The sequence below is a fragment of the Triticum aestivum genome, chromosome 7D (genome assembly GCF_018294505.1).
Source record: "Triticum aestivum cultivar Chinese Spring chromosome 7D, IWGSC CS RefSeq v2.1, whole genome shotgun sequence".
NCBI lineage: Eukaryota > Viridiplantae > Streptophyta > Magnoliopsida > Poales > Poaceae > Triticum > Triticum aestivum.
The window spans coordinates 570,364,405-570,434,591 of NC_057814.1; the positions used below are offsets into that span (position 1 = coordinate 570,364,405).

At 46.1% G+C, this 70,187-nt stretch overlaps 5 protein-coding genes across 7 annotated transcripts; 2 read left to right on the forward strand and 3 right to left on the reverse strand.

The window, feature by feature from the left end:
* Window positions 1–25,006: 25,006 nt before the first annotated feature.
* LOC123164618 (motile sperm domain-containing protein 2) lies at window positions 25,007–29,514 on the forward strand. 2 transcript variants are annotated; one of them, XR_006482523.1, is made up of 7 exons: window positions 25,007–25,499; window positions 25,653–25,805; window positions 26,560–26,706; window positions 28,034–28,186; window positions 28,656–28,778; window positions 28,883–29,025; window positions 29,181–29,514. XR_006482523.1 is itself a non-coding variant. In XM_044582157.1 (6 exons), exons 1-6 carry the CDS (start codon window positions 25,374–25,376, stop codon window positions 28,958–28,960), a joined length of 780 nt encoding a protein of 259 aa, XP_044438092.1. In that variant the 5' UTR covers window positions 25,007–25,373; the 3' UTR covers window positions 28,961–29,514. The 2 variants fall into 2 exon arrangements, 1 of the variants encoding a protein (XP_044438092.1); XM_044582157.1 differs by having other exon boundaries at window positions 28,883–29,514.
* Window positions 29,515–29,772: 258 nt separating this feature from the next.
* Window positions 29,773–31,058, forward strand: LOC123164620 (uncharacterized). Its single transcript, XM_044582158.1, has 2 exons — window positions 29,773–30,621; window positions 30,703–31,058. The coding sequence occupies exons 1-2, from the start codon at window positions 30,085–30,087 to the stop codon at window positions 30,802–30,804; spliced, it is 639 nt and encodes a 212-aa protein (XP_044438093.1). The 5' UTR covers window positions 29,773–30,084; the 3' UTR covers window positions 30,805–31,058.
* Window positions 31,059–31,797: 739 nt separating this feature from the next.
* Window positions 31,798–33,531, reverse strand: LOC123164617 (uncharacterized). The gene is made up of 2 exons (XM_044582156.1): window positions 32,015–33,531; window positions 31,798–31,917 (listed from the first exon to the last, which is right to left on the reverse strand). Exon 1 carries the CDS (start codon window positions 33,435–33,437, stop codon window positions 32,286–32,288), a length of 1,152 nt encoding a protein of 383 aa, XP_044438091.1. The 5' UTR covers window positions 33,438–33,531; the 3' UTR covers window positions 31,798–31,917; window positions 32,015–32,285.
* A 7,501-nt stretch (window positions 33,532–41,032) lies between these two features.
* On the reverse strand, window positions 41,033–49,095 carry LOC123168814 (uncharacterized). Of its 2 annotated transcripts, XM_044586680.1 has the most exons (8): window positions 48,635–49,095; window positions 47,883–48,025; window positions 47,551–47,769; window positions 47,332–47,468; window positions 46,990–47,247; window positions 46,760–46,908; window positions 45,266–46,356; window positions 41,033–41,345 (listed from the first exon to the last, which is right to left on the reverse strand). In XM_044586680.1, the coding sequence occupies exons 1-8, from the start codon at window positions 48,775–48,777 to the stop codon at window positions 41,206–41,208; spliced, it is 2,280 nt and encodes a 759-aa protein (XP_044442615.1). In that variant the 5' UTR covers window positions 48,778–49,095; the 3' UTR covers window positions 41,033–41,205. The 2 variants fall into 2 exon arrangements, with proteins under 2 accessions (XP_044442615.1, XP_044442616.1); XM_044586681.1 differs by lacking the exon at window positions 48,635–49,095 and having other exon boundaries at window positions 47,883–48,368.
* Window positions 49,096–53,424: 4,329 nt separating this feature from the next.
* Window positions 53,425–55,029, reverse strand: LOC123163856 (probable serine/threonine-protein kinase PBL7). The gene is made up of 4 exons (XM_044581242.1): window positions 54,634–55,029; window positions 54,308–54,512; window positions 53,819–54,149; window positions 53,425–53,717 (listed from the first exon to the last, which is right to left on the reverse strand). The coding sequence occupies exons 1-4, from the start codon at window positions 54,844–54,846 to the stop codon at window positions 53,702–53,704; spliced, it is 765 nt and encodes a 254-aa protein (XP_044437177.1). The 5' UTR covers window positions 54,847–55,029; the 3' UTR covers window positions 53,425–53,701.
* Between the last annotated feature and the right edge of the window lie 15,158 nt (window positions 55,030–70,187).

Consider the following 70,187-nt stretch of genomic DNA (forward strand, 5'->3'; position numbering starts at 1 on the left):
CACACCCTTCCAAGTGCCAGATATAACCCGGTGATCGCTCTCTAACAGGGCGACGAGGAGGGGATCGCCGGGTAGGTTTATGCTATACGATGCTACTTGGTGAACTTACCATCTACTCTCTTCTACATGCTGCAAGATGGAGGTGGCCAGAAGCGTAGTCTTCGACAGGACTAGCTATCCCCCCTTATTCTGGCATTCTGCAGTTCAGTCCACTGATATGGCCCTTTACACATATACCCATGCATATGTAGTGTAGCTCCTTGCTTGCGAGTACTTTGGATGAGTACTCACGGTTGCTTTTCTCCCTCTTTTCCCCTTTCTATACCTGATTGTCGCAACCAGATGCTGGAGTCCAGGAGCTAGAGATCCCGAGGATGATTCTACATGGAGTTCGGCTTCGAGGAGTAGTTAGGAGGTCCCAGGCAGGAGGCCTTGCCTTTTCGATCGTTGCTACTTTTGTGCTAGCCTTCTTAAGGCAAACTTGTTTAACTTATGTCTGTACTCAGATATTGTTGCTTCCGCTGACTCGTCTGTGATCGAGCACTTGTATTCGAGCACTCGAGGCCCCTGGCTTGTATTATGATGCTTGTATGACTTATTTATGTTTTAGAGTTGTGTTGTGATATCTTCCCGTGAGTCCCTGATCTTGATCGTACACATTTGCGTGCATGATTAGTGTACGGTCAAATCGGGGGCGTCACAAGTTGGTATCAGAGCCAACTGCCTGTAGGAATCCCCCTTCCTAACTCCTTGGCCAAAGTCGAGTCTAGCCTTTACAAAACTTTTACTAACATGGTTGTGTGGCTTACGGACCCACGTCGCCATTGGGTGGTATTAGGATCTTTTACTCCTTGTCTATACTCTGGGACTCTGAACTCTCTCCTATTCGGGTTAAGTGAATTTTGCTAAATCTAACATTAGGATCTCGTTATCGCTTTCACCCGGAGAGCCCCTTGTTACTGATGATCGGCTGCTGCACGTGAAGACCCTGAAGATACTCTCCGCTGATAACTCGAGAACTTGTGTTCATCGCTTTTGCAATTCCCTTTCCTCAATAAACTCCTATGGATAACCGCGTATACTCGCCATTCATACAATGTTTCCCAGTTGATCTTGTTATTACAAGATACCCCGAAATTATCTCTGTTGTTCCGAGAATCATTGAGCTTACTGCCTTGCTGTTCTTTGTCACCTGAATACCCCTACGGATAATTCTCGCACTTACCGAGTATCCGCTCATCCCCAGTGGATTCAAGTATATCACAAAAGTGTTCAAAATACCATTCGATCTTCCGAAAATCCTCAGGAGCCTATTGCTCTTGAAATTCTTGCTTACTAGCATTATGATTAATCCCATAAGTCTCGAAATCTTATTGGCACCCCTTGTCATTATCTTTTTGAGTCCATTGATTCAATATGTTGCGAATGCTCGCAATCCTCAATCAGATCCTAGAATTCATCCTTCCGGCTCCGACCTCATTTTTAACATTAGCTGGATCTCAACCTATCAAATTGCCATCGATTGTACCCCTAAGCCTACTCAACTTACCCATCCTTGATCAGAGCGTTGCTTCTAACCCCCTGATTTGGAAATCATAATTCTTTTGCATTTGAACTTTGAGTTAGTCAGTTGTTTCTATAATCAGATCTCCTTGCATTCTTCTTCCTCTGGTTGAGTACCGATGCTCACATCAGATCCCTTGTGGACCATCGGTTCCTTTGTTGGATTTTATCCGACAGTGTCCTTCCTACTGAATAACCTTGTGAGCTTTTCCTCGGATACATGATGCCTTTGGTAAATTGTATCCTCTGCTTTGTGAACCATGCTCTACTTTCGAGCTTGTATTATTTACTCCGAAGTTTGTGGTATATGTTTCCACGATGCCCCGATGGGTTGAACCTATGCCTTCCATAATATGTGTGAACTCGAAAGTTTTCATGAGTCATACTCTTCTGGTATTTTGCCAGATAAAATTTCAACACTACAAATTCTTTGAAAAATGAGAAGTGAATGAAAGGTTATGCATTGGAGAAGTGGGAGTCGACCTTGAACCTTTGTGTTCATGCCCATGGACACGATGTAGATCCTATCATGGAAGCTTCTTATAATAATAACTATTTCCCTGGTATAATATCATCTGGTATCGGTGAATTGATCCTTTGCAATCGTGGTTCCGAGCATGTTCCTCCTTGATTCCGTTTCTCGTGCAAGTTTGAGCACTTGTCTTCTGCAGAGCAATACCCTAGTCCAACCTCTACCTTGATCTGTCGTCGAGTATTACCCCCTGGTATCTCGAGATTATCATGGAACTGCATAACTTCTTATGAGTTCTTCATCAAGTGCTACATTCTCACTGATTCCAATTTTCCACGGGCTCTGAGTTATTAATCACGCAAAGACACCGATAACTGAACCGAGTCCGCACTCCGGTTCAACAACTCTTAGTAATCTTCTTTAAGTATGAGTTTGTACCCGATCACGCCATTCCTAGCCTGTTTGGCTATATCATTATCTTGATGATTTTAACTGTGCTACCTGGTCCTTATTCCCGGAGCACCACTTTCGACGATGAGCTAAGCTTACGTCGATTTTCCTCGTCATATCGTTTCACCTCGAACAACAAACTTGACCCCGAGTTTGTGTAGTATCTGTGGCTCCAATAATCTTTTGTTGCATCATTCCTTTTGCTTGATGCAGTCGCTGATCAATTGCTTCTTCGTGGATCCCCTCGACAACAAAATGTCGTGATCATCATCAGCATTTTGACTCCTTCCAGGATATCAATGGAATTCTTGATGATAAGTGCCATCCTCGTTCCTTGGTAATTTGAGTTACCATCGACAACATCCTTACATTCCTTTCATCACAAACTTGATCATGTTATGGAGCTCCTTGCTAACCAGCTTATGTTATGTTCTACCTTGGAGTATTACCATCTTTTATGTCAAGGATATTGTGAGAATTTCTCCACCTCTTGAGAATTCTTGATATAGTAATACTTCTCGCCATCTCCATTTGTTTTTTGATCCCCGTGTTGTTTCTAACCTGAATACCGACAATTGAACTAGGATGCGTGAATTCAAAACTTCTAGCAATCCTATTGCTTTGGAGTTAATGGTCGATAGTTCATGCTTAGATTATTGGTTATCGAATCACCGTTCCAACATTGATCATGCTACCTAAGCCCATATTTTGGGTGCAGCTTTCCACCAATGTTTAATTGGGTATGTTTTCCTCGAGCATACCTCATTATATCATTCGATCTAGCTAATGTTATCTCCTTGGTCACATAGTTGTGGAAATCCATCTTTTGGAAATCTCAATGGATTGTCGTTGAGTCAATCAGTCACCTCCTCACCTCCCCTTGATTTAATGATGAACTCTTGTTTCGGAACTTGCTTTCATAGTTCATTTCCCGAGAATCTTACAATGTCATCTCGACAATTCGTGTTGCACCTTTCTTCTCAGGCATCCTGAGTCTGAGTTATCCTGACACCAATCAGATCTGAATCTCGGTCAGATATGATGGTTGGAACATATTTCCAAGAGTTGTAACATTGGTCTATTCATGACCCGGTAAGGTGATGTCATGCCTAACACACCTGGCCAGAGGACCTATTGTTATAAGTTTTCCCTTTTAGTAAGGTTAGCTGTTCTTCCATGAGGAAATTGTAAGACTTATTCTATAAGTTGTTCCTGATGGATCCTTTTTATTTCCAAAGTCTGATCTTCACCTGTTGACCATGTCAATGCTATCTCGAAGCATGTCTATGGTACTCCGATTTTCAACAGGAACATTTGAAGCCCAATGCTAAATGTTTCCTGCTCAATTATCCAAACACCGTTGTATGGGTAATGTCATGAAATTTCTCTCCCTACCTAAAGAGTTTTCTACATTATATCCTGTCATGAATATCATGCTCAGCTTGTCCTTGGGAAGGATATACCTTTGAAATATGTGTTTAAACACATTTTCCTTTCCATTCTTCTGTTTAATCTGATAATCATAATTTCCTTTCCATTGTTTGTTTTAACCTTTCTGTTGATCTATATGATCTAAGCAGTAATATTCTCCTGCTTATGGAAACACCTCGGTGTACAACTCTGCCAGTAAGACCCTGTTACTATTGTTGGTGACATTTCGGTAACCACCGATGGACGAGAACTTTGCCTAATGGTCCGCCTCGTTTCAACGCGCAGGAAAATGGTTCTCTTCGTCCCTCGCCCTTGGTACCGACGATGTGGCTGACATATAACTGACAGGCTACCCTCTGACATGCCTTGCTATCATGATCGTGCAAGATGTCACCGCCCTTCCTACTTTTAACCCACATGGTGGGCCCATAACCCACAGTTCCACAGGATCGAAACCTGACTCTTCTTTACAACCCGGATTCTAATGTATCCTGTGCACCTAGCTTCGTATGTAATTCACGAGCTAAAATCTATACCATTATTCATCCTGGAATCAAACACCATGTTATTCTCGTTGCTCTGAACCCTTTTCACACTTCGTTTCAGGCAACGAACGATTGCATGCCCGCTCGAAACTTCTCATGCTACCTTCATACTTTGCTCTCGATATTTTCTTAAGTTTCAATTCGAGAGTTACTTTCCACCTTCCCCCGATTTTATCAACCAGATAGTTAACCTTTCGGAGGTCCGTTTTTCCGAAGTTACCCCTTGTCCGTCATATGTACAATGAAAACTCCGAAGAAAGGATCACGACTTCATCATGATGACCTGAAGCAGAGAATTAAAGACATCAACAAAAGGGATCAACCTCTTCGAAAGGGCAGCCAAGACCGAGAAGACTCGTTAGGTTTTCGCTACCAACACTTTCCTCCCTTACTCCACCGCTTAAATCTCGGGACGAGATTTCTTGTAGTGGAGGAGAATTGTGACGCCTGGATAATTAAGCTACAGTAAACCTCTGTTAACAATGCCATGTCACCATGATTACTGTTATTAATCTGGTGTTAGTTCGAAACCGATTATAATTCAAAATTCAAAATCAAGCAAACAATAAAAGTTTTCAAATATTAAGACTAAAATGTTCAATAAATAGTAGTTAAATCAGAGGCTATGATAAAATTGTAAACAACATTAATGAAATTTGTTAAGTGACTTAAACAGCCTCAAACAGTGGCTGAAAATATTATTTAATAACCTCTTTATTAATACAAAAGAATTATGAAATGATATTTACCCCAAACTAGTTTTTGGTGGTAGAATATATTGTGCTGTGATTTGTGGGCCAGCTCTCATATTTTACAAAACTCATTTGGTGCCCAAACAATTAGCCGAAATAGAAAAGAATAAATAAAGAGTAAAAAAACAAAACAGAAGAAAAAGGAACCCCCCCCATACGCACGCTGGACCAACCGGCCCAGCTAGCCAACAGTGCGAGCCCAGCCCACCTACCTCAGCCTTTCGTCCTCCTCCTGCAATAGGAGAAGGCCGAGCCTCCATGGCCGCGGGGCACTCGCCCCCGCGCACTGCTGCGGCGCGGGTGGATGAGATCAGCCCCCGACGCTCTCCCTCTCTCTCGCCCAAACCCTAACCCACATCAGATCCCCCTCCTCCCCTCTCTCCCTCACCCGCGCTCGCCCTTTCTCCCCACTGCCCGAGCGCCCCCGTCGCCGCCCTCCGCTCGATCCCGCGGCCACCGTGCCCCAATCGCCACTTTGCCGTGTCGTACGCCGTCGCCGCCCTCGACTACATCACCTCCGCCTCTCCGTTGAAGCTTGGAGCCACTGCAACGACCTCCCCGAGCTCGTCTTCCCCGCACGGCCGCCGTCGGTCGCCGCCCCGTTTCGCCGCCTCGAGCCTCCCCCGAGCTCACTCTCGCACACCTGTAGGCTCAATGTGAGCCTCTTATCCCTCCTAGCCCTCTTCCGTCGCCGTTTACTCCCTTTAGCCGCCGTCCTCGACTTGCCCAAGCTCGCCACCGCATAGCACGTCGCCGGCGTCGTTCCGGCGACCATTTGGACGCGCGCTGCTGCTCATTGGCCTCGTCGCACTGCGTAGACCACGCCTAGCTGTTTATTTCACCCGCGCGCGCACCGTAGCACCGTCCCCGACGAGGCCCGTAGCTCACCGCCGCCACGGCTTGTCGCCGGTGCCACTCCGGCCATCCCCGCCCCTGCTGCTCGCTCCATCGGACGCGCCGCATCGCCAGCTAGCTGTAGCCGCAAACCGCGCACGTTTTGGTGCCCCGTAGCGCCAAACCAGAAAGCGGCCGAACTCCGGCGACCGTCCCGCCTCTCGTCGTCGTCGTTCTAGCCTATTACGGGCCGCGCCGCCACCGTAGGTGGATGCGGCGTCGAACGCCCGATCGAACGCGGCTAGCCGCACCTACCCCCGTGCCCTGTAGCATTTTTCCGGCCGTCTCCGGTGATGAGCCGCCGCGGGAGAGGCTCGCCGGAGCTCTCTCCGGCGCCCCGCCTACGTGGCACCGCCTAGGCCCCCCCGGTCGCTGACCCGTGGGCCCCTGGGACCCGGCTGCCCTGTTGACTTTAGTCAACTGCTGACTGGGCAGGCCCCAGCCACTGACTGGTGGGCCCAGGAGCCCCACTTTGACCAGTTGACTGTGGTCAACGCTGACTGGGCTGGCTTCTGTCACAGACATGTGGGCCCCCGCTCTGATAATTAGTTTAATAAACGTTTAAAAAAACAAGTAACTATACTAGCCTAAACACTCACTGACATATGGGGCCCACCCCTCTAATTAGACAGTTAGTTTAGTTTAAATTGCTGTTAGACTAACAGAGGCTGACATGTGGGTCCCACTGGACCCACAGGCCCGGTTTGACCCTGGTCAGCGAGTCTGTTGACTGCTGACGTCATCCCCACGCAATGCTGACGTCATATTCCTTTTCTGTTAATATAAATAATTCCAGAATATTGTTAAATCTTTCAAAAATCATATAAAATAATCCGTAGCTCGGATGAAAATGTTTTCTATATGAAAGTTGCTCAGAAAAATCCAACGAATCCGAATACGCGGTCCGTTCATTTGTCACATGCCTCTAGTATGCTGAACATGGAACTTTCCCCTCCGGTCATCTGTCTAGCATAGGTCCGGAACCGGGAAAACATTCCCGGTTGAATTTCCCCCTTCACCTATTCGTGTAGACATGCGTTAGGTCACACCCGACACGTCGTATTACCACGTTATGCTTTGGGATGCTATGTTTGCTTTATATTTACTATTTCTTCCCCCTCTTCTCTCCGGTAGACTACTAGACCGACGCTGCTGCTGCCCAGTTCGATTACGGAGTTGACGACCCCTCCTTGCCAGAGCAACCAGGCAAGCCCCCCCCCCTGATCACCAGATATCGTCTATTCTTCTCTATACTGCTTGCATTAGAGTAGTGTAGCATGTTACTGCTTTCCGATATCCTATCCTGATGCATAGCCTACCCTTGCTACTACTGTTGTTACCTTTACCTGCAATCCTACATGCTTAGTATAGGATGCTAGTTTTCCATCAGTGGCCCTACATTCTTGTCCGTCTGCTGTGCTATACTATCGGGCCGTGATCACCTGGGCGGTGATCACGGGTATATACTTATATACTTTATACATGACACATGTGGTAAATAAAGTCGGGTCGGCTCGTAGGAGTACCCGCAAGTGGATCTTTGTGGCGGAGCGACAGGGCAGGTTGAGACCGCCTAGGTGAGAGGTGGGCCTGGCCCTGGACGGCGTCCGCGGTTACTTCGACATAACACGCTTAACGAGTTCTTGGTATTTGATCTGAGTCTGGCCATTTGGTCTATACGCACTAACCATCTACGCGGGAGTAGTTATGGGTATCCCAGCGTCGTGGTATCAGCCGAAGCCTTCGTGGCGTCAGCGACTGAGTGGCGCGCGCCGGATTGGACTGGAACGCCACTAGGCTAGGTCTGCTTCCGGCCGCGTACGCAACGTGCAGGTGTGCATAGGGCGATGGGCCCAGACCCCTGCGCGCATAGGGTTAGACCGGCATGCTGACCTCTCTGTTGTGCTTAGGTGGGGCTGCGACGTGTTGATCTTCCGAGGCCGGGCATGACCCAGAAAAGTGTGTCCGGCCAAATGGGATCGAGCGTGTTGGGTTATGTGGTGCACCCCTGCAGGGAAGTTTATCTATTCGAATAGCCATGTCCCTCGGTAAAAGGACGACCCGGAGTTGTACCTTGACCTTATGACAACTAGAACTGGATACTTAATAAAACACACCCTTCCAAGTGCCAGATATAACCCGGTGATCGCTCTCTAACAGGGCGACGAGGAGGGGATCGCCGGGTAGGTTTATGCTATACGATGCTACTTGGTGAACTTACCATCTACTCTCTTCTACATGCTGCAAGATGGAGGTGGCCAGAAGCGTAGTCTTCGACAGGACTAGCTATCCCCCTTATTCTGGCATTCTGCAGTTCAGTCCACTGATATGGCCCTTTACACATATACCCATGCATATGTAGTGTAGCTCCTTGCTTGCGAGTACTTTGGATGAGTACTCACGGTTGCTTTTCTCCCTCTTTTCCCCTTTCTATACCTGATTGTCGCAACCAGATGCTGGAGTCCAGGAGCTAGAGATCCCGAGGATGATTCTACATGGAGTTCGGCTTCGAGGAGTAGTTAGGAGGTCCCAGGCAGGAGGCCTTGCCTTTTCGATCGTTGCTACTTTTGTGCTAGCCTTCTTAAGGCAAACTTGTTTAACTTATGTCTGTACTCAGATATTGTTGCTTCCGCTGACTCGTCTGTGATCGAGCACTTATATTCGAGCCCTCGAGGCCCCTGGCTTGTATTATGATGCTTGTATGACTTATTTATGTTTTAGAGTTGTGTTGTGATATCTTCCCGTGAGTCCCTGATCTTGATCGTACACATTTGCGTGCATGATTAGTGTACGGTCAAATCGGGGGCGTCACAGTGGGACCGATGTCATTAGGGTTAAGGCATAACGTAATCTCGGTGAGACCAATTACACAAACTCGGTGAGACCGATTTTGGTAATAGCCAAACAGAGAGTTGGTCAGGCAAACTCCGTGGGACCGATTCGCTCATCTCGGTTGGACCGAAACGTTACGAAAAGGAAACAGAGAGTTTGCATTGCAATCTCGGTGGGACCGATCGCTCATCTCGGTTTGACCGAAACGTTACGAAGGGAAACAGAGAGTTTGCAATCCCATCTCGGTGAGACCGAGATCCCTATCGGTGAGACCGAATTGATTAGGGTTTCTGGCAGTGGCTATGTCAACTGAACTCGGTGGCTCCGGATGGAAAGAATCGGTGGGGCCGAGTTGGACTTTTTGGTTTAGGACATATGTGGATATGAGAAAGTAGTGGAGGGTTTTGGAGCATATCACTAAGCATTTTGAGCAAGATCCTCATTAAGCAACACCTCATCCCTTCTTGATAGTATTGGCTTTTCCTATAGACTCAATGTGATCTTGGATCACTAAAATAAAAAATGTAGAGTCTTGTGCTTTGAGCTTGAGCCAATCTTTTGTCCTTAGCATTTTGAAGGGTCCACTTTCTAATCCATGCCATGCCAAACATTGAGCTTTCCTAAAATATTTATCTTGGAATAGCATTAGCTCAATGAGCTATATGTTGTTAGGAATTACCAAAACCACCCAGGGATAGTTGCACTTTCAATCTCCCCCTTTTTGGTAATTGATGACAACATATAGATCAAAGCTTCGACAAATGATAAATAAGATTGAAAAACATCGTCGCTTTGAGAAGTATGTGATAAGCAAGAGCTCCCCCTAAATTTGTGCATTATTTAAGATTTGCTTTTGAATGCGAATGCACAATCGATTAGGATCATGGGTTACTCTTCCATGTCACATACATCTTGGTGGAGCGCTCAAAATGATAGAGATTAAAAGCATGCACTCATCACCAAGCAAAGTGAATGATCATAATAGGATATGAAAGATAGCATAATCCAACAAGCATTAAGGGTAGCAAATGATCAAACACTTGACCAAATAAGTATCTCACAAGGACACAAAGTAGTATCACACAAGCACGCAGTAAAGTTTCAAACCAACCAAAAAGAGTGCAAAGAGAGATAAAAACCAACACTCTCTCTCTCGAAGCCTATGATCTATACATTTTTCTTCCCCTTTGGCAACAAGTTACCAAAAAGTTTGAAAATGCATAGTGCTAAATGACTCTCAGGCTTGAACTTTGGGAGGTGGTGTTGAGAGAACGCCAAGGACGAAAGCTTCTGATGAAGTGGCTGGAGCTGGTGGAGTAGCTGCTGGAGTTGGAACTGGAGCTGTAGCTGCTGGTGCTGATGCTGTAGCTCTAGTGTCTGTCACTGGCACTGCAGCAGATCTCTATCCTCTGGGCACTCTAGCAAATGCATCTGTGGTAGACTTTCCCTTCTTCTCCTCTGCTTCCTCCTGAAGTTGCTCAACTGCAGTTTGGATCTCTGTGATCTTGACATCAAGGTCATAGAATTTTGTCTCAACAATCCTTTCCAAGCTCTCCTGGTTCTTGGTCAGGGTGGCCAGGCCTTGCTCAATCCTCAGAGTGGATTGGATCAGATATCCAAGCTGGTCTTGCTTGCTCTTCAAGAAGACCTGAGATGCCTCTTCCACAGTTGGCATCTTTGCAGCCTTCTCAGCTTTAGCTTTGGCTTTCTTCTCTTGTGCTTGCACAGATGATGGTTCATTCTCAGTCATGACAACTGCGTTGTCCTCAAATTCAGGATAGATGGGTAGATGCTCCTTGTCCAAGATGTACTTGCCTTTGCCCATCTTTGATTTGATGAGCTCCTGGATGTGTGGGGCATATCCACAACTTCTCTTCTGATCAGCTGCAGTCCTCTAACCTTGAACTTTTGTGGGACATCAAATATGTGCAACAAGTTGATATCATGTCCTCTGATCATCTTGTGATCACCTGACTTGGGTAGAAGTGTGTGCCTCACATTCCAATTGATTGTTGGCAGACCAGACAACAAATAGTGTACAGATCCAAACTTATGTGTGTCCAAAGCAGCATCAGGGATCTCTTTGTACATATTGGCCATAGAGTCGTGGTCTTTCTTCTTCTTGGCATAGACATCCAAGTCATCCTCATGTTCCTCTGGAGCATTTATGAGTTTTGCCCATTCTTCAACTATAGACTGGTACCTAGTACCCTCAGACATCCACACAATCCTTCCATCTGGATAGAAGTGTGCAGTGGAGTAAAATTGCATAATGAGCTCATCATTCCACTTGGTGAACTTCTGAGCCACAAACTCATCAACTCCACATGCCTTGAAGCTGTCATATACACCAGGGAAGTGATCCTCATTTTCCTTAATGAATTTCCAATCAACTCATCTCATGTCACACACTATGGGCTTCTTGTCAAGTAAAACAATCTCATAGAAGTCCTTCTCCTGGTGTGGAAAATGAGGATCCTTAGTGTGGAATCTGTAGTCCACAGCAGTCCTTCTCCTGGTGGCATATGGATCAGACTCTCTCCATAGCCTCAATCCTGAATCCTTCCTGATTTCCATATTCTCTGCAACTGGGTGTGCATCATTGTGATCAGGGATCTTGGGCTTCAGCTTCCTCAAAACAACATAATCATCTTCCTCTTCTTCTTCAGCAGCTTGAGGCACTGGGGCCTTGTTCTTCTCCTCAGCAGGGATGTTCCTGGTGCTCCTCTTGGGTTTTGGCTTTGGAGCTGGAGCAGCAGTCTTAGGAGCAGTTTTGGGCTTAGATGGAGCAGCCCCTGCCTTAATTGCATCTCCCATAAGCTTTTGAGCTTTGGGTGCTGGTGATGCATCCTCTTCCTCTTCCTCTTCTTCAGAATCTCTCATCATTGAAGGTTTACCAATAACTCTGGCAATGGTCTTCTTGACCCTTTCTTTCCTCTTCTTACCATCTCCAGTTTCCTTGGGTTCAAGAGTGAACTCCATTGTTTCTCCTGTGGCAACTTTCCTTGGCTTAGACATGGGCTGTCTTCTTGCTGGCATCTTTGTTTTCAAACCTGGCTTAGTTGCAGCAGCTGAGCCATACTCTTTCTTTAGCACTTTCTTCTTTGAAGTGGCTTCATCTTCAACAACCACATAATCTTCATCTTCAGAGTCAGAAGTCCTCTTCTTCCTTGTTCTGGTAGCAGCCTTTGGCAGATTGCTTGGAGTGCTCCTGCTGCCTTCATCATAGCTGCTAGAGGGACTAGTGCCCTCACTTAACTGAACCCGTTCCTCTGACTTGTTCTGGCTGTCACTTTGGTCAGACATCTTGCAAGTACAGTGTCAGCAGACCCTGTGAATAGGTTATAGATGAGGTAGAGTAGATGGGCATCACAAAGTACAGGAGTTTTTGCAAAACAGATGACTTAAAATTTTTAGTTTTAGTTCTTCACAGAAAGCATTTTGGATCTACCGATTTGTAAACTCGGTGATACCGAAGCAGCTTTTGGAACCTGAACTAGTGAACTCGGTCAGACCGAGTCACAGTTTGGTGGTACCGAGACTGCTAGGGTTTCACAGAGAATTGAACTCGGTCGCACCGATTTGCAATTTTCGGTCGGACCGAAAATGCGTGTCCTCTGGCCTATGCCAAAATCAGTGAGACCGATTTCTACAACTCGGTCGGTCCGAGATGAATTCGGCGGAGACCTAACCCTAAATTTTCAAATCAAAACTAATCTACGGGACGTTTTCGCTGGACAGGATGATTTCAATTATGGCAAGAAACATGGCAAAGCAATGTGCTAAGAATCGGAGTTAAAGATTAGCACAATGATCAAGTCCGTACCCTAGTGCGGCGACGAACTTGCTACGGCGGCAACGGCGGAGAAGATTTCCGTTGATGGCGGCGGAGACCAGCGGCGGGAGGTCGCTGGCGACGAGAGGACGATCCGGAGACCAGAGGAGGCAGAGTAGGTTACGCGCGGGCGAAGGGGTTCGGAGAAATTTCCAAATTTTGACCCAGCGGTATATATAACCTGACCCTATCGGTGTGACCGAGTGGAACGACTCGGTGGCACCGAGATGCAAAACTGCAAGCAGTTACTGCAACTCGGTGTGACCGAAAAGTTCTAATCGGTTGCACCGAGATTGAAAACCCTGGATCAACTTGGTGACTCGGTAGGACCGAAAAGGATGAATCGGTCAGACCGAGATGCACAAAGAGGTTTTGGAGGTTTAAGTCTATGACGAATCGGGATCTCCAAGTGCTCCTCACACAGAGTGGTTCGAATCTGACTTGATCAAACTTTGTGATGTATCATGAATAGAGTTTGAGACGAGAAAAGCATTGATAGCTAGAGGGTGTTCTTAGGCATTCTTGTCCATCCATTTGGCAAAAGAGAAAGAGCCAAACAATCATAGCAACAAATGGATGTCCTCGAATGAGTAAAATATGCATCCAACATGCTCACACAATAAAAATGGCAAATGAAATATGTGACAAAGCATGCACAAACACTCTAGCATCTATCAAGCAATTTGGCGATGAATAGGTCATCTATATATGAGTATACTAACTTAGGAGTCAAATGAGAACATTTGATCATAAGTCATACTCATCGTTTAAGCACGAGTGGGGTTACCACTTTTACATAAAGCATTGTTGTGTTCACACCATTAGAGTTGCTTTAGCTCATTGATTTGAGTAAAGCTCCCCCTAGATGTGATATCCCCCCTAAAGGGAATGAACTAACCTTGGGTTTTCTCGATGATGACTTCATGTAGGTGTTGAAGATGTAGATGCTCAATGTTGATGTAGATCATTTGGAGCAATCCTTTGGAGTGAGTTGCACTTTCAATACCTACACGGGTTAGTCCCACAAGGAACAAACAAGGATATCCATAGACATAGAGTGATGCACACACAAGATGATGTCATGAAGTCATTAGGTTACCTTGTCCCTTGTCTTACCAACAAGAGGGTTTGTGACTCCTTGAACTAGTGCAAGATATGGAAGTTGTTTGCACTTGTCCTCGCCAAAATGATAGGAGTGAAGTATGTTGGCGGAGTCACCCTCAGGAACTCTCTAGTTCTTCTTCTTCTGGATCCACACCATCTTGATGGGAACCCTTGGAGTCGTAGTTGTACTTGATGAAGTGGAACTTGATGTAGTCTTGGGAACCCACTTGACCAAGGCCTTAGGTGCTTCGTCAAATGCATCAATTTCCTCTTGAAGCTTATCCTTGCCTTTTTGCTTGTGATCTTGTGGTGGCAGATCATCTTGAGCTTGTGTTCCTTTGAAAGAAGTAGGATCATACTTCTCTTGTTGAGGAACAAACTTTGTCTTGGGGTATTTGTCTTCTTCCCATTCAACTCCATTGGCATCGAACTTCCGTTCAAAACCAACACCTTGATTCTTCCGGTGTCTTCCTTGCTTGCGCACAATTTCCTCAAATTGCTTACTTCCGGCAAGACTCTTGTAAACACCTTTCTCTATGATTCCCTTCAATAAGCTATTTTCTTGCTCAAGTGTAACTTGGCTAAGAGAATTATTAGTGGAATCAAGAGAACTACTAGAAGCATCAACATTGGATTTAGCATGATTGTTGTTACTACTAGATGAAGAATCTCTCTTGTTCTTATTGCTAGATTTAACTTCTGGCATGTATGTAGACAAGAGTAAACGCTTGGCAATGTAAGAAGAACTTTTCTTGCGAAGATCATCATTGATTGCCTTTAAAAACTCATACTCTTCCTCAAGGTTGAGCTTTTCAAAGCGTAGCTTATCATGAGTCTTTAAAAGTTCTCGATGATTTTCCAAGGTAGTTTCATGAGCTAACTTAAGAGTGTTTAGTTCTTTAGTTAGACGCTCAATCTCCTTATTATCATCGTCATTCGTTTTATCTTGATTAGCATGTTTAATTGACGTTTCATCATAGTTTTCATCACTAGAGTTGTCAACAAGTAAATCATCATCACCTAGCAAATCATCTTCATCACTATTGAAATCAACATACTCGGGATGTGTTACCTTTGGACCTTTGGCCATGAAGCATCTTCCAATTCCTTCATTTGGTGAGTCAAATATGTCATAGGAGTTGGTTGACACAAGTGCTAGACCGGCAACACCTTCATCTTGAGTATATTCGGAGTCGGAGTGATAACTTTTTTCGGAGTGATTGTCGGAGTCGGAGCCGGATACCCATTCACCAACATGAGCTTGATGTCTTCTTTTTGTGTAGCTCCTTGATGACTTTTCCTTTCTTTCCGAATCCTTGCTTCTCCGAGAGGGTCTTCGTTCATAACGATCATCTCTACTCCTCCTTTCTCTTGGTGGTGATTCATCTCTTCTACTTCTTCTTTTGGGAGAATCTTCTCTTCTTTTGTAGGGGGCCGTACACTCATTGGAGTAGTGTTCGGGTCTTCCACAATTGTAGCAATTACGCTCATGACTAGAAGATCTTTTGTCATTGTAGGACCTTGACTTCGAACTTCTTTCTTTGCTTCTACTTTTGTGGAACTTGTTGAAGTTCTTCACCATTAAGCTCAATTCTTCATTGAAGGTTTGTTTCTCACTTGAAGATGTGGGAGTATCACATGAGGCTTTGTAAGCACCACTTGACTTGTTGTGAAGCTCTTCCTTATCCTTGAGTGACATCTCATGAGCAACAATTCTTCCAATGACTTCTGTTGGCTTGAGATCTTTGTAATTGGGTATCATTTGGATCAATGTGCACACGGTATCATACTTTCCATCCAAGGCTCTTAGGATATTTTTTATGATGAATTTGTCGGTCATCTCTTCACTTCCTAAGCCGGCAATCTCATTTGTGATGAGAGCAAGCCTAGAGTACATTTCAGCGACACCTTCACCATCCTTCATTTTGAACTTGTCAAGTTGACTTTGAAGCACATCCAATTTGGATTCCTTGACGGAGTCGGTACCTTCGTGCATATCAATCAAAGTATCCCAAATTTCCTTTGCATTCTCAAGACGGCTGATTTTGTTGAATTCTTCGGGGCACAATCCGTTGAAGAGAATATCACAAGCTTGAGCATCGTATTGTAGCATCTTCAACTCTTCCCCGGTAGCTTCACGGTTCGGTTCTCTCCCATCAAAGAATTCACCTTGCAAGCCAATACACACAATACCCCAAACGGCGGGGTTATGTCCAAGAAGATGCATTTTCATCTTATGCTTCCAACTAGCAAAATTAGTGTCATGACAGTAAGGACCTCTACGGTGGTAATTTCCCTCGCTAGACGCCATACTCTCCTAGGTTGTGAAACCAAGGCTATGACCACCAAAAGCTATGGAAATCAAAGCAAATGGAGACCAAAGCTCTGATACCACTTGTAGGATCGGAAGTATGTCTAGAGGGGGTGATTAGACTACTTGACCAAATAAAAATCTAGCCTTTTCCCAATTTTAGTTCTTGGCAGATTTTAGCAACTTAGCACAAGTCAAGCAATCAACCTACACATGCAATTCTAAGAGTATAGCAGCGGAATGTAAAATAATTGCATATGAAGGTAAATGAATGAGTTTGAGGGAGCAAACGCCATGTTGACACGGAGTTTTTTTATCCATGGTTCCGATAGGTGGTGCTATCGTACATCCACGCTGATGGAGACTTCAACCCACGAAGGGTAACGGTTGCGCGAGCCCACGGAGGGCTCCACCCACGAAGGGTCCACGAAGAAGCAACCTTGTCTATCCCACCATGGCCGTCGCCCACGAAGGACTTGCCTCACTAGGGTAGATCTTCACGAAGTAGGCGATCTCCTTGCCCTTACAAACTCCTTGGTTCAACTCCACAATCTTGTCGGAGGCTCCCAAGTGACACCTAGCCAATCTAGGAGACACCACTCTCCAAGAAGTAACAAATGGTGTGTTGATGATGAACTCCTTGCTCTTGTGCTTCAAATGATAGTCTCCCCAACACTCAACTCTCTCTCATAGGATTGGATTTGGTAGAAAGAAGATTTGAGTGGAAAACAACTTGGGGAAGGCTAGAGATCAAGATTTATGTGGTTGGAATGGAATATCTTGACCTCAACACAAGTGTAGGTGGTTCTCTCTCAGAAAATATGTATTGGAAGTGTAGGCATGTTCTGATGGCTCTCTCCACGAATGAAGAGTGGGTGGAGGGGTATATATAGCCTCCACACAAAATCTAACCGTTACACACAAATCACCAAACTCGGTGGGACCGAATCATTAAACTCGGTCAGACCGATTTAGTTCAAAATGTGAACGTTAAGATTCTTGGTGGGACCGACATGTCAACTCGATGGGACCGATGTCATTAGGGTTAGGGCATAACGTAATCTCGGTGAGACCGATTACACAAACTCAGTGAGACCGATTTTGGTAATAGCCAAACAGAGAGTTGGTCAGGCAAACTCCGTGGGACCGATTCGCTCATCTCGGTTGGACCGAAACGTTACGAAAAGGAAACGGAGAGTTTTCATTGCAATCTCGGTGGGACCGATTGCTCATCTCGGTTTGACTGAAACGTTACGAAGGGAAACAGAGAGTTTGCAATCCCATCTCGGTGAGACCGAGATCCCTATCGGTGAGACCGAATTGATTAGGGTTTCTGGCAGTGGCTATGTCAACTGAACTCGGTGGCTCCGGATGGAAAGAATCGATGGGGCCGAGTTGGACTTTTTGGTTTAGGACATATGTGGATATGAGGAAGTAGTGGAGGGTTTTGGAGCATATCACTAAGCATTTTGAGCAAGATCCTCATTAAGCAACACCTCATCCCTTCTTAATAGTATTGGCTTTTCCTATAGACTCAATGTGATCTTGGATCACTAAAATAAAAAATGTAGAGTCTTGTGCTTTGAGCTTGAGCCAATCTTTTGTCCTTAGCATTTTGAAGGGTCCACTTTCTAATCCATGCCATGCCAAACATTGAGCTTTCCTGAAATATTTATCTTGGAATAGCATTAGCTCAATGAGTTATATGTTGTTAGGAATTACCAAAACCACCCAGGGATAGTTGCACTTTCACTCTTGTAGTTGATATTGCAGACCATAGCCTGTTGATTTAGCCAATAGTTTTTGAAACTTGGAAAATACCTCTCTAGTATAGAAATATGCAGCTTGCTTTTCAATGTTGTAACTGCAAACAAAAAAGCTTCCAACATCAATAAGAATTGCTACATATGTTTCAAACAAATGCTGCAACCACGTTGTACTGCAAAACTAAAAAAATGCTACATGACTTTGGACTTACTTGCCCCAGAGTGGCGGCCTCGTCGCTTCATTGATGAAGCCAGCATTGTCTTCACGATCAAGCATTAGCTCCTGGCAAAGCTCAAACTGCTGGACAAATGTCCAGACCGAGTCTCCATGATGATTTAAAGTCTTGAAGTAGGAATTCAGGCCCTCGGACCGCCCGGTTGTTCCTGTGAATGGGAAGAACTTATTCCTAAAGTACACAGGAGCCCACATGTCCCTGCTGTCCCACATGTTCTTGAGGTGTTTCTTATCAGCCACACCAAATAACTCGACCATCTGCTTCCACCGTTCTTCAAACTCCTCAACGGCATCTGAATCATTGATGCAACCATAGAATGCTTCAGCAAAAGGCTCATCCTTGCCCAGCATCTTCCCTAGTTTCGTCCTTGCAACCCAGAAGACGTGCCACTTGCAACATCTGTGTGTTGAATCCGGAAATACCATTGAGATGGCTTTAGCCATTGCCTGGTCTTGATCAGTCATAATGTTCAACGGATGCTCGTTATTCATTGCCAACATCCATTGCTGGAAGACCCACTTGAAAGTTTTGATGGTCTCATCAGGCAACAAAGCGCACCCCAAGCAAACAGTATGTGTGTGGTTGTTAATGCCAACAATCAGAGCAAAGGGCAAGTTGTAGCGATTTGTGCAGAATGTGGTGTCGAAAAACACACAATCTTTGTACTTTGGATACAAGGCCCTTGTTCTCCCATCAACCCAGAAAAGTGCCCTAACAGCTCCATCTTCTTCTAGCTTAGAGAAAAAGAAGTTGGGATTCTCCACTTGTCTTCTCTCAAAGTACTCGATTGTCAGCTCCAAATCACGCTCTAACAGGCCCCTTCGCAGCTTTGCTCTTACATTTGTCACATCAGTCTTCACATACGGCAAACTCCTTGGATCGCAACACCGTGCATCTCCAAGCAAGCCCATCATATTAGCCGTTGATATGTTGCGATAGTGCAGCGAAGTGATGTATTGCATGTCTGCATCGGGGATCTTTCTGTGAGAGCGGCAAAATCTCCGACGCCCCCTTTGCAACATCAGCTGGTGTGTGTGATCGGCCTCAAAAACTATCACAACCCAGCTACCGTCTTTGAGGCTAACACCCATACGAGCCTTGCAATCATACCGCTCCAACCGGTTTCTTCGCCTCTTGTTGCTCACATCCATATAGATGCCAGCTTGTTTGCTTGGAGATTTTCTATTACTAGCATAGCTCATATCAACATCATCACTCTGATTTGTTGCAGCCCCGTCAAAAATGCTTCCACCAACATTCTTCGAAGGATCTTTCCGTGAGTGTATGCACTCAAAAACTCTATAGATTAGGATGCGCTTCTGCTCCAAGCTATTTTTCCTACTATGCTTTGACGTCACAATGCGAGTTCCAAAGCCCATCTTTGAAGCATATTCATTGTAAACACGCTGAGCTTCTTCAACATTGTCAAAAATCATTCCAACAAAAGGGACAACTGGCTGTGATGATATATCTTCGTCTGGTTCATCAACAAGTGTTGCAGCATTTCCATTGGCATTGTCACCGGCCACACGGGCATTGCAATGGTTTGGAGCTGCACCATCCGTGTTCAGCTGCAAGGAATCGTCACTATCATGTCCCGGAGTATCATTCAAATCAATGCCATCATCTTCTTCTTCGTGCGCAACATTTTGCATATCATCATCAAGGAAAATCAATGGCTCCACAGCAACATTCTGCAACAAAATCAGCACCCAAGTCAGTTTTTTTTGCTGCATGAAAAAACATGCAAAAAACACAAACAAAAAAAGTGGATGCAACATGTCAATCATAATTCCAAAACAACTCCTGCATGCAACATTTTAGGATGTAGCATGTAACATCCAGCAAGTAGCACGTAGCAAATGCAACACATACTTGTAACATTTTACTAGCAGACAACAGGAAGATGCTAGCATTAATTGACAACATATCAGAAACATTACACAAAAATCAAACACAAGTATGTTGAGAACATCTCTTTTTAATCTCATGCTCATCAATTGAAATCAAAGGTTGCAACATTTTTTTGTGAACAAAAGGATCTAGGGTTGCAATTGGAAATCATACCAGATCAATTTCATCCCGGCCATGTCGTGCTGCATCTTGGAAGACCACACCAGGGTTGTAGTACCGTTGCAGCACCGGTCCACTACCACCAGGGCCTTGCCGCCTCAGGGGACTTCGGCCATGAACGATAGCGGAGCTCGAGCCCAAATCCATGGAGGCAAGGAGGTCATTACGGATGTAAGACATGATTCGGCCGCGAGGAAGCAATTCCAAGGCCTCTTGATATATGGGGGAGCCCCTCCTCGACGTGATTCGGCCGCGAGGAACTTAAAACAGGAGGATCCGGCCGCCGCCGCCGTGGATCGGGGATGGGCAGACGCGGGGGATCCAGCTCCCCTGTTTTTCTGGTTGTGGTTGTTCGTACAACCGTTGCAACAAAACGTGTCTTTTTTGCTGCAACGGTTGGTTCGGTACACACTCGCGCGCAGATCTAACGGTTCACGCTAACCGCATCGGACGGCTCGGGATCGACCGGCCCAACAGTTGGGCCGGTGCGCCGGCGCAGATCACTGCCCTATTACTAATCGGTTCCGTTCATGTATTTTTGTCCGGCAAGTCGACTCACAGCTCAGGCCGCGTACTTTTCTTACTTGTCCCCCACTACTAGGGAAAACTGAGGCTGTTCGCAATGATATTAAAAATGTCTTGAACGTCCCAAATGAAACTTTGAATGAGAAATATTTGGGAATGCCTACAGATGTGGGGGCCTCAAAAAACGGGGCGTTCAAATATTTAAAGGACAGACTATGGAGCAAAATTCAAGGTTGGGTCGAAAGAACTATGTCCTCTGCAGGCAAGGAAGTGCTAGTAAAGGCAGTGGCACAGGCCATACCAGTCTTTTCCATGTCCTGTTTTAAAATGCCAAGGGGCCTATGTGAGCATCCTGAACATGTTGATAAGAAAATTTTGATGAGGGAGTAAGAACGGCCAACGCAAACCGCATTGGGTATCATGGAAGGCAATGACTCAGCCAAAGAGCATGGGAGGTTTGGGGTTTAAAGACTTCGAGCTATTCAACCTAGCCATGCTAGCTAGGCAGGTCTGGCGCATGCTACAGGACCCTACTTCTCTTAGTGCGCGAATTATGAAGAGCATTTACTTTCCAAACACCAATATCCTAGATGCTGCGCTTGGGAGTCATCCAAGTCAGATATGGCGAGCACTTGTCGAAGGAAGAGACACTTTGAAACTGGGCCTTATCAAGCGGATTGGCAACGGAGAAAGCACCGATATTTGGAAGGACAATTGGCTCCCTCGTCCAGAGATGATGAGGCCATATGGCTGTCTCACAAGCACTCCGCCGGCCATAGTGGCGGAATTGATAGATCACACTAGCGCCACATGGAATAAGCAAAAGATCGATGCCACGTTTCTGGCTTTTGATGCGAAGGTTGTGCTAAGTATCCCACTATGCACGACTCTGATGTAGGATTACTGGAGCTGGGCGCATGAAAGAACAAGACAGTTTACGGTTCGTTCAGCCTACAACATGCTAGTGACGACGAGGCAAAGGAGAGAGGCTTGGCTGGAGGGTTCCGGGGGCTCTTCATCAACATCGGACTCGGCCTCATGGAAAACTCTGTGGAAGATGGAAGTGCCATCGAAAGTACGTATGTTTTTGTGGAGGCTCTCGAAGCAGTCGCTGCCGACGGAAGATGTTAGGGAACATCGCAACATGACAACGACGAGCTCCTGTGGTTTCTGCGGCACATCTGATTCATGGCGCCACTCTCTCCTCGAATGCACCATCTCCAGGTGTACATGGGTGTTGGTTGACGATGATCTTTGCTGCACCCTGCTGGCTACAACTGAAAACTGCGCCAAGAGCTGGCTTTTCAACATGATGGGATCGCTACCGCATGAGCAATTCACCTTGCTGGTGGTGACACTTTGGGCCATCTGGACATCTCGGCGTAAGGCCATACACGAGTCTATTTCCAGACCCCACATGCGATAAGGGCCTTTATAACACGCTACATCCAAGACTTGGAAGCACCGAGGAAGCCCAGGAAACTGAATCAAGCAGCGGCGAGAGCTACACCTGCGGTCACTCGATCGAAGGCCCCCCCCCAGCAGATTATGCGAAGATTCATGTAGACGCAGGGGTTCGTCCACATAGAGGTGGTTTAGTAGTAGCTATCTGCAGAGATAGCCAAGGAGTTTTCATGGGTAGTTCAGCTTTAGTGATGGTCGGAGTTTGCGATGCAGCCACTCTGGAAGCCATCACATGCCGTGAAGCTATTGCATTGGAGGAGGATCTTAATCAACATCACTATATTGTTGCATCCGACTGCAAGAAGGTGATCGATGACATTGCTAAAGGTAGTCAGGGAGATTATGGAGTTATTATCAAAGAGATCAGATCAAGGTCACCACCTTCTACTAGTAGATTTACTTTTGAAAGGCGTGAGGCTAATGTAGAAACTAACAAGTTAGCCAAACACGCACTAGCTTTACTTCCTGGGCGTCATGTGTGGTTAGGCCAGCCACATGACCCAATTTGTATCCCACATTTTGTGGACTTTGAGTAATAAAAGGCCTTTTCCCTAAAAAAACTAGGGAAAACTCTAGCAGTAGCGCGGGTTTTTGTCTAGCAGCACGGGTAGGCGCGCTACTAGTACGGCGCTACAACTAAACATTAGCGGTAATGTGGTTCCTACACGTGCTACTGCTAACTCAGATAGCAGTAGCCACTACTAGGAAAAGCCTACTAGTGGCGCTGATTTAGAGGTTAGTAGTAGCGCGGGTCGGCACTATAGCTAACTTTTAGCAGTAGCGCGGGATTAAACCCCCGCGTCTGCTAACCCAGTTAGCAGCAGCGTGGGTTTCTCCAGCGCTACTGATAAATAGCAGTAGCGTGTCCCATAACCCCATGCTACTATTATTCGTCTGTATTTTTTTTGTTTTATGTTGTATTTATACACTGTTATACAAATTCATGGGCTCATAGTTTAGGGGCAAACGGGTCTGGTGTCTCCTCCGAGGAACTGCATTAGAAGCGTTTTGATCCAGACTTAAACGCCAGGCCTCCGCCTGAAGGCCTTCAGGCGCTCCGACTCAGCATTTGTTTCGAGCCTGTACCGTCGCTATCCGAGTGTTTTCAGCATTGATATCTTCCTGGGCCTTGGTCATCTGTTCCCTAAGCTTCACGGTCTCTGTGTTGCGCTCCGCTTGGTTTTGCGCCGTGACCTCCGTCCCCATTAAGGTTGTCAAAGTATCCATCAACTCAGATAAGACTTGAGCCGGAGGCCTGGCTAACCCAGATCCTGAGGGGCTAGTTGTTGTTGTCGCTCCAGCCGCCGTGTTGGTAAGAGTCGGCGCCATGCCTGCCATGAAGATGGCGGCTCGGCTTGGCGGCTCGTAGGGGTCCGGAATACTTCGCCATCGGAGCAGCCCCCAAGCCCGCCGTCTTGAAGCTGATAGATTGACTCTGTTTCTCCGGTCGAGGACTCCTCACCTGAGTAGATGAGAGTCTCTCCTCCAGATGCAGAATCTTCTGCAACTTCCACACCTTGCGTGAAGCCCACGAAAACATGCTTTCACCCGGCTTGGACCCGGGCGGGTTGTGTAGGCCGAGCCGGCTCGACGATGTCGGTGTAGAGGTCCGGCTCAGGTCCAGATCCGCCGATCTTGCCGATGAAGACATGGGTTCCGCCGAAGGGGACCCGGTACCCGTACTCCATTGAGTCGGCCTCGGGGCCCCAGCCAGCGTCGTCGATGTAGAGCTTGCCGGGGCGACTCTTGGTCATCCTGCCAACGCGCGTATCCTTCAATCCCTGGGAAAGAGCCCTTCAAGAACTCGAAACCACCGTGCGCTGGCCCACGGTGGGCGCCACCTGTAGTGGTTTTGTCATGGCAGATGTCCTAGTGAAAGGACTTAGTCACGAGGCCATCGCAACGGTGATTAGCTTGTCGGGGTTGAGCGGGTCGAAAGACACAGATTTACGCAGGTTTGGCCCCTCACGGTGGAGGTAAAAGCCTACTCCTGCTCTTGTTGCTTTTTTGCTTGAGTATCGATTACAAGGGAGCGGATTCGCTTGACCTAGCTATCGATTGATTGTAACTTGCCCTATTCTATACCGGGGACTCGCCTTTATATACAGGTCGAGGCCACCAGCTTACAAGAGTCCGGGTCGGGTCATGTTTCGTGACGGGTCCTAACTCTAAGTCTCCTTGCCTTCTATGACAAGTCATCATTGGGCGGCTTAGACTTCCAGGCCACGCGCCGTCTTCTGGCCTTGGGCCTTAAGCTGGCCCGTCTTGTGAGCCGGCCATCCAGCCCTGCGTCTTGATCCCTTGGGCCCGTCCGAGGCCCATCTTCGAGAGTCGCCAACGGCCTAACCCAATCCTTTCAGGGCGGGTCATACCGCGGGGTTATATCTCCAACACTTTCAGTTTCACAAAAATTCAGCACCAACCAAAAAAAACACCGAAAATCTGTGAATTTCAGTTATTTTGATTAGTGTTTGAGTGAAAGACCGAAATATTCACTTGAAATCAAACAAATATTTGAATTAAATTTTTTTTGAGAAACATTTGAGTTCATGCATACTACCAAAATTGCTGAAATATTTCGGCTGAAAGGTAAATATTTCAGTGGCTGCTGAAATTAATGAAATTCAGAAAATTTCTTCGAAATCTCACCGGAAGCGAAAACCATACTCCAAACGTGTTGTTCGCGGACATTTGATCCCCTCCGAACTGTGATCCTGGAGTTGGCTATTCTTCTCGGCCAGCCTAACAGCTACATGGCCACCGAGCTCCGCCTCCGCAAGCGTGGCCCGCCGCTCCCTCTGCTTCCCTGCCGCGCAAGCATCGACCGCCGAACGATAAAGAACACGTGACATGGTCGACCGGGTCGCCCTGGCGAGGCGGGGGCGCTCCGGCCGTCAACCATTTCCGCCGCCACGGCGCCGGAGCCGCAGGGCGAGAACGCAGTGCCTGGCACGAGCACGTACTCAATGCCGCGTGCGCCGGCGAGACGGGCGCACTCCGGGCGTCCACCATCTCCTCCCCCTTCGTCATTTCAAGTGGGACCACGATGTCAGTGGCGAACCGTCAAACTCCCGGATAAGATTTCCAAGCCAAGGGAAGTAGCAGAGCAGAGCAGAGGCGATGGCCGCATCCTGCTCGTTCCGCTCCGTCGTCCGAGCTCCACCGCCTCCGCGGGGCCTCGCCGGGGCCAGGAGGGCGGTGCGCTGCTGCAGCAGCGCCGCTCCCACCGGCGCCTCCACCTCCAAGGTCAGCACGCCCGCCCCTAACCACGTATTCGGCTCGCGATTGGGGGTCTCCTCGATTAATCCCTTTGCTGCTGATCTGCTTTATGCTAGTAATTCGTTGGAAGCTAACCCACTGGGTGCGGATCTCGCATTGGCTCTTCCTCTGTTGGTGCAGCTCGTCCTGGAGGTCAAGGAGAGGCTCGAAAGGGAGCACCCGGGCCTCCCGACGGGCAGGAGCGGCAGGGATGACGACGAGATGATCCTCTGGTTCTTGAAGGACAGGAAGTTCGCCGTCGACGAAGCCGTCTCCAAGCTGGCCAAGGCCATCGTATCCTCCCCTACAAAATGCTGATACATACTCCCTCCTTACTTTAAAGATTTCAATACAGGCTACATACAGATATATATAGACGTATTTTTTAGTGTAGATTCATTCATTTTGCTCCGTATGTAGTCCACATTGGAACCGTATTTAGCCCGCATTGGAATCTCTAAAAAGACTTATATTTAGGAACGGAGGGAGTATTAGCTTAGCCTCTTCCTTTCCGGTTTTCACAAATATCCTAGTCGTGTTTCAGTGTGTGCTTGCTTTTGAGCTAACAATTTTACTGTTCGGTTGCGTATCGCTTGCCTAACTTCTCGTTATCAAGCCTGATTATTTTCCTTGTTAGAGTCTCTCACGCTCTCACTCAACGGCTGCAGCAAAATTGTAAATATAAAGTACGTCAAAGTAAACTAGATTTTTGGGTATATATGTGAACATTCAATTGTGAGGGATCTGCAACAGTCTCTTAAAGAACAGAGACGAATTCTCTCAAGCAAGCTATACAGATTATAATTCAGAGCAACTGTTTTTACCAATTGCACAATGTCTGTTTACTCCGAGGGGACTTCTTATCCCTGACAAAAGGAGTCGGATTGGTTCCCAATGTGAGGATTTTTTCTAAAGATGATGTACCTTTTGTCAAGTTTTCTGCTTTGTAGTTTCATGGAGGGCCTAGCATTTTGTCCATTAAATTGTAATCAATATGAATAATAGTTTTTCGTATTTTGCGACTTAAGCTTTCCTTCATCTGCATTAGAAATGGCGTCAGGATTTCCGCGTGTCGGAATTATCAGAAGAATCAGTGAAAGGATTGTACCAAACTGGCAAAGCATATGTGCATCATTCTTTTGACATCAACGGCAGGCCTGTGCTAGTAGTAGTCGCAGCCAAACATTTCCCTTCTGTAAGTTTCCCACATCTGAATTTCAAGACAAGATTCTGAACAAACTGATGTTCCTTCCCCTGAATGAAAGTACACACACTTGCTAAGTGTTAGAAAATCAAATGAGAAAGTAATGATACAGAGTTATGCCTTGACTAGTGATAAACTATGAGGCAAAACTTTTCAGAGTAAACACAAATTTAAAGGACGCCGATAAGTGCCACACGTGTGGGCGTTAGGGGATCTACCCACACATTTTGTGTGGTGTATAAGAGGAACAGCCCACACACCTACGTGTGGGCAAAACAAGTAATGCCCACACACCTCTTTTTTACCCTCCCGACCCCTCTCACACGTGTGCGTGTGGGCGAAATAGATAACGCCCACACGCCCCGTATGTCAGGCCTCGTATCTCGTGGTCCCGCACGCCCTGCGTGACAGTCACCGCGCGTCCCGCAGTTGCCATGGTCCAGACCATCGTCCATGTTCGTTTAACTGTAGTTGCCATGTCGCTGAACTTCGGTTGCCATGTCGGACAACTACAGTTGCCATGGTTGCTCAACTGCAGTTGCCATGTATGGTCTGGTCTACTGCAGTTGCCATGATTTCAAAACTTTTGGAGTTGCCACCCACTACCACTAGGCAGTTGCCATGTAGCACTACAAAAAAGGCATGGCAAAAAAACATGTTCAGGTAAAAGAGAGAGTTTCCATGTGCTCACAAGCACGCTAGGGCAGTTGCCATGTAAAGAGAAAGAGTTGCCATCTGCTTACGTGCACGCTAGGGCAGTTGCCATGTACCATGCAAAAACACATGGCAACTCGGGTAAAAGAGAGTTGCCATCTGCTTAGAAGCAAAGCTAGGGCAGTTGCCATGTACCCTGCAGAAACACATGGCAACTGCCAGCTTTGGGTGTGGGCGAGGAGACGGGCGTGTGGGCGAAGTGATAAACGCCCACACACCAGCCCCCTCTGCGTGCGTGAAAACTGGTGTGTGGGCGAATTGCTAAACGCCCACACACCAGCCCCCCGTGTGGTGAAAGAGGACGTGTGGGCGACCGGATGAATGCCCACACACCAGCTTAGTCCTACGTGGCACACAAAAACTGCTAGAACGCGCCAAGATTCGTGCAAAATTGGTTGGACGAGAATCCATGCGTGTGGGCGAGTTGCTAGACGCCCACACGTGTGGGCGTTAGTGTTTTCGAATTTAAATTGTTCACTTCAATCTGAACTGGCATACCTGTTGGCTCTATTTATTCTGCAATTTATCATTATGATGTCTTTTGTGAATTAGATGCCTTTTTTCTTAATTATATGACGTATTGGTCACAATATTGCTATTACAGAAACAAGACCCACTTGAAAATGAGAAGTTATGTGCCTTTTTGGTCGAAAAGGCTTTACGTAACCTTCCCATGGGAACAGATAATATACTTGGAATTTTCGATCTTCGAGGCTTTGGTGTAGAAAATGGTGATCTCCAATTCTTAAAGTTTTTGGTAAGTTCAATCCTTTTCTTTGCTGATGCCATCATTTTCCCTGATTGTGTTGGCAGCTGTAAGAGACATTAACGAAGCAATCCAGATGAGAGTCACATACGTTTTGAGGATTATTCATACACCTTTCATTAGATCTATCGAACATAAAATAAAAGTTGATTTGTTTGAATACATTGATCTGCAATGGTATGAGATTCAAATAATATAATTGCCTAATTGTTATTTCTATATCCATTTGCAATAAGAAAATAATGATGGCTGAAAGATAATGCTTTTATATACCCTTGAACAGAAAATTTTATCTACATGCAAACGCATGTAGAATTTTTTTCTTATGGGGTCTTGCATGGATACCCTGTACTTCCAAGATTGTGAAGCCTTAGTAGCTGTTGCACCTGTGCGTACTTGCACATACAACAACTAGTTCATTACTGTTGTGAATGGATGTTAATTTCCAGAGATTTTTCAGATTGATGTGTTCTACTATTACTATCCCAAGCGGCTTGGCGAAGTTCTGTTTGTGGATGCTCCATTTGTGTTCCAGCCAATGTGGCAGCTTGTTAAACCTCTGCTGAAACAATATGCCTCCTTGGTCAGTACTTTTTTTTTTTTTGGAATGGTCTTGGTCAGTTCTGTTTCTCTGAAGCTTATCAAATCATTTTACCTCTAATAGTTGTTGCTTGTTCTGTATATAAGGTGAGATTTTGTGATGCTGAGACCGTGAGAAAGGAGTACTTCACAGAAGAGACCGTGCCTCCCGATTTCCGCCGTTAGGCGTCATGGTTTCTGTATACTGAGCTGACATACTGTTAATGGCTGGTGGCCAGATTCTGTGGAAGGTCAGTTGAGTGCTGATCTCCCTGTTTCTGCCTTTCTTCGTCCTTCTGTCGGTTTATTTTTCTCCAGCAGTACAAAAATCCGTGCATGAACTGTGAACTGGACCACGAGTAAGGCCAATGGATTTCTGATTAGAGAGTGCTCGCTGATGCTACAGCGTTGCAACCAACCATGGTGTCGACGAGAGCTCTAATGTTTATCGCCGTTTGACCACCGGAACATGAAGGCACGCCATGGCCATCCTTTGCTGGTGCCACCGCTGGATATGTCTCAGAAACTTTTCGCCTGTGGGTTTGTTTTCGAGGAAGTGTTTGAAGATTGGATGTTGGATAACCATCTTATACTCTTTTTTTTTTTTTGCGGGTGATCTTCCACTAAAGTTATTGCGGGTGTAAATAGTTCGAAGATTATCAACGCGGAATAACTTTTTGTAACGAGCTTGTGAAATAAAATGGTTATCTCGATAATAATGCCAGTAAGGGGATTTTTCTTTCCATGGCCATGCACTCCTAAAGCGATATCACGTTGGTTGATATCCTCGAAGCCTTTAAAGATGACCGCCGTCATGTGGATTCCAGGCTTCCGCTGCCACTATACAAGTACTCCCTCCGATCCGAATTACTTGTCAAAAAAATGGATAAAAATGGATGTATCTATAACTAACATACATTTAGATACATTCATTTCTGTGACAAGTAATTTCGAACGGAGGGAGTACAAGACAGATATGTATGGTCTCTCTCTGCATGACTCTTTCCTGATACGTACAGACAGACGTAGTAGTACTATCTTAGCTAGCCTACACCCAAAGAAAGAAAGAAAAGAAGAAATTAAAAGCAAATCACCATCAACCAGATGCGGCCGGGGAGGGAGCTGGCTCAGCGCAAGCAATCGACCCAAGCAGGAACTCCACCGGCCGAGCACAGCGACTGAACCCTGCGGCCACCTCCGATCCGGGCGTTGTCCCATCGATCTAGGCATGCTTCACACGGACGCCGCGGTGCGGTGCGGTCACACCACCACACCACACGTAGGGCGGTGAGACGTGAACAGGCGGCATCATGGGAGCGGCAAAGCTCACGGGCGGCCTGTGCGGCGCGCGCGCGCCTGGTCCCCGGCCACGCTCGCTCTGCCATAAGGATCCCACCCCGCGCACACTGGCATGGCATACTGCAGCGCTCTGCATCCCGATCCAGACACAGACACACAGACACAGAGCTTTTGGCTGCTCCTGCTCGGCTGCTCCCATGGGGCTCTGCCTGTCCGTGGCCCTGTGGAAGGACAAGGCCTACGCCCGCCGCCGGGCCGTGCGGCGAGGCCAGCAGGAGGCCGTCGACGTCGATGTGATGGTGCGTGGCGGCGGCGGCAGCAGCTCTGTCTACGGGCTTCTGGCAGGTGGAGTGCCGGAGGCGGAGGAACCCGTGGCCGTGGCGGCGCCGAGGGCTTCGGGCGCGCTGGGCACGCCGGGGCGGCCGATATGGCAGAGGAGGGTGCTGATGGGCGTCAAGTGCCGGCTGCCGAAGTTCAGCGGCATGATCCTGTACGACGAGCGCGGCCGGCCGGTGGGCGGCGGCGTCCGGGACAGAGCTCGTGACCAGGTACGTGCGTGGTCACCACGTTTGCTCAACTTACGTGTGTGCGAATGGATGTATCATTGTCCTGTACCTGTCTGCCTGCAGGAGAAGCACGCCGCTGCCATTGATAACATCCTGAGGGACCTGCACTGGTCCAGCCGGTCGCCGGCGGGCAGCTTAATTCCAGCGTCGGCCCGGTCCAGTTGAACACCGCTCTGTCCTTTCCAGTTTGTTAGGCCCATATCAAGAAGAAGAAAGCTCAGAAATTTCCTGTTTGCAAGCCTCATTGTTTTGGGAATAGCCAGCTAGAGCTGTGCCTACGCTAAATTCTGCCCAATTCTGGGGGTTCTCAATGTGACACCAACCAATGAAATGGAGGAGAGATCAGAGGGCCATGAATGTAGCATTAACTAGTTGAATACTCTTATATTTGGATAATGGGACAACTTTATTCGTAGAGATGCCAATGTTCCTATTTAAGCTTCTATGGTCTTGATCAATCCCCAATCAAATTAACCAACTCAAGGCCACCTTACATTTGAAGCCATTTTGCTGTATGCTATTTTTGGCATAGTTTTATACTAGCAAGGCATGAATCACTTTCACAACATTAAATCTCTTCAAACAAACATACTGCACAAAGAAGAAAGATTTTCAGCTCACAAAAATTAGAGCAAGTAACCAACAAAGTGGGTCAAAATTAACTGCCTCCTCGGATTGATCAACATACGTCAGCAAGTTCAAAATAGTTCCCCCCAAAAAATAAAGGGTCCAGAATTGTCATTCAAAGAAATTTTATGATGCCGTGGACATATCAGTACTCATGAATCTAATTACTAGCTTCATCAAGTGTTACCAATGACCAAACTAGCATGCCACATTCATACCATACCAGAGGCCATCATCTTCTTAGGCAAGAGCACGGAGCCAAGCAAAATCTTTGTGTTGCAGTAAGGATTTTCGAATTTTAATTGCCTTATGAACCTTTACACCACAGAACTGGGATTATAGTCAGGCCCTCCGGCCTATAACGGAACATTGCTAGGCGATAAGCAATGTAAGCCAGCATAGAAATTTTAATGCATTGCAGAATGGCCTGTTCTCGCACTTTCTTAGTTCCAATATGTGTGCATCAGGATGAACAAGTTCATAACAAGCCATGATTTTTCCTCTACTAAATGATCCATTAAGATATCAAGATTCAGGATTCAAATCATCACTTTAACCCAGCGTTAACAACGGCCATACCAGCATCTAAAAGTGTAGAACCAACATCCAGCTAGGCAAAGTACACAGAAGTACTCCCTCAGTTCCATATTACTTGTCGCTGATTTAGTACAAAGTTGTACTAAATCAGCGACAAGTAATATGGAACGGAGGGAGTAGGAATTACTATCTTACCACACATAATGAAAACTTTGTCGCACCGTACACAGTTACCAATTTTCATAGCATGCTCTTGGTTCATGTAATTCTGAAATTAGTTGGCACTTCTCCTCGGCAAGCAGCCACATAGTCTTCAGCAAGGTGCGGTGCAGCTTCCTTGTGAGGACCTTCTCAGTGAAGTTGGCGATTGTATAATAGCTTGGGTTACCTTTGAGCAATCCGTTTTCCTTAAGAAACTTCAAAACATAGTAGCAGGGTCTGAGCCGGACCTCCAGGCTAAAGTTCCCCTCCGCGAAATTAGCTCATATAAATCTGAAATTAGTCGGCATTTCCCCTCTGCGAGCAGCAGCATAGTCTTCAGGGAGGTGCGGCGCAGCTTCCTTGTGAGGGCATATGAATTTCTCCGCAAACACCTTCTCGCTGCACAAGACCATACCGTAGTAGTCTCTGTCATGATCTAGCAATCCATTTTCCTTGAGAAACCTCATAACATAGTACCGGGGCCTGAGCCGGCCCTCCAGGCTAAAACTAAGCATCGCTGGCCGACGAGCAATGTACGCCGGTTCCAATCCCACCTCCGCGATGAAGAAGTCGGACTTGCGCTGCAGCGTTTCCTTGGACAAACTCAGCACACTCAGCCACCTGGACACAGCAATGCCGGCATCGGTATCTGACCACCTTGTTGCCTTCTTCAAGTGATCCAATTTAGTGGCGATCTTCTCCTCACTAACTAACGCAACAGACCGCAGAGCCTGCCTGAACATCGCACAGCCAGGAGGCACGCCTAAAGCCTCAGCAGAGGCAACCATGGCCCGGATTTGTTCCACGTTGGCGGTGAGCATCCTTGGCAAAGAGATGGCCAGCTTGCCAATGTCGCAAGCACCTAGCGTGCACTCCCGCAGCAGCCGCACGTTCCGCTTGACCACCTTCTCGAGGCTGTGCGAGAGGAGATGGTGGTTACCCTTGAATACTCGGAGGAATTTCTCGGAGGGGCCCAAGAGGTGCAGGTAGTAGTGCACCTTGGATACGACGGACTTGCAGCGGAAGTGCTCGGCAGCGAGCGGGACGAGTCGCGCGATCTCGGAGCGCGACAGCCCGAGGCCCGTGAGCTCGACGACGATGGGGGACAGGGTCGCCTCCACGCCGGCGCAGAGGAACTTGGGATCCCGCGCGACGAGGGCGGCGACGTCGGCGCTAGAGAGGCCGAGGCCGGCGAGGAAGGCGAGGACGGCGTCGGCATTGGCGGGGGATTTGAGGTGGGAAAGCTTTGCGGAGGCCTTGAGCGCTTGTGCTCGGGTGAGGCCGCAGGTGTCGACCAGATACTCCTCGACGGCGAATCCGGTGGGTGGGGAAACGGCGGTGGTGGCGGAGAGGAGTCGGGGGAGAGCGTAGCCGTGAGAGGTGATGGGAGAGGAGAGCAGGTGCGCGACGCCGCAGCTCCGGAGGCGGAGCATGGCGAAGGCGACGGCGGCGAGGGGATTGGGGAACGAGCGCCGCCGGTGAGAAAGTTTTGGCCTTTGTCACTCCTCGATGCGCTCCAAGAAGTGGGCCTTTGAGCCTTATCACTCCTCCGAGAAGCCCAACTCTTGTGAGCGAAGCCCAGCTTTTCATCCACTACGTTTGTCTCAGAAAAAAAAAATGGAAGTCCCGTTGCTAAAAAAAAGTATTAACTTCTCAAAGGGAAAAAGTATTGACTTCTAAATTTTTTGATTGAAGCCCCATTTTCAAAGTGACTTTAATATTCAGATAAACCACTGAGGAGTGCACCAAAAAAAGCCTCGTTTTTTTACAAATGGCAATTTAATCACTAGTTTTAGCAAACCTGACCTGTCTTTTTTTCGCGGGTTAAAACTTGACATGTCTTCCAACATACACCTATCTAGAAGAACAAACTATGTGTGTTTCAATGGTCGGACTAGTGGTCATCGTCAAAACTTAACAACACATTTTTTTGGCAACTATAGGATGGGCTATATAGAGATTAGACATTGACCATGTCATTTTAGTCCCCAATCCAATGTTTAGTATCTAATAGGAATTATTTGGGGGAATTTAAGAGAGAAGTTTCTTACCATGTTTTGTTAGTCATAATATATGAGGGATTAGCTAAGTTATGATAACAAAAATTGTGATGAAGCGTCTTAATTGTGATGAAAAATAACTAGTCCATTAATAATGCTATGGCATGGCATTTTGATCTCCCATGCATGTTGGGGCTAGCTATCTTGGATTAAGAGGCAACCGGAAGCGAAGGCGCACTTTGGTCATAGCACTAACTTCATTGGTTGGCAGTTTAATTAGTTTGATGACGGCATAAAGTTCTGTCAGGTAGCCAATTTCACCTTTTTTCCCATCTTTTTTTCCCACTTGCATGGGGTTGACCTCTACACCCAAGTGTTGTAGACTAGCAGTAGGCTTGAGGTACTTTTGATTTTATGAGTTAGATGCACCAGGTTTGAACAATTTGAGGTACCCTTTTTTGCGATAAACTTCCAATCCAATCTTCTTTCACTACAAAAAAACCTGTTAATCATGATGGTTTTTTGGTGACATTCTCAGAAACCGTCATCGATAATGATGGCTTTCTCTGGTTTGTCATGGAAACCGTCACGGGCCAGCAACATAAGGCTGGTTGTCAAATTGGCAGCCTCATTATGACGAACAAAGAGGGACTATCATGAAATCCATCATGGATCGACCCTCAGGGCCTAGCTTATACACCATTTCACCGCCATGGATGGATGGTGTTGATGTGTCATGTGTGCCTCTTGTTTATCCCGCATGTCTGTCACATATAGTCAATACTAGAAGGGTTGTGCGTGCTTTGCTGTGCCGTGAGTGCTGTTGGGTTTCTTAAAATAATTACTCACTCATCTTCAAAATATAAGATGTATGAAAAGTCAAACCTTTTAAGTTTGATCAAATTTGTAGAGAAATATATCAAAATCCATAATATAAAATCGGTATGATATAGATTCATCATGAAATGAATTTTCATACTTTTTTTATTTAATATTATAGATGTCGATATTTTTTGCTCTGAATTTGGTCAAAATTATAGAAATTTGACTTTTCAAAAAAACTAATACTCCTTATATTTTGAAGAAGTTGGAATATTTAGTTTGGCGGGTGGGGGAGATGATGGAGTGTGCTTTATTTTTTTTATAATGCGGTGATTTGGTGGGCCTTTCGAGGTGTGATTATGTGTTATCTGCAACCAACCTATATTTATGGGGCAAATTTTTTGCGTCGGTGGCTGCATGTACTATATTGGTGCTACAGTGCCACATGGTGGCACTTCTTTGTTTAGATGGTGGTAGGGTGCCTGTCGTGGAATTGTCACGGCAGATGTCCTTAGTGTCAGGACTTAGTCGCGAGGCCAACGCATCTATGTGGTAGCTTGAGAGGGATTGGGTGGAATCAAGAGATGCAACATAAGACAAGGATTTAGACAGCTTCGGGCCCCGGGAAACATCATCCGGTAATAGCCCTACATGCTGTTTGTGGCTAGGTCTCATTATGCTCATGAGAGAGTCGCCGGGAAACCGGCTCTTTGCCCTAGAGATTGTTTCTTGTTGCTCGTCCCTCTTTGGGGTGCCCTGCCCCTCCTTATATAAGTTGAAGGGGCGGGTTACATGTGGAATCCTATTAGGATTAGGACTAGTCTATTACAAGTGGAATCCTAGTCTGCTCCCTTAAGGGAAAACTCCTTATGCGTTTCCTCGTAAACCGTCCCACCATAACATGAGCCGGCCTTCTGGGCCTTGGGCCTAGTCTTCTATATGACCCGCCGCTAGGGCCATCCGTGAGTCGCCAGGCTCGTGAGTCGCCACCACGACGGGTTACCAATGAAAACGCCAAGCCCGGCCGGGTCATACTTCCGGCCGGGTCATACCGCGGGGTATATCCCCGACAGTGCCCGTGGGGGAGGTGATTTTTATAGGCCGGTTGTTGTTGATTGATTTGTAAATTGTTGGTCCGGTCAAAATTGTAAACCAAATCCAGAATTGAATACCACAGTTGAATGAAAAAAACTTCAAAATTTATGCAACATAGTGAATTAAATAATTGAATGGAGAGCTACTTGAGAAATTGTTGACCTAGTCAAAATCGAGTGACTAAATCTAAATTGAAGACCCCGATTACTTGTGATGCCTTAAAAATTAGGAAGAATAGTGTATAGTATAAACGAATTAAATAAGAGAGCTTTGGAAAATTGTTGACACGGTCAAAATCGGGTGACCCAAGTTCAATTGGAGACCTCAATTGAATGTGGGCTTTTTAAAACTAGGGAGCATAGTGTTATAGAGGAAGTATTGGATTGCAAAAAAGGAATATCTTTGATTCCAATAACAACAACAATAAAATAATCAATAAAAAGTGTTAACTTTCCAACAATGAAAAAGCAATCATAATGCCAATCAAAATAAACCTGATAACATTGTGACAAACTGGGTGCATTTAGCTCAAGTCAAACATTCGAGCCAACTTGTAAAGTGCAACAGGTGGGTTCATTCAGTCACATAGTAATAATCAGTTCTACTGTTCTGTCAAATACTTCTAGATCAACCCAATAGAATAAACCCAACACTACAGGTCCATTAGATACTTGCTAAGATGGGCAGAAGACAATACTTTCTAGATCAATCCAACAGCACGAGTGAGTCTCTATTGGAGACTCCTTCCATGAAGGTCCGGTAAAACCCACCTATCCACCTCAAGTACACCATGGTACCAATATGGCGCAGGCACGGGCCACCTAGTATCCGACATTTTGTTTTCCAATGTAAGTTCAAAGTTGAATAAAACAGTATATGCTACCACAAACAAATGGCACTGAGAAAGAGAAAGAATACCTATTTTCCTTCCACCCTCCCTGTATTTCCTCAGGCTGGTTCAATCCTCTGTCATCCAACATATTTCTTTCAATGTCAGTTAGCAGAATGAGTATATGCATACCAATTACATCTAGCATTGAAACACAGAAAGATAAAAATACCTTTCCAATGGTAGCGGGAGGCCAATCTTTTTCTTTAAAACGTCGACAACCTTACTCCTTGGCAGGAAAGGAGTTTCTTCACGTCCATCATAGAAGTTCATACCGACGAGATTCCCACCAAAATTAATAACAGGGCCTCCAATCGCAATCTAGTTAGTGTGAAAATATAAGTAGAAGCCCGAAGTTAGTGGAGAAGTAGTAAGTCCAGAGATATAATTCATCACATGCATTGTGATTGAAGAGATAACTTGGTTTTACTTTCTAGACTGCCTACCATGCAACATTGCGGTAAGAGACTGTTTTTTGCGGGAAACAGTAAGAGAAATTCACCACCGTACCTTCTTGATTTTACATGTGGAAAGCTTAAGAGCTCTGCAATCAAGTTCACTATCCTTGTTTCTACGTTTCACTTCACCACGCGAGGCCATTAATAGTCCTTCTGTAACACCCCGGATGTAACTTTCCATATTTGTAACTCCAACTCTTGCCATTTTCGGCTATGTGTTATGATACTCCTTCGTGGTCGGGTTTTGTTTTCGTTTTGCATTTTGTTCATGTCATGCATCTCATATCATGTCATCATGTGCATCTCATTTGCATACGTGTTCGTCTCATGCATCCGAGCATTTTCCCCGTTGTCCGTTTTGCAATCCGGCACTCCCACATGCACCGGCGCACCCCCTCTTGTCTCTTTTCATGAGCGGGTGTTAAACGTTCTCGGAATGGACCGAGTCTTGCCAAGTGGCCTTGGTACACCACCGGTAGACCACCTGTCAAGTTTCGTTCCATTTGGAGGTCGTTTGACGCTCCAACGGTTAACCGGGTAACCGCAAAGTCCTTTTGTGTGTTGCAGCAAAATCCGCCTCCAAACAGCCCAATAACCCACTTAAGTCACCTCCATGCTCTCGGTCGTTCGATCACGATCGTGTGGGCGAAAACCGTGCTTCATTTGGACTCTCCTAGCTCCCTATGCCTATATAAACACCTCCCCTCCGAAATTTCGGGTCCAAACCCTAGCCTCTTCCTCCTCCGCGCGCCGGACAAAACGTCCGCCCGCCGCTGGACACGTCCGCCGCCGCCCTCGCCCAATCATATCGCGCCACCAGTCACCGCTCCGTCGCCCGCGCCGCCGGCCCGCCTGGCCCGTGCTCGGCCCCCCCCCGAGCCCATCTCCTCCCGCCGCCCGATCCCGTGCGAGCACGTGGCTCCCGTCGCCGCCGGCCGCGCGCCCCGCCGCCGCCGCCGTTCCCCGCCGCCCGTCGCCTCCGCCGTGCGCGACCACGCCGTCCTCATCTCCCGTCGCCCTCTCCTCCCCGAGCTCCGGCCGCCCTCTCAAACTCCGGTGAGCCGCCCGCCTCGAAGTCCGTGCCGAAGAACTCCAGATCTGGATCGCGAGGTTGACTTTTTCCCCCTCATTTTCTGCTAAGTCCCGAAGTTTTCATATATTTTTGCCATGTTCATCGCATCATATCTCATTGCATACTGCACCGTTTTGCATGCATGATATATTGAAATGTTCGCCGCGAGATGCTCTTCATTTTGTTCCATTGTGCCGTGCTCGTTTGAGTCCATCTTGATGCCCAAATCTCTGGTGCAAGAGTGCTATATGATGTTTACTGCTGTTACTTATCAGAACTTGAGGTTTTGTTATTTTTGTTGCATTTGATGTGTGCATCTTATGGGCATGAGCTCTACAGGTGTTTTGATCTATGTCATGCCATCTTTACAGAGGTGTATGCCATGTATTTTTGTGATCTAAGTGGTGACTAGCACAAGCATGCAAACTAGGCTTCGTGATGTTTCTGTTTCCAGGGACTTACGATTTTACCGTCTTTTATCTGCTGTTATTTTGTTGCCATGTATCCATGTGGCTACAGTGAGATCCATGCTTATTTTGAGTATGTTCAGTAAGGATGTTTTGTAGTTATAGTTGTGCTCTATCCATCCATGCCCTTGTTTGCAATTATGGAGTGCCCTAGCATGTCTCAATCTTGCTCTACTTTTGCTATCTTGTTCCTTGTCCCTCTTTGGGTGCCCTGCCCCTCCTTATATAAGTTGGAGAGGCGGCTTTACATGTAGAGTCCTAGTAGAATTAGAACTAACTTCTTCTCTATTACAAGTCGGATACAAGTACGGGTCTTGCTTCCTCGTAAAGGAAATATTCCTCATGCCTTCCGTCTTAAGCCGGCCCATAATAACACGTCCCGGCCTACTGGGCCTTGGGCCCTTGTCATCCGTGTGACCCGCCGTCGGGGCCATCATTAAGTCGCCAGGCTCATGAGTTGCCAATCTTCCGGCGGGTTACGATGAAGCGTCAAGTCCGGCCGGGTCATACTCCCGGCCGGGTGATACCGCGTGGTATATCCCCGACAGTTTCAGAATCACTTCTTGATCATGTCTAGCTCGCGACCGTTGCGTTGCTTCTCTTCTCGCTCTCTTTTGCGTATGTTAGCCACCATATATGCTTAGTGCCTGCTGCAGCTCCACCTCATTACATCATCCTTTTCTATAAGCTTAAATAGTCTTGATCTCGCGGGTGTGAGATTGCTGAGTCCTCGTGACTCACAGATTCTACCAAAACAGTTGCAGGTGCCGACGAGACCAGTGCAGATGACGCAACCGAGCTCAAGTGGGAGTTCGACGAGGAACGTGGTCGTTACTATGTTTCGTTTCCTGATGATCAGTAGTGGAGCCCAGTTGGGACGATTGGGGATCTAGCATTTGGGGTTATCTTATTTTCATTTGGATTTGACCGTAGTCGGTCTATGTGTGGATTTTGGATGAGGTATGAATTAATTTATGTATTGTGTGAAGTGGCGATTGTAAGCCAACTCTCATTATCCCATTCTTGTTCATTACATGGGATTGTGTGAAGATGACCCTTCTTGCGACAATACCTACAATGCGGTTATGTCTCTAAGTCGTGCCTCGACACGTGGGAGATATAGCCGCGTCGTGGGCGTTACACCTTCATTAACTTCACGTCCTATAGCTACTACTGACTTTTCTGATGACCGTTGCACTGTATTGAAAATATCTTCTGGATGAATACAACGAAAACTCTTCTCGACGCTGACAATAGCGATGTTATAGTTTAAGTTATAAAATTCCAATCTCCCATTGGCACGTTGTTTCGGCGGGAGAAACACCTCAATCTGCAATGGTAAAGTGAGCTCAACTAACCATTATATAACTTGAAATACCACGAGAAATTATTAGGAGCACCAACCCTCAAATCATTATCAATGTTGTCTACATTACGACGACTTCTAACCAAACTGGCCGAAGTCAGAATGACTGAGCGTGTGCCTCTGCTTCCAGGCCACTTTATAAACAAGCCTGTGCACGAAAAATACCTCGAGTATCCTGCACATCATAGTTTCAATCATTTGTTACTGAAGAACAAGTGTTATCATTGAAAATTAATGAGCATATAACTCTTGAATCACCATCAAATGAAGAAAGTGAGACGACACGCCGGGATATATCATAAACAACTTTTTTTCGAAGTGATTTCCAGACACAAAACTCCGCAGAACGACGGGACATTACATCGGAAGGATACCCTTTCCAAGCACGCAATTCACCAAATTGCTCTTCAAAATGATCAAGCAGTTCACCATTGACTAGGTAAAGAAACAAAATCAAGAGTTAGCTATAAAGAAGTGCGCTACGGAGAAGTCAGCAAGAGCGAAAGCAATCACTTACATTCGAGCACAATTGGTGGTGGCATGGGATAGCCTTGGGATTTTAACCGGTTAATAGATTTCCTAAATCCTGATGGAATAAGTTGGTCACTATTAGTGCTCAAATGATATGTATAATGACTTTCACATAATATTCTGCCAGATCAATTGGTAACATTTAGAATGTTGACTTGCAATTATTCACACCTGAAGGGACTATGGTAGATACACCTGAAGGCAATGAATATGCGCGGATGTCAAATTCTTCAGGACTGCAATAGAACACAGTAAGGTTTGTTATGATAAATAAACAATTTTTTTTTTCGATAAAGGGCGATTTTATTATCTCAGAATGTAGCATCAAGGGGATACAAAACATTATGAATAACACCCGGCCTCTGCATAACTGAGATGCACACAGCCAAATCCAAAAGTCTGACAAAAAACATGAAATATAAACCGACATATCGGCAACAGTAAAGTCCTATAGACCGACACTATGCCTATGTTGAAGGTGGTGGTGGATCGATCCGGAGGTTATGCTGCCACCCATGTTGGGAAAAAACCTCCGTAGCCACCTGCTGCAACCGCGTACACACCGCCTTGAACAGCGATTGGTGCTCCGATCGTTGTAGCATAGACCACGTATGAAGCGATTGCGTACAACGGAAAATAACCTGCAGAGGAGAAGCATTTTTTCCATTAAAAACCAAATCGTTTCTACATAGCCAGAGCGACCAAATTAAGGCGTACGCTCCCACCCTTATAATCGCTTTAAACCTATTTGGAATACCGTCTAACCAGTGACCAAATATATTGGCAACACTTGTGGGCGGATATAAATTTGACGCTATTTGGATGATTGACCACGTAGAACATGCAAACTTGCATTGGAAGAAGAGGTGTTTGATTGTCTCGTCATGAGTACAAAAACAACACTTCTTACTCCCTGGCCAGTTGCGTCGTGCGAGGTTGTCTTTGGTCAACACAACTCCCTTATGAAGATACCACATGAAAATTTGCACTTTTAGTGGAATCTTGGACTTCCAAATTTTCTTGTTATTACTCACTGGTACCTCAGAATGTGTGAGTGCACGGTACATAGAGTCTACTGTAAAAGACCCTGATGTAGTAAGGTTCCAGCGAAACACATCCCGACCTTGTGTCAGGTTAATCGAATCCAACCGGGACAAAAGATTATGCCATGACAGAAGTCTGGGGCCAATCAAATCCCGCCTAAACGAAATGTTCGGCGGGGATGAATCTGAGCACGTGCGCAATAGTGTTGTTCTTATCGCGAGCAATGTTATATAAGGCTGGATATTGTTCTCTGAGACTGGCATTGCCTAGCCAGATGTCTTCCCAGAATCGAATCTCCGACCCGTCTTTTATCGCGAAAGACCCAAAGCGAAAGAGATGTTTCTTTGCCGCCATTAGGCCAGCCCAGAAGTGCGAGTCACCAGGTTTCCAATATGCCTGGGACACCGCCTTTTGGCCTAGATACTTGTTGCGCAACATGGTTTGCCAAACACCATCCTCAGTAAGAAGTTTGAACAACAATTTACTGAGCAAGGCCTCATTCTTGACCTGTAGGTCATGAATTCCAAGGCCGCCTTGGTCTTTTGGCCTACAAACCATGCTCCATTTGGCCAACCGATATCTTTTCTTTTCTCCATCTCCTTGCCAAAAAAATCTGGATCTAAAATAATCCAATCTTTGCAGGACCCCTTTTGGGAGTTGGAAGAAAGAAAGCATATAGAGAACCATATTTGTGAGAACGGAGTTAATCAAAACCAGCCGTCCTCCAACTGAGAGCAGCTTGCCTTTTCAACTGCTCAATCGTTTCTCTAGACGCTCCTCTACATGCTTCCACTCTGTAATGGTGAGACGCCGATAGTGGATCGGTATTCCCAAATATTTAATCGGGAATTGGCCATGTGCGCAACCAAAGAGGTCAGCATAATCGGCAGCCGCTTCAACGGCTTCTCCAAAGCAGAAAAGTTCACTTTTATGGAAGTTAATTTTGAGACCCGACATTTGCTCAAACGCTGAGAGCAAGAGTTTTAGGTTTCGAGCCTTGTCTAGGTCATGTTCCATAAAAAGAATTGTGTCATCGGCGTATTGCAGAATAGAGAGGCCACCATCCACAAGATGTGGCACTACTCCTTCTATCTGGCCGTCCTGCTTAGCACGCTCAATCAGAATAGCCAACATGTCAGCAACAATGTTAAATAACATTGGAGACATGGAGTCACCCTGTCGTAGTCCTTTTTTTGTCTGAAAGTAATGGCCTACATCATCATTGACTTTGATGGCCACACTACCTCCAGTTACAAAATTTTGGATCCACTGACGCCATTTATCGGAGAAACCTTTCATTCTTAGGGCTTGTTGGAGGAAAGACCATTTGACCTTGTCATAGGCTTTTTCAAAGTCAATTTTGAAAACTACTCCACTCATGTTTTTCCAGTGCATCTCGTGAACGGTCTCATGCAAAATTACTACGCCATCGAGTATATTCCTTCCTTGCATGAACGCCGTTTGAGATGGCCGAACAACATGATCAGCTACCGAGTTTAACCTATTTGTGGCCACTTTGGTGAAAATCTTGAAGCTAACATTAAGGAGGCATATGGGTCTGAACTGTTGGATCCGTTCGGCCTCCTTAATCTTGGGCAACAAGACAATCTTGCCAAAATTAAGTCTAAATAGGTCTAGGCGGTCGGCATGAAGACAATTGAACAAATCCAAAAGGTCGGTCTTGATGATATCCCAAAAATTCTGATAGAATTCTGCGGGGAAACCATCTGACCCTGGAGCTTTGTTATGTTCCATTTGGAACACCGCCGCTCTCACCTCCTCTTCCGAGAATGGTGCCGTTAGGATATCATTTTCTTCTGCCGTGACTTGTGGAATATCATCCGTTCGGGTCTCGTCAAGGGTGAAGTTCCCTTCAACTGACGCTCCAAACAGAGATTTGTAGTATTTGGTGATATACTTCTTGAGCTCCTCCTGTCCTTCGATCCGCCCCTCATCTTGTTGGAGACTGTAAATACATTTTTTCCTATGCCGCTCATTGGCGATCAATTGGAAGTATTTTGTATTACTATCACCCATCAAGATGAAGTCAGCTTTGGATCTCTGGTAGTATTTGATCTCCTCTTCTCGCAAAAGACGTGCTACCTTCTCGTTAGATTGATTTTTCAGCTCAATCTCTTGTTGAGATAAGGTGCGCGTCTCTGCAATTTTGTCGAGGTCATCAATAATGGTAGAGAGTCTTTGTTTTTCTTTTTTATATATCCCGTTGATGTGTTTCGCCCATCCAGTGAGGTGTTTCCTCATGGCCCTTATTTTAAAGTTCCATCTTTGAATAGGCGTACGACCAACAGCGGGCTTCTCCCAAACATTCTTGATTATGTCTACAAATCCATCCCGATGCAGCCATCCCAATTCAAATTTGAAAGGGCGACGGACGTTTGGCTTCGTAGAGTTAGAATCCAGAATTATGGGTGCATGATCCGATAACGCCTCGATACGCTCTAGGGCTCGCACGGTTACCAGAGGAAATTTTAGTTCCCATTCGGTGTCCATGAGTACCCTATCGAGTTTCTCGTATGTCGGCACAGATCGGTTATTAGCCCAGGTGAACTGCCGCCCCGACATACTGGCCTTCCGAAGATTCAAACTGTCTATCACAGCATTGAATATGAAAGGCCAATGAGTGTCGAAGCGGTCATTATTTTTCTCTTGCTGGTACCTAAGGATATTAAAGTCCCCTCCAATAAGCATTGGATATGGGTTATCCTTAGCCAGGTTCACCAAATCACGAAGGAAGGCCGATTTATGCTCATCTTGGGCAGCCCCATAGACTGCGACCAGGCTCCATGTAAAATTATCAGCTCTGTTTCGTAAGTGAAATTTCATATGAAATTCACCAGTCGAAAAAGCCAACAAGTCCATGGTGGTGGTTTGTATCCCAAGAAGGATTCCTCCAGACCTTCCACAAGCTGGCAGACTATGCCACGTGTAGTCCAAACCACCTGATAGGTGATCAAGGACATGCGGGCGGAAGTCACATTTACCAGCCTCCGAAATTGCCACAAAATCCAACCCATGTTCGCGCACACAATCACCAACGTGTTTATGTTTAGCCAAGTCTGATAGACCTCTGCTATTCCAAAACATGCCTCTCATGTGGAAACTCGGGTAGGTGTTGAACATTTCGCCTTCTTGGGCTGTTTTTGTTTCTTTTTAGAGGAATGCGATTTAGATTTTCGCGAAGACGCTGTGAAGTCACAAAACATGGACCCAGGTCTTGCGTCATCCAAACCAACCTCGGTAACCTCACCAACCAAGTGGGAGACAAGCGGGCCATCATATTTGGCATCCGCTTCATCCTCATCCTCGATTTCGGGGTTTGGTAGGGCACTATTACACTTTGGAGAAACCTTTAAACGGTCAATCTCCATATGTTTAAGTGCTCCAACCGAAAGATTAATTTCATTACCATTCTTTCCCATGGATATACCAACATCTTTAAGGCTACAGGAAATACGAGTATCCGAAAATGAAAGAAAAGATTTAGCAGGTGAGGTACCTGGCGTGGAGTCCAAATTCCTCGAGGCTTGTCGTTGCATTGCCTTAGCTAGTGAATGTTCATCTGTCGAAGAGGAACCATCCGCGGAGACGGCGTGACGGTTACTACGCCAAAGCGGCGAAGCCAGCCCTCCAGACATAGTACCCATCGGTGTCTTCGGTCGAGCCGTTGGTGTTGGTTGCTGCAAAATCGGCGAGCTCCGATCTGTCCCTAAGGTCGGTGAAGAGGGACGTGCCGCAGGTCCCACCGGCACGATCGCCACGGGTGCCGGGGCCGAGCCACTCGGACAATCCGCTAATGGACCGAGAGGAACCACGGCAACCGGAGCAGGAGCTGAAGAAGCATCCACGGGTGACATCTTGGAACCTTGCGCGCGGACCGGAGCAGGATCGTCAACATGCCCCGCTGGCGGTGCGCCCGTACCCAGGACCGGCTGCACGAGCGCAGAAGATGCAGCACCGGCTGGCTGCACTACTGACGGTGCGCCCTCAACCATGGCCGGCAGCACTGCATGCAGGCCACTGTGCGCATGCACACATGCAGCCACACCTGGGTGTGCAGCCGCATCAAGCGGCAAGATTGCTTCATTTCCTGTAATGGATGTAGTATCTCCCTGTTGGTCAACTCCAGTACCAGCCGCCACGGTGGTGTCCACATCGAGGTCAGCTCCTGCATCAGTCTGCGAAGGAGCGTCCGATGCGTTCACAAAGCAATTATCAGTCTCCATTGGAATGGTCCCAGCAGATGACGTATTGGACTGAGCAGCACCCCTTTCAGAATTTTTCCCATTTTTGTTCGCATCTTGATCAGGCAAAACATCATCTCGGTTAGCCCCGTGGTCTGGACCGTCATCATCGTGCTCCCAAATGCGAGAGATGAAATCATCTTCGGGTATGAAATCGTCCTCCTCAAGTACGAACCGAAGATTGTACCCGTTAAGCTTGACATAAACCCCAGCCGAGACCGAGGCAGGACCTACACCATCTTCTTTTTTAAACATGTTTAAATTCAGAACCGCCACCTGGATGCGCACAATGCCACGACGGCGCAAGCATACCAAGTCAACATCCTGAGTAGCACCGATGATCCCACTGCCCACAATATAACATGCAAGAATTAGAGACAGCAAAGACAGCGGTCACACCAACACATGGACCAAATCTTACAGAGGGAATCGTGCTTATAAACATTCAGCAAAAGACATGAGAGGATCAAACATATTCAGATGTCAGAAATCTGAGTTGCACTGCCCATCCTGTACAGTACAGACCAAAAGAACTGTTTACACTCTTCATTTTAGAGAAGCATATTAGCTCCAACATTAAGAAAGAGAACTAAATTAGCGACAGCAGATGTGGTCTCACGCATATATTAGCAAGGTCCAATGCAGTTAATATAATAAAAAATGGCACAAGATAGGGTTTTTTGAACATACATAAATAAACTAACTGGGGAAGATACATCTCACATATACTAGAAGTGTAAAAGACATACTCGAGTATCTGAAAATGCTTCAAGCGTTGATAAAGCAGCCCCCGTGATATGAAAAAGGAGTATACCGTGTTCGCCTCAGACTCCTTATTGTCAAGGTTCATGCCAAGAAATCTTCCATCATCTGATATTAGTGGCCCTCCTAGTGCAGCCTGAAACAGAAGTAAAGTTGTAGGGTTTATAAAATAAATACGGCACATTTACTTTGTTGCACACAGTGACACATTATATACCTCTGTGATATGCTGTCCATCATCAGAAATCCACCTGCTGGGATGTTCCATACAGATAGACCCACGCATGGCCGACGTGAAACTACGCCCTGCAGCTAGTATACGTGAACCAGGGGAGGTAGGTACTGCTTGTGCCTGAAGATCCAGTTCTACGGAACGAACATTTGGGAGGCCCGCCGTCGTGACAATAGCAATATCTCGATCATACAGTCCCAAAAACCCTTCTGTCATTGCATTACTAGGAAGGCGTACATCAATCTGTCGATGACGAAAACAATACATCAGCTTGAATTAACAAACAGAGCACAATGGTGAACACAATGATTAAATACGAGTAACAACCCTCAAGTTATCATCTTTGTTCATGTTCTCATTATATGCGGTAACCAAACGCGCCGAAGTCTCAAATCTTGTCAGCTGAAATTGAGTTGACCCGTATGATACACATATGCCCGAGCATGCGAAAAACATCTTATCTCCTGCACAAGAACATGATTCAAGTTATCACAAGTTAGTACAAATTAAATAGATACAAAATGGAAAATTCATAAGTACAGTCACCATCAAACAAAGCAATCGAGATGACAATGGAAGACAGATCTCTGGTTATATTGGCACAGGTTAGATAGTACTCTTGACAATGCCCAACTAAATAACCAAACTGTTTCTCTTCAAAGGTACTGGCTGACCCATCTCGATCAGGAAGTCTACCAAACTGTTCCTCCTCAAGAGCACATCGTTTCTCCTCAGCAGCAGCGTACGCCGCCTGAACCGCATGAACTACAATTATGAACGAACATGATTCAGCGGAACTGTGAGTATTCTATTAGAGCAGTATATACCTGTGCACGAAAAAAAAAGGAAAAACACAAAATTCAGAACCAATGACTGACGTTTTAACATTGCTTTCATGCCTTTGCTCATCCTACAATTAGTGGCTTTTGGGACATGACTCCCACTTGAAGCCAATGATGACTCACGTCCGTTTCTTCTGTTTATGGCTCTCTCCTCCCTCTCCAAACTTGCGCTTGCAGTCCTGCAGCAGCAGAAAGTAAATCCAAAATGCTTAATTACTAGAGTAAATCAAGGCCTCCTACAAGGTTTGATCATAAAAACGCAAATTCATCATAATGCCGCAACATTAACCGGAAGCAAAAAAAAATCGACTTAACAGGCAGGGTGCTCTGCCAATTTTTACCAAGATAGGAGAAAAGCAAAAGATTTCAATAGTACAAGATATTCACAAAAGGTAGAACATAGAAGAGTTCTACTGGTTCTCTCCTTTAAGACATTCCAAATTAAGGATGTAAAGCTTGCTGAATATTTTATCGTCTTACACATGTTAAGATGATGGGTATGCTTGTTTCACCAGTCCTCAATCATACAAGCAGTGACAAATACTGATAATACAATTTCTGAAAGAAAAAAAATACTGATAGGCAGTGACAATACTGACAGAACAGTTTATATGTGCGCGGGTGCTGAAAATCAGTACAAAATATGACCCTAGCTAGTGTTGTGAGCATAACCATCGCATATGAGATTGTAAAATGCTCCAATTTAATGAAACCCTAGTGTTGTATTGGAAATCAGGAAGTGTTGGAACTGGAAACGTGAGCAGGTGATGAGAAAAATAGAGGCTTACATCAAGCAGCTCGGGGAGGAGGGGATTTGGGGATCTAGGGTTGAGGGCGAATCGCGCACGGATATAAACAGGGTTGCCTCACCGGATAGGAGATCTGGTTGGGTCGGTATCCTCAACCTTAACTCGGGACTGAGTCGGGACATGAAAAGCGCGCGGCACACGATCTGGAGTCGGGCACCCGCACCGCGAACCTAGCGAAGATTATGCCGTCGTCAAGATTCAGTGCATGGGTGGCTTGGCTTCCATGCTGCACATCTCGATCGATCATGACACGCTGTTTGAGCCTTGCAGGAGAAGGAGAGTGGTGGTTGTATGGCGCCATTTCAGATCAGGTTGTTCATGGCCTCAAGCTGGAGCTTGTGGATCCTGATGGGAACTTTGTTGGAATGAACAGCTATCCTAGTTACCAGAAAATGACTCCTTTCATACAAAGGGTTCTGATCCATAAACAGATGGTCAAGAAGGGGATAGTCAGGATGGGGATTAAGCAGCACAGGTTTGATGCAGGTGCTATATATAAGCCAAGGATATACAAGTGTGCTTATTAATTTCCTTGAATATTTATTCGACGGTGAGATACAGTCTCAACTCCCTAAAGTCGTCGCTTCACAGACTCTCCAAAGTGTTGTGTCACTAGCTTCATTCCAAGGAGAGTCGGAGATGCAACGTTTTTCGCTTGCACGGGGTTTGTTATAAAGTGCAATGCGTCCTCTTCCTGCAACAATTGTCATTTTAGTAAGTTTGGTTAGAGCTTCTGGTGATGTTCACAAGATTAATCCTAACTTGAGGATTGAAGTGTGCCTTCGAGTATGGGGATATTGAAAACGTGCAATTTACAGTACAACATGGAATGGGTGTAATAGCTGGGCTGTAATGATGTGTAACCAGTAACGGAACGTGCTGAATTCATCCTGTCATTTGAGTGGATCGTTGAGGATTTGGGCTGCCCTGTCATGCCAAGGGTTGTGAGGGCGATCAGGCCAAGGATTCCTTCGGCTCGTGAGCCTTGAAATCATATTCTGCTGTCAAAACAGAGGCGCTTTGGGCTTGTATGCCGGGCTCGGCAATGGTTAAAATTTCATACTTGAAGCCAGGTTGGGGCTTAGCTTGTGATGTCAGATTGTTATAAGCCTGGAACAAAATTCTTGGTTCTGTCGCTGACTAATTCAACTTCGCTAAGCTGTAGACTGCTAAGGTCTTGTGTTCCTTGTCCAGGGTGTGGCTCTGAGCAGAGTTGGAGATGTTTCCAGGTAGGCCTTTTGGTTTGTTTGGTTCCTTTTCTCTGGTTGAAACGGTTCTAGCACACTAGGTATTTTCTATGAAGTGGAAGTAGAGGAGACCCTTCATATTAGGAAGAAAAGAAGACCCTGGCTGATCCAGTGATCCTCTGCTTCTTGCTGCTCATGCCTTTCTCTGTTTGTACTTCTGTTTTCAGTTCAAGTTTAACCCCACCCAAATCAATTCGTCGGTCACAAATTGTAAGCCGTTATGGTAGATGGTGCATTCAACATTCAGCATGATTTGGTGGACACTTAGCACTGCTTATAAAGTATACAGTACAACGGAGGGATTTATTTCTTGAATACAATCGGTAGAAGAAAAGAAGAGGATACTCAATGGTGCACCCGGTCTATGCTAGTTATATATAAATGGTTGCCTGCATAATTATTTATGTTTACCGTAGTAATATGGGCCTTGAAATTGCGTCTGCTAATTTGCCTAATCCTGGTTCTTGCTCATATCTTGACTTCTCCCCACCCCTGGAACCAACACAATTTCCAAATCCACCACTACTAGGCAATTAACCTCTGCCAGTTACACAGGAGTGTGTTTTGAACATTCTAAATCGAGCTCTTTTACGGTACCCTGGTACTCCAAAACCACATCAGGGAGTACCATGCAGATCTGGCCGTCCGCACGGAGGGGGCAACGAAGTCATTTCCCAAACGGCATCGAGGGGTGATTTTTGACTTTTGGACGCACACGCAGTCCATTGCCCAACACGCTCCATCTGATTAGTATAGATCCGATTTTTTCGGTGTGGGACGATGGAGATATGGACGTTTCGGACTTTCCGTACCAAATTAGGGGATACTTTCCCAAAAAACAAAACTCGGGCGATCGGTTTAGTAGGCCATATTGGTGGGTCTCGTTCATTTATAGCTGAGATTTCTTTTTACGGGAAATAGCTGAGATTTATTTAGGAGAGAAAATAAAACTAATGTTGCATGAGCCTAGAACGTGCAGCTTATAAGTGAAACTCTCAAACCAGTTCCTTTTTTTTTCCTTTGTGAAGCCACAGGGGGACGAACCTTGGAGAAATAAAAGGTTGTACTAAAGAAAAGGCTAATGACAGGTACGTCAAATTATCTTTCTGAACACACCCAACTTAATCTCAAAAAAAAAGAACACACCCAAGTTTTTTTTTGTTAAAGGCATTTACAAGTTTGAAAAACATAATTTTGTGTATATATCTCATCTGGACGTCTCAGAGAGGTACCTATTGGTCCGGATAACTCGGAGTGGTACCTACGGGTTTGTAAGACTCACGCTAGTAATTCATACAAAAAAAAGACTCATGCTAGTACTTATGGGGGACCGGATGATTCGGAGCGGTACTTGTGGTGCTAGAAGAGTCGTACTGACACTTGTAGATCCCTATGACTCAAATTTGTACATGTGAGGTATAACAACTCATGCTCATACTTGTTGTGGGCCCAGATGACTCGGAGTTGTACTTCTATGTTCGGGATTCATACTAGTACTTCTAGGGCTAGATGACTTGAAGTGGTACCTGCAGGGCCAAACAACTCCAGCTTATGGGCCTTGTTAACTCGAAAGTTCTATGTGTGGGTCCGGATGACTCATAGCGATACATGACGGGAAAACGACTCATACTTCTACTTATGTGTCTAGATACCAACCTTGCAGTGGTACATGTCGGACCAGAAGACTCATATTTGTACGTGTGGATCCGAATTACTCAAAGTGGACTGGAAAGGCTTAGTTGTCAGTCTGAACGACTCAGTGTGATATTTGTGGTCAAATCATACTGTACCAATGAAGATATATGTTTTTTATTTGTTTACAAGAACAATTGCTTTGTTTAGTTTAGAAATAGATACGGTTTTATACGTTGTGGATGGTGTTTCAGATGGCATTATATGTTATGGAAAAAACATCCGCACAATAAAACTGAGATTTGCACAACATTCGTCCGACAGCGTAGCAACAACACTCCATATTCATCTGTCGTCAATGTGTTACTTGGACATTGATGGAGAAATCCAGCTATTTCCCTACATAAAAGAAAATCTACAATGGCATCGCCACAACCGAATGAAAAAATTCTTTCATAAAAATAAATCTTCAATGGCATCGCTAGGATCGCCACAAGTCCACAACCTGATGAAAGAATCAAGGTTCACGTTAGTCAATCATCATCACCCAAACTTTTCTTACTTAAAACTAGGACGTGTACATCTCCATGTTGTATAGGGAACAATACAAGGGTGGATAACGAACATAGATTCAAGTGTTTTTTTGTTTCCAATAATTGCTGTTTACAAAACTCTTCTGAATTAAGCTAGGACATGTAGATCTATCATGTACAAGGAACAATGTGACACCTTTTTTTGGTTTCCAATAATCTCAATTACCCAAACTTTTGTTATAATTAAATCTAGGCCATGTAGGATGGAATAAGAACATAAATTCGAAAAAAAATGATGGACACATATCCATTAGAACTAAAAAATGATGGACAAAACATATTTTGAAACATTGCCAGAAGTTCATGTTAGAGAAAATTGTGTCACATGGTATCTTTCCGAGAACACAACATTATAATCTATTTCAGAGTAACTGGTTTGATCCAGAACAGTTTGTCAGCTGGTTTGCTTATTCATTATCATGTACTCCATCACTGCATAATTTTCTCTTCTCCATACTTGATGCCTAGTGGTGTCCATTCATATATATGTCCTGAACCAATGCAGAGAAAAGCAAAAGCAAGTACCAAAGATAATGGGAAGGGCTCACTGATCTTACGACGTATTCAGCCGACATCTGGACAGAAAAACCCAGTTTATCGACCACCCACACGTACAGTCAGCGCCTGGGTACAGTACAAATCCTCTCTCCGGCCGGCTCTACTACCCGTATGCGGGGCACGCCCTGGATAGAGCACCTGCTCGACGAGCGGAGATGGAGGAGTAGGGGACGAGCCGGGAGGCGTGCGCCTCACCAACGCCGGCTGACATGGGCGCGGATCCGCGCCACGCCGCGTGTGCCTCGCCAACTATGGCCGCTATGGCCGCTGTTGCAGATGATGTCGCCGGAGGTGGAGAAGGCGAGGCGCACCCTGCGCCGTTGGCCGCTTTTTGGGCTGGGCAGAGGCCGCCGCCGCAGGTGGATACGAGGGGACGAGCAGGAAGGCTACTAGGGTTAGGGCAATGTGTTTAGGTTACGTCGTTCATTTCCAGCCGGGAGAAAACAGAAAAGAAAAAGAAAATGCTGAAATACTCCTCACATCACAAGAAAATCATAAACAAAGCTGGGGATTACCATTTTGCCCCTCAAACGGAGGTACTCCACCTGTTTCCCGGTTAGTACTCCGGGGGACTGATGCTGGAGTACCAGATCGCGCAAACCGTTGGATTGAGGAAAATGAATGGTGTCTATTCATTTCGGGGTATAGTAAAAGAGCTCCTAAATCATGCAGGCCAAGCATTAGTTATTCCAGAGCAAGCAACGATCACAAACGCAACTTGTTGCCGGTCACAGCTCATAGCATATCAAGCAACTTAATCATGATCGACGCATCTGGATGACACGACGCCGTTTACCTCCTAAGTTAATTAGGCGTCGTGCGGTGTGATGATTCGGGTGGATCAACATCGTAGGCGAGGCGAGACAGAGCCGTGACGACGGTGCCGATGGGCGCTCTCATGGCATGATTGTCGTGGATGCACAACGAAGCAACTTCGAGGGCCTCCTGCAAGTCCAAGGACGGATATCGTCCCTGCAGCGCCGGGTCTGCCATCCGGCGGAACTGGCTCCTGTCCATCAGCGTTGTTCGGGCCTGATCCAACAACAAACATCAGTACACGACATCACTCGGATCATTCATGGCGAAACAAGAAGTAGCAAAATAGAATCCAAAACCTTGGCTAATTAACTTACCCATGTGACAAGGTGTCGATCCTCCCCGGCGTCCTGGTGTCCAAGCCGTAAACACTCGACCCCGGGAGCAGCTTCCCGGTCATCACGGTCTCGGGGGCCATAGTACCCAATGCCGTCCTTATGGCGATACCAGTACACCAGCCCTTGTCATGCTCCGCCAGTCCATATTGGGACAGCTTTGGGTGGTAGCCGTCTCCGAGCAAGATGTCCGAACTTTTGACGCATCGGTAGAGGACACCTTTGTCGTGCATATACTCCAACCCTCTGGCCACACCGGCGGCAATGTTCATCCTCGTGTTCCAGTCCAGCGGTGCTTTGCCTGGAGATGAACCTAATGGTCACAAGATGATCAGGTGGTTAACTTTTTTTTCTTAATTGATCAGGTGGTTAACTAACACAACCTCAAACGAATCATGAACGCAGTTATAAGCTTTGTAGCTAGATTGTTGGCATGCATATAAGTAGCCGGAGGTGGAGAAGGCGAGGCGCCGTGGAGGTGATCTTCCAGAGAACCCAATGGCATGTACTCGTGAACCAAGATCCGGTGATGGCCATCCGCACAAAAGCCGATAAGATTGACAATATTTGGGTGGCGCAGCCCGCTCATCGTCAGCGCGTGGGCAAGAAACTCTCTATTATCTTGCTCCCCTGATCCACTTGGATCAACAGCATGCTGCAGCTTTATAGCAACAACCTACATATGCAGATGTTGATTGATCAATCATTTTTTCCCTCACATTGATCATGTTGTCAACTCGTCATGGTACGCACGTATATGAAACTAACAAGTAAAAGGAGGAGAATTGGATCGTCACATGATTGATGCTCTTGAGGAAGCCTTTGTAAAGATCCGCCTCCCGACCAGCGATGCGGCAGTCAGAGCTGAAGTTTCTTGTCGCCGCCGCGAGCTCCTTCAAGGAGAAAGTTCGTGCCACAGCGCCAGGGACGCTGCTGGTGTGTGCATTGGCCGGGGCAGAACGTGGGACCTCCTTCTTCCTCGCGCTCAAGCAGGGGAAACAGCTTGCCATTGTTCAGCTTGACACCGGCTTAGCTTCCTTTTGCCAGATCTGTGTGTCAACCAGAACAATAGTTGTGCTGCACTTTCAATAGAAACAAGAGCAAAACTTATTATCTTCACAGCAGGTCAGTTGACATTGTACTGCGGAAACATATGTCCCTAAAAGTTCAAATAGCAATGCTATGTTTACCGGATTTTTGTTAGACCCGTCTCATGGGCGGAAGGGGTTTTAAGTTGAATTCACAGGGTGTGAAGAAATAACATGAATAGTCTTATAGACTGTCCTGTTTATACTGAAATTTTGAAGTCACATGTTGAATTGCTTCAACGTTAGCGTTGTCTCCAGTTTTGTTGCCTAGAAACTTTGATTACATGTTTCCTCGTGTTCCTTGAATGACCAGTGGCTTGGCTAAAATCTGTTATCATCCTCAAGAAATTCACAGCGGTGTAGGTCTGGCACCTTTTTGTCCTGCCACATTTTCATTTCTGAACTTGGCTCAAGTGCAAGTGCAAGACACTGAACATATTTTGTCCTGTCACATGTATATCCCTCTGTACAATGTTCTAAGGCTCGTGAAGATAAGGTGGATAGGACCTCAAATAATCAACAATAAACCCACGTATCATATGTTGTTACGGGTCATGAATCATATATGTTGATAAGTCGTAACATGCACGGATCTGCCCGATGCCTAAGAACTACTCCCTCCGTTTCAAAATAGATAACTCAACTTTGTACTAACTTTAGTGAGTCAATTGCAGAAAACTACCACATTTACGGCTAGGTTTGCGAAAAACCACCAAGTCGATAATCCGTTGCAAAAAACACCGTGATTTCACTAAACTCCTTGCAAAAAGCACTGATCGGGTGATTTGGCCCGTTTGATCATTTTCTGACAAGTGGGGCCAACTTGTAAGGAGCTTAACTGGCAAAAAATTAGCACACACACCCCTAGATATTTACAAAGAAACGCAATCAGACCCCCGGTGTGCACAACCGCGGCGCACTGGCCTTGCCATCCGGTACGCGCGGTGACGCCCTCGTCGGCGTCGGAGATGTCTATTGCGTCACGCTCCTCCTCTCCTCCCATGGACGCCTGTGTTATGGGGCGGCAGCATTCGTCGGGAAGGAAACAGAAGGGACGAAGGGTTGCAGGGGCGGGCTCCCGGCGGCAGTGCGGGCTCAGGGACGGGCTCCCTGCGGCGGCCACCATTCCTGTTGGTTCTCGTCGGAGAGACCATGCCGGTGGACCTCCAAGATCCATCCATGGCGGACGCCTCGACGCTCCACATCGCCTACCTGGCCGCCACCGTCGACGTGCTCTTCGCGGGCAGCCTCCTTCGCTTCGTAGCCGTCCGCGCCAGCGAGGCCTGCCTCACCGCCCGACGCCTCTTCGCCGAAGCCGCCGGAGCATTGGAGGCGAGCTCCAGCCCCGCGGGCTGGAAATGCGGTCCGTCGCCGCCGCAAAAGTTGCTGGCCCAGATGGGGAGGGACTGGATTGCGCACGGCGGCTCAGGACCAGGGCATGGCGGCTCAGGGCGTCCGCGCCATGGACACAGGGCGGTGGGCGGGCTTCCGGCGGCGGCGGGAGCCGGCGGGGGCGGCATGGTCGGCTGCAAGGGCGCCCGGCGGTTGCCTCCTCCCGATTGGATCGGGAGCAGGATATCGGGGGGAGGGGTTGATTGCTTGCTATTTTAAGATCCAGGGGTGTGTACGTAATATTTTTGCTAAGACACCTCCTTACAATCTGGCCCCACTTGTCAAAAAATGATCAAATGGGCCAAATCACCCGATCAGTGCTTTTTGCAAGGAGTTTAGTGAAATCACGGTGTTTTTTGCAACGGATTATCGACTTGGTGGTTTTTCGCAAACCTAGCCGTAAATGTGGTAGTTTTCTGCAATTGACTCAACTTTAGTATAAAGTTAGGTCATCTATTTTGAAACGAAGGAAGTAACACGAAGCATCAGACAGATCAAAACCGATGATCTATTTCACAAATCTCATCGAGACCCCACGTGTAAGCGCGCAGCAGTGTAGATTCTGGAAAAATTTAAACCAAAAGGAATATTGGGGTTTCTGGGGACTTACGTGCCTTGGGTCGAGAGGCGACCTACTCGAACGGAACGTGGTTGGAGCCTTGGAGGAAGCGAGATCCAAATCCTTGGAACGGCCGGCTGCGGCTGGCTGACGATCTGCTTGAAAGGTCGGATCGTGGGTGGGGGCGCGTGACCTCCCAGGAATTACATCCAGCGAATCCGGATGGGCTCGGGCGTCTGTCTCGTCATTGTCATGGTTGACAGTGGAATCGAGGTTGGGGATGACCGATGCGAGGCCGGTGCTAGCTAGGGGACGACGGAGGGGCGATTCCGTGTGGGTGTGGCGCAGGCGGTGGATGCACAGCACTCGGCAGCTGACACTCGCCGCACCAGCTAGCTGGGTAGCATAGGAGGAGGACTGTGGCTACTTCCTTCCTGGAGTAGCCCAGCATGCCGAAAACGGAAAGTGAGACTGCTTGCGACTGCGAGAAAGAAACGGAGGTGTCACGGGCGGTATGGCCGTCTCAGTCAATCAAAGAGACCAGGAGGGGTAAGGGCATATACAATGGTTGATAAAATAGTCTTATCTTAAATCTTGCATGTAATTTAGAGATGACAAAAAAAATGTCTACAATGGGTTATCTCTTAGCCTTATCTTTAATAATTAGCTATTCCTAAAAACATGGTGAGACATATTGTGCTAAGAGATCATCTCTTGTCTTCTCTTAAATAAAAGAACACAAACCTTTTCTTATGAGTTCTCTCTCCCCCACCTCATCATTTATCCTACGTGGCACTCTTAAGATGGCACCATTGTACATGCCCTAAGTGCGTGTGTGTGTAACTTTGAAACTTTTATTTGGGGGGGGGGGGGGGGGATGCAACTTTGAAACGTGTTTTTTTTTTTGAAATAGCTTCATGGACCTTGAGCACCAAATGGCATTTATGTCTTTAACGTACGTCTTAAGAGTGCTCGAGAAATAAATACCAAGACACATAACCAATGAAACACATCGTAGCGAGTCCGGAAGACGTGGTCAGCCGGTGCAACAGTTTGGTCCAAAGGCAAGCAATCTGCAAGAAGACACCCCCGTGTGGCTCTGTTGATAGGTTGTGTATCCTGTGTGGTGTCCCACCAGCTCAGGACCCACATTTCTTCTCATGTCATGTTGCCCGGTTTCTATGGAGCTTTGTCCACGAGGATCTGAGACAGTGAGACTGGATGGCAGGCTATGGACCTAGGACAGTTCCTAGAAGCCTAGGCCAACCTTATAGGTAGGAGGAGACGCCTCTTCTGGTTAGTGTTCACAAAGATAACTTGAACCCTGTAATGATATGTAACAAGATGGTGATCGGGTGTGTCTTTCTGCGGCATGCTATTAAATTCGTATTTAAATTTCTGACCTTCTTTCCACATTGACGTCCATTTTCCAGGCAATAGGATAGGGATTGGCTAGGCGTCATGATTGATCCGGCTCCCTAGAGTCATGCATCATCTTTTTTTCTTTTGCATATTTGTGTTGTTGCCCCAACAGATCTATCCTTTTCTTTTCGCCTTTCCGGCACTTAAACTTGATGCATGGGCGTGTGGTTTGCTTTATACAAAGCAGGGGTGAAACCTGTTTAGAGTAATTTAAATCAATATATTTCTAGAGGATTTTTTAGTGGCCAGAGACCCTTTTTTCTTTTAGAAAAATGCACCAGTAATTTCGCAAAAAAATGCACCAGTATATATGTGGCCTAAAATTAAGTATCATTAATTAGAGCTTGTGAGAGCACCTATAGCCGGACGTCTCAAACCCGCCTGATACGCCCGGGCGGGCCGTCCGGTTACTATCCAATCACATTTTTTCGACTCAGACAGACTCCTTAAACGGGCCTGAAATGCCGGGCTGACCGGCACCCCCTCATATCCAGTCCAAATATGAGGCGGATATGGGAATGTCCGGTCACGCCTGCCACGACGTCGGACCCGCCAGCCCAACCTCACCCTAAATTGCACCAAATCCACCACACCCTCTGTCCTCCTCCCGCCGCCCTCCAACCTTTTCCGCGCCCGGACCCTCGCCATCCCCCACCCTTGCTCCCAATCCTCACCTCCGGTCCTGATCCACCGCTGGAGATGTCTTCCAGCCCGACCCACACCGCCGCGACGGAGACGCAGTCCGCCTTGTCCGTCAACGGTGTCAATTCGTCGGTTGCGACTTGCAAGGCGGAGAATGTCACCTGCAAGTTGCGGCGACGCCGACAGCGAGAGAGGGAGGTGGCGGCGGCTGCTCAGGGAGGTTCAGACATGGTGGAGCAGCTGTCTCCTCCACCGCCCGGATCCCCGCACCCCTTCCCTCCGAGCGCTGACGCGACCCTCTTGGATGAGCATGCGAAGAAGTGGCTTGTAGACAAGAAGATGGAGATCAACGACCGTAGGAAGTACGAGGCGGCTAGGGCGGCTGTGGCCCAGATGCAAGCGGAGGAGGCTGCCAGGATGCAGGCAGAGCAGGACGAGCAGGAGCAGGCGCCCAGCCATTAATCCGAGGTCATCCGTCATGCTCGGACATTGATTTCTTTTTGCCATGTCCAGTTTATTGAACTATGATTTGCTTTGCTTTCTTTCGAAATTTGGCATTCAGACAATTTGTATCGTATGGTCGACGTGCATGGATTGCACGGATTTGAGAATCGGAATTTACGGTATGTAGATGTGCGGCACAACATTTGAGGGGTGCCCGGTCAGGGCACGCGGACGTCCGCACGAGTTTGAGGGGCCGGATTTACCCAGTCCGGCTATAGATGCTCTGAGTTTTTCTTTATAGCTTCCACAAAAACAGTTTTCGTGATAGAAATTAACTTCAACTGAGGATTTGGTTCACTTTCATCCATCCGACCAACCGTGAACCGTGTGTCCTTTGTATTCTCTCTACTTTAAGGAGCATAGCTTCCCCTCAAAAAAAAAAAACTTGCATACCAAAAAGAAGTCAAGACATGTTGCTTTAACCTTCTTGTATTGGACTATTGGCTCATCAGACACTCATCATAAACGTCGCTTTCGTGGGAGTAGATCGTGATGTAGCCATTGCATGCAGATGTGGCGTGGTGATTGATTTACGGTTTTGCTAATTTTCAGTCGGATGAAATTAATTCGTCGTCATTCGTTTTTTTGTCCGTTCGATTCCTGTGTTAAGATTCGTGCAGGTATGTTTTTTTTTTCAGCTCTCGGTCTGTTCGGTTCTTATCGGGCCCGCAAACTAGCCTGGAGACCCGTTATTTTCGCGGGTCACGTCTCCTGGTCTCAGGCGGTCTCATTTTTCTTTTCTCTTTCTTCATTTTCTCCTCCTGTAGCTGCCTTTGTCAGTTTCCTTCCCCATTTCCAGCGGGCAGCGGCGAGAGCTCGGAGGCAGAGAGCCATGGCGATTTTGGTTGGAGATCTCACTCGCCGATCTCTCAAGGCGTTCTGGTGGTGAGGCGTCCGGTTCTCCCCCGCCCCCCATCCCCTGCTTGCTTCTCCCCAACCGTACGCTGTGGTTTGATTGAACTCTCTGTCGAGAGGGAGAAGGCGAAGTCGACGGCAAGGCGATTCGGCTCGAGCCGTCCCTATCCCCCCCCCCCCCCCCCCCCCCCCCCCCCCCCAAAGCACACAGACACACCCACACATGAGGTTTGCAGATGTAGATGTAGCGGTGGCCTTGTCTATTTTGATCTATGCTTGCGAATGTCCCTGTAGTTTTCCCTGTGGCGAGTGTTGTATGATCTTCTTTTGGCATCTGCTAGGTTGGTAGGTTGATTTTCGTCGGCCTGTTTTTGATATATGTATGCAGCGGCGGAGACAGGCCCCAGGCACCGGGGCGTGAGACCATTTTCCTTCGTCAACTGTAGCGAACAGTGTAGCTAGTGTATACAGTCTACAGTGCTTGAAGACTGCCTGGGTCCTTGCCCCAGCCTGGCGCCGCCACTGTATGTATGGTTGCCTATGCTGAATCTCCTGGTTAGTTGGTGGACAGAATTTTTTTCAGTTAAGTAACAGTGGTTTGGACTGTAATTTGGAGTGTTAATTTGAGTGGATTTTCAGTTTAATTTCATTTGTAGCCCAGTGTAAATGCAATTTTAGTCATTTGTAGTCACAGTCTACATTAGTCTATCTTACACTGTAATTTTCAGTGTTTCGTTTCATTTTTTGTAACTTCTGTAATGTGTAACTTCCAGTGTACATGGTGGTACATTTTAACTGAATCTTCTGCTTCCACTGTTTTTTACATGGTAATACATTAATTGAAATTTCAGTAAATAGAGAAAGTAAATTATTGATCTAGATGTAGGTATGCAAATGCTGAATCTCCTTTTCGGTTGAGTCTCGTGACTGAATTTTTTCAGTCAAGTAATAGTGTTTTGGACTGTAATTTGCAGTGTAATTTTGAGTGGATTTTCAGTTTAATTTCATTTTTGTAGTCCAGTCTAAATGTCAATTGTAAAATGCAATTTCAGTTTAATTTTACAGTGATTTTTCTTACTGTAGGTACAGTCTATAGTCTATATTACACTGTAATTTTTAGTGTCTTCTTTCATTTTTTGTAACTTACAGTCTATATTAAACTGAATATCTGTGTACTAACAGTCTAAGTTAATGTACTTTAACTCTGTAACTTACTATTCTATGTACTGAAAGTTCCAGTCTAAATTGCAGTGTAATTACACTGTAATTCATTTGGATTTTATTCTATTTAATTACACTATATGTCACTATAATTCACACTGTAATGTCACATTGACTTCCAGTGTCAGTGCACTAACATTACAGTGCAATTACACTGCTCTTTTACACTGATAATTGCACTCCCTGTAATTTACAGTCCAATTTTCATTTGGAATATATTATATGTAATTACACTGCAATGTTAGTGCACTTACACTGTATATCCCTTTGTAATTACAGTGAATTACATTTGTAATTATAGTGTTTATTATTTTATATGTGCATTTTTTACTATGTATTTACACTGGATTGTCAGTGTACTTACACTGTAAATCCTTGTGTAATTTTAGTGGATTAATTTTGTAATCGGAGTGCTATAAATAATTTTGACCATGGTTAGTTGCAGTGTTGGTTTGTTGTGAGTGATGTAAATCATTTGGAAACAGATGAGTAGATTGATGAAGGATTGTGTGAGATATGTTGTCTTTTAGTTTACCACCATAATCCTTTTGTTGGTCTTGTCATTTTTAGTCTTTTATGGTGTTCTTTCAGCTTCGATCCTTGCTTCATAATAATCAATTTTTTGACTATGATTAGTGATACAGATGTGCAGATTGCGGAAGGCTTGTGGGCAGGAACCCCATGATATTTCTTCTGATGACAGTGTAGATTTTTCTTCTGTCCTTGTTCTGCCTTTCAGGTTGTGCTGGATCTTGCTGAAATTCTTCACTCATCTAACTCGGATAACCCAAGATTTCTGAAGAGTGGTCAGAGACGCTCGTTTTCAATGTGCTCGATTATCTTGCTCGGTCTTCATTCAACCTTTGGCCTCAATTTACTAATCTTCGTTATGTACTTTACTGTTTTTTCATTTTGTAATTCTTGTTTAGGCTTACTATAACTTTAGCCCAGTTAGCATTTTCAAATTCTGCAACTCATTAACTGCATGTTTAAAAAGATCAGTTGCAACATAGACCAATAAATTCTGAACTATTTGCTTCTAGTATTTAAAATTACCGAGTTGTCTGAATGCCACAGATAACTATTTGAGCTAGTAATTGTGGCTTCATGATTATATTGTCTTTCTCTTGCGTGAATCTTGCCTGGCCTTGTTTTTGCTTCTCTGTTGTTTCTATTCTTGTTTCTTCATTGTGCACCACTCCTTTTCAAATCTTCTGGCCTTGCTATCATCTTTGATTTCTTCTTTTTGTCCCTCTTGGCTTTTGGCCATCTCTATTCCTATATGGTTTACTTTGTGACTTTTGGGGTTGAAGCTTTAGTTAGTGCTTTTTGGTTCAAGTTTCAGTTAAAGTTAATCTATTGTCTGTTTCATTTCCAGTCTGAACTTTTCGGTCATGGATGATGCATGGCTTTTACTTGGTTGTCAACTCTTATTTACAGTATCAAAATGCATGAATTACAGTGTGCAATCAGCTGTGGTAAACAATCTTGTACGTGTGCTTACAGTCTTGTAGAATTGCTTTTACAGCTTGATTGTGCATGAATTACCGTATAGTTTACTATATAATTTTAAGTTCAGTTTACTGCTCTTGGGTCCATGCTTTGGTGAGTCTGCCATGTGAATCTTACGCGACCTACTGGTCTAGATTTGTTGTGCAACTGTTCCTATGTTCAGTTTTCAGATCATATAATTTGCTATGGCTGAACTTTTCAGTCAGTTCATGATCTTATTTTTGTAGCATCGGTAATGCATGTCGTTTTAACTGCACTGTACTTTTTTTACAGTGTTGAAATTCATGAATTACAGTGTCAAAGTATTTGTTATTTTTGGTCGAATTTCACGTGTTGTACATGGATTACTGTCTATTTTACTCTGTTTCAGTAAGTTTTCAGCCCTTGTAACTTGCTCCATCACCATGAATGCTATGCGCTTGTCATGAATGCTATGCACTTGTCATGACTTCAAGCGGGTCCAGTCCAACCCGATAAGCTTTTTCTGATGAGGCAGTTTTAAGCACGGCCTCGTTGAAACGTACATACATATAAGAGAACAAAGAGACATATAGGTGTCACAATTCTATTGGATGAAAAATTTGACTGAAAGCCAATTAGATTTCAGTCAGATGTTAAATAGACAGCCCTTTGATTTATTGGTTACGACATGTCGGCGAGGGTACCATCCCAGGAGGGTGAGCGTGCAAGATCGATCGGCCATCCGTTTCTGGCATGCATGTCCTATGGCCATCGATCCGTCCACACGCACGCACGTAATTATGCACCTGCCACACGGTCCTACAGTAAAACATAAGCACCTGCCTCACGAACCATGACACGCACATGAAGATAGTAACGTGAGCATGGTAGCGAGCTTGCCGTAGGTACATGCTCTGGACATGCGCGCGTGAACCGACCTGATTGCACGGTATCGTCCTTGCTTTCACGTGCGCTGCCACGTTGTCGAGGACTCGAGAGCATCTCCAAAAGATGATGAAAAAATACTGTTCATGTTCAAATACTACAATTTAGACCACTAGTAGAAAACAGGGTCACAGGGCAATATTCACATTAGTCCCGGTTCAGTCACGAACCGGGACTAATGTTAGCATTGGTCCTGGTTCGTGAGGCCAGGGGCCTGCCGGGCCTCGTGGGGGCATTGGTCCCGGTTCGTCTGGCCCCTTTGGTCCCGGTTGGTGGGACGAACCGGGACCAATGGGCCTCGCTCCTGGCCCACCATCATTGGTCCCGGTTGGTGGCTTGAACCGGGACCATAGGCTGCCCCTTTAGTCCCGGTTCATGCCACGAATCGGGACCAATGAGGTGCCTATATATACCCCTCGCCCGCGAGCAGAGCACTCCAGTGCTCTGTTTTTCTCTGGCCGGCGAGGGGAGGGCTTTGTGGTGCTCTAGCTCATGTCCTATGCACATGAGGTGTTCGATGAAATGCCCGAGCCACAGTAGTTAAGCTTTCTCCTCTCGAAGCTCGACCTCAAAGCTTCATTTTCCTTGAGATTTGTATGGTTTAGCGGAATGCACGCAGATGAACCGGCAATGGATGTACGGTGACAGACACACCTCCGAGTACATTAAGGGCGTGCATGATTTTCTCGAAGTGGCTGAGGCAAACAAGCAGAATGGTTTTATGTGTTGTCCATGCCCTACATGTGGGAATACGAAGTCTTACTCTGACCGGAAAATCCTTCACACCCACCTGCTTTACAAGGGTTTCATGCCACACTATAATGTTTGGACGAGGCACGGAGAAATAGGGGTTATGATGGAAGACGGCGAAGAAGAAGAGGACGATGACAACTATGTGCCCCCTGAATACGGTGATGCTGCAACCGGGGAAGCTGCTGAAGATCAAGAGGAACCAGACGATGTGCCCAATGATGCTGCAACGGGGGAAGCTGCTGAAGATCAAGAGGAACCAGTGCCCGATGATGATGATCTCCGCCGGGTCATTGTCGATGCAAGGACGCAATGCGAAAGTCAAAAGGAGAAGCTGAAGTTCGATCGCATGTTAGAGGATCACAAAAAAGGGTTGTACCCCAATTGCGAAGATGGCAACACAAAGCTCGGTACCGTACTGGAATTGCTGCAGTGGAAGGCAGAGAATGCTGTGCCTGACAAAGGATTTGAGAAGCTATTGAAAATATTGAAGAAGAAGCTTCCAAAGGATAACGAATTGCCCGACAGTACATACGCAGCAAAGAAGGTCGTATGCCCTCTAGGATTGGAGGTGCAGAAGATACATGCATGCCCTAATGACTGCATCCTCTACCACGGTGCGTACAAGGATCTGAACGCATGCCCGGTATGCGGTGCATTGCGGTATAAGATCAGACGAGATGACCCTGGTGATGTTGACGGCGAGCCCCCCAGGAAGAGGGTTCCTGCGAAGGTGATGTGGTATGCTCCTATAATACCACGGTTGAAACGTCTGTTCAGAAACGAAGAGCATGCCAAGTTGATGCGATGGCACAGTGAGGACCGTAAGAAAGACGGGAAGTTGAGAGCACCCGCTGACGGGTCGCAGTGGAGAAAAATCGAGAGAAAGTACTGGGCTGAGTTTGCAGCTGACCCAAGGAACGTATGGTTTGGTTTAAGCGCGGATGGCATTAATCCTTTCGGGGAGCAGAGCAGCAATCACAGCACCTGGCCCGTGACTCTATGTATGTATAACCTTCCTCCTTGGATGTGCATGAAGCGGAAGTTCATTATGATGCCAGTTCTCATCCAAGGCCCTAAGCAACCCGGCAACGACATTGATGTGTACCTAAGGCCATTAGTTGAAGAACTTTTACAGCTGTGGAATGGAAACGGTGTACGTACGTGGGATGAGCACAAACAGGAGGAATTTAACCTGCACGCGTTGCTGTTTGTAACCATCAACGATTGGCCCGCTCTCAGTAACCTTTCAGGACAAACAAACAAGGGATACCACGCATGCACGCACTGTTTAGATGACACTGAAAGTATATACCTGGACAAATGCAGGAAGAATGTGTACCTGGGCCATCGTCGATTTCTTCCGACCAACCATCAATGTCGAAAGAAAGGCAAGCATTTCAAAGGCGAGGCAGATCACCGGAAGAAGCCCGCCATGCGTACCGGTGATCACGTACTTGCTATGGTCAATGATTTACACATAATCTTTGGAAAGGGTCCCGGCGGACTAGCTGTTCCGAATGACGCTGAGGGACACGCACCCATGTGGAAGAAAAAATCTATATTTTGGGACCTACCCTACTGGAAAGACCTAGAGGTCCGCTCTTCAATCGACGTGATGCACGTGACGAAGAACCTTTGCGTGAACCTGCTAGGCTTCTTGGGCGTGTATGGGAAGACAAAAGATACACCTGAGGCACGGGAGGACCTGCAACGTTTGCACGAAAAAGACGGCATGCCTCCGAAGCAGTATGAAGGTCCTGCCAGCTCAAAGAAGAGAAAGAAATCTTCTTTGAATGCCTGCTCAGTATGAAGGCCCCGACTGGCTTCTCGTCGAATATAAAGGGAATAATAAATATGCCAGAGAAAAAGTTCCAGAACCTAAGGTCTCATGACTGCCACGTGATTATGACGCAACTGCTTCCGGTTGCATTGAGGGGGCTTCTACCGGAAAACGTCCGATTAGCCATTGTGAAGCTATGTGCATTCCTCAATGCAATCTCTCAGAAGGTGATCGATCCAGAAATCATACCAAGGCTAAGGAGTGATGTGGCGCAATGTCTTGTTAGTTTCGAGCTGGTGTTCCCACCATCCTTCTTCAATATCATGACGCATGTCCTAGTTCATCTAGTCGACGAGATTGTCATTCTGGGGCCCGTATTTCTACACAATATGTTCCCCTTTGAGAGGTTCATGGGAGTCCTAAAGAAATATGTCCGTAACCGCGCTAGGCCAGAAGGAAGCATCTCCATGGGCCATCAAACAGAGGATGTCATTGGGTTTTGTGTTGACTTCATTCCTGGCCTTAAGAAGATAGGTCTCCCTAAATCGCGGTATGAGGGGAGACTGACTGGAAAAGGCACGCTTGAAGGGGACTCAATAATATGCAGGGACGGATATTCTTGGTCTCAAGCACACTACACAGTTCTACAGAACTCTACCTTGGTGACCCCGTATGTCGATGAACACAAGAACAGTCTGCGCTCCAAACACCCGGAGCAGTGCGACGACTGGATTACATGTGAACACATCAAGACTTTCAGCAGTTGGTTGGAAACACGTCTCAGAGGTGACAACACTGTTTGTGATGAGCTGTACTCGTTGTCCAGGGGACCATCTTTGACTGTATTGACTTACAAAGGATACGAGATAAATGGGAATACATTTTACACGATCGCCCAAGATCAAAAGAGCACCAACCAAAACAGCGGTGTCCGCTTTGATGCAGCAACCGAGAGGGGAAAGGACACATATTATGGTTACATAGTGGACATATGGGAACTTGACTACGGACATGATTTCAAGATCCCTTTGTTTAAGTGCAAATGGGTCAATCTGTCAGGAGGCGGGGTACAGGTAGACCCACAGTACGGAATGACAACAGTGGATCTGAACAATCTTGGGTACACTGACGAACCGTTCGTCCTAGCCAATGATGTGGCACAGGTTATCTATGTGAAGGACATGTCTACCAGACCGAGAAAAAGAAAAGATAAGGAAGTGAATACATCATACGATGAGCCAAAGCGCCACATAGTTCTTTCAAGAAAAAGGGACATCGTGGGAGTGGAGGGCAAGACAGACATGTCTGAAGATTATGAAAAGTTTCATGAAATTCCTCCCTTCAAAGTCAAGGCTGACCCAAGCATCCTGATAAACGATGAAGATTATCCATGGTTACAGCGCAATAAGCAAAGGACACAAGCGAAGAAAAAATGAAGACTTTCTCTCCACAACTATTATGATGATACCATGCCAACTTTCAACCTTTTTGTAGTTCATTTGAAATGCCTGTTGTAACAGACGAGTTTCCGTATGAAACCCTGATATCTCGAAACAGATTGTCCATTTTGTACACGAAGTGCATCCAGTTTTTGCCGTAACCCTCTCAACTTTTTAGCACATGCTATGTGGGTGAAGTGATGACACCAGTGCTTTTCAATTTCACGGTCATATAGCTCAAAAAAACAGTAAATGCATGAAAAATAACAAATGAAGTCAGAAAGGGTTAAAAATTGATGATGTGGCTTTGAATGGTGCATTTTGAACACACAAAAAGTCTGGAGTTCAAATAAGTTCAAAAAAATGAAATCACTTTGTAACTGATGAGTTTTCGTCCGAAATCCTGATACTTCGAAAGAGATTGTCCATTTTGTACACGAAGTGCATCCAGTTTTTGCCATAACTCTCTCAACTTTTTAGCACATGCTATGTGGGTGAAATGATGATACCATGCCAACTTTCAACCTTTTCAGAGTTCATTTGTAGTGCTTTTCAATTTAAGGGTCATTTATAGCTCATGAACTAATAGCAAAAAGAATGAACTAAAAATAATCAATTAAAATATGCTGTTATGATCAACTAAAACAAAACTATAATATTCTTCAATAGCCAAAAGAATAAACTAAAAAGCTTTTATAAAACTCCAATAGCAAAAGGAATCAACAAAAAAACTTTTATAAACCTCTAGTATTATTGAAACTAAAATTATATAAAATTTATGCAACTAAAATTATCAAATCATTTTCTGTTCAAAACATTAAAAGCAAAAAGAATTTTCATAAAGAATGTTTTTGTTAGAAACTTTAATAGCAAAAAGCATTATCATAAAGATTTTTTTGTTAGAAACTAAAATAACAAAATCTGTTTTTGAATAGAATCATAAAACATAGTAATATTGAATAGCAGGAAAAAGAATCACTCCAAAATCTATTTTTATAGTAAAGTTAATCACAAACTAGTGATTCACACAAATTTCAAAGAATTCAAATTTAAACTATTCAATTTTGAAAACTAATGGCACTAACAGAAAGTTTATAATTTTTGTGACCTAAAAGCAAAAAGAATTAAAAAATAAACTTTAATAAAATAAATAAAAATAGCAACAGTAAGTATTTTGTTGTAAGTAGAAACAAAATAAAATAAATAAAGCAACAAAGAAAAAAAACTGCCATCTACTGGGCCACCACGGCCTGAATACGACTAGAAACCCAACCATGGGCCAGGATTCAGGCCCGCAGGTGGCCCAGTAGGCCCACAGGCACACAGTGTACGGTTAGGCCCGAAAGCCTGCAATTGAGAGGAGCTCGAGAGGGTGGGCGCAGCAGCACTTATAAACCACTCTCGAGCTCTCTCAACTAGCGAGGTGGGACTAAACTTTGGCCGCGACGCGGGCAGCACATGTCCTTTGGTCCCGGTTGGTGCCACCAATCGGGACCAAAGGCCGCCGCTTCCCGCCCTTTGGGCTGCTGAAAAGAGGCCTTTGGTCCCGGTTGGTGGCACCAACCGGGACTAAAGGGGGCATTAATCCCGGTTGGTGGCACCAACCAGGATCAATGCTCTGTGTATATAAGCTGGACTTGTGAAATTTTTCACTTCTCATCTCGCAGTTGCCGCCCGACGACGCCGTGCTCATCGACGCCGCCAGACTGCCCGTGCTCGCCGTCGCCGCCCCGCGGTCGCCGTCGCCGCCCCCACCTCGTCGTCGTCGCCCTGCGCCCCGACGTCGACACCCTGCTCCTCCTCGCCGGCCCTGCCTCCTCGTCGCCGTCGCCGCGCCCCGACGCCGACGCCCTGCTCCTCGTCGTCGGCCCTGCCTCCTCGTCACCGTCGCCGCGCCCTGCACCGACGCCATCGCCGCGTCCGAGCCCGCTGTGAGCGCCGCCCCGATCCCCTCCTCCTCCTCCCTGTACTGGTCGCAGTCGCCGCTGCGCACTGCCGCCGCGCCCCCTGCCCTACGCTGCCGCCGCGCGCCGCCCCTGCCCTGCGCGGCCGCCGCGGCGCCGCCCCTTCCCTGCGCCGCCGCCCCTGCCCTGCAAATGTTTTATTTTTTGTCATATATAGGTATTTTTTGTCAATTTATATGTATATGTGTATAAATGTGTGTATATGTATATGTATTTTTTGTCATATATATGTATTTTTTGTCATATATATGTATTTTTTGATATATATATATGAGAAACGATGTTCATAGAATATTTACCAAGTATATATGTAT

What these genes read in the sequence shown, in the direction of transcription:
- LOC123168814 (XM_044586680.1), bottom strand. Translation starts at nt 48,777, where the DNA reads ATGTCCCGACTCAGTCCCGAGTTAAGGTTGAGGATACCGACCCAACCA. An exon ending in TCCTCCCCGAGCTGCTTGAT is followed by an intron (nt 48,026 to 48,634) that starts GTAAGCCTCTAT and finishes CTGCTGCTGCAG; the next exon opens with GACTGCAAGCGCAAGTTTGG. An exon ending in CATGAAAGCAATGTTAAAAC is followed by an intron (nt 47,770 to 47,882) that starts GTCAGTCATTGG and finishes TCATAATTGTAG; the next exon opens with TTCATGCGGTTCAGGCGGCG.
- LOC123164620 (XM_044582158.1), top strand. Translation starts at nt 30,085, where the DNA reads ATGGGAGCGGCAAAGCTCACGGGCGGCCTGTGCGGCGCGCGCGCGCCT. An exon ending in GGGACAGAGCTCGTGACCAG is followed by an intron (nt 30,622 to 30,702) that starts GTACGTGCGTGG and finishes GTCTGCCTGCAG; the next exon opens with GAGAAGCACGCCGCTGCCAT.
- LOC123164617 (XM_044582156.1), bottom strand. Translation starts at nt 33,437, where the DNA reads ATGCTCCGCCTCCGGAGCTGCGGCGTCGCGCACCTGCTCTCCTCTCCC.
- LOC123164618 (XM_044582157.1), top strand. Translation starts at nt 25,374, where the DNA reads ATGGCCGCATCCTGCTCGTTCCGCTCCGTCGTCCGAGCTCCACCGCCT. An exon ending in CCAAGCTGGCCAAGGCCATC is followed by an intron (nt 25,806 to 26,559) that starts GTATCCTCCCCT and finishes CATCTGCATTAG; the next exon opens with AAATGGCGTCAGGATTTCCG. An exon ending in TCCAATTCTTAAAGTTTTTG is followed by an intron (nt 28,187 to 28,655) that starts GTAAGTTCAATC and finishes GAGATTTTTCAG; the next exon opens with ATTGATGTGTTCTACTATTA.
- LOC123163856 (XM_044581242.1), bottom strand. Translation starts at nt 54,846, where the DNA reads ATGGCAAGCTGTTTCCCCTGCTTGAGCGCGAGGAAGAAGGAGGTCCCA. An exon ending in TCCTCAAGAGCATCAATCAT is followed by an intron (nt 54,513 to 54,633) that starts GTGACGATCCAA and finishes CTGCATATGTAG; the next exon opens with GTTGTTGCTATAAAGCTGCA. An exon ending in TCTGGAAGATCACCTCCACG is followed by an intron (nt 54,150 to 54,307) that starts GCGCCTCGCCTT and finishes TGTGACCATTAG; the next exon opens with GTTCATCTCCAGGCAAAGCA.